The sequence below is a fragment of the Gossypium raimondii genome, chromosome 3 (genome assembly GCF_025698545.1).
Source record: "Gossypium raimondii isolate GPD5lz chromosome 3, ASM2569854v1, whole genome shotgun sequence".
Classification (NCBI taxonomy): domain Eukaryota; kingdom Viridiplantae; phylum Streptophyta; class Magnoliopsida; order Malvales; family Malvaceae; genus Gossypium; species Gossypium raimondii.
In genome coordinates, this window is record NC_068567.1 from 53429805 (window position 1) to 53501893 (window position 72089).

The 72089-nt window shown below is 32.6% G+C and overlaps 5 protein-coding genes and 1 long non-coding RNA gene across 13 annotated transcripts; 2 read left to right on the forward strand and 4 right to left on the reverse strand.

Annotated features, from left to right (window-relative positions):
• Positions 1-6248: 6248 nt before the first annotated feature.
• Positions 6249-13345, forward strand: LOC105794694 (uncharacterized). The gene is made up of 14 exons (XM_052628933.1): positions 6249-6586; positions 6843-7239; positions 7480-7638; positions 7999-8082; positions 8186-8284; positions 8544-8636; positions 8709-8852; positions 9583-9690; positions 10248-10299; positions 10383-10401; positions 10524-10632; positions 11730-12192; positions 12337-12504; positions 12946-13345. The coding sequence occupies exons 2-14, from the start codon at positions 6877-6879 to the stop codon at positions 13167-13169; spliced, it is 2085 nt and encodes a 694-aa protein (XP_052484893.1). The 5' UTR covers positions 6249-6586; positions 6843-6876; the 3' UTR covers positions 13170-13345.
• Positions 13346-13507: 162 nt separating this feature from the next.
• LOC105794697 (protein PLASTID REDOX INSENSITIVE 2, chloroplastic) lies at positions 13508-15673 on the reverse strand. The gene is made up of 3 exons (XM_012623991.2): positions 15345-15673; positions 15125-15220; positions 13508-13936 (listed from the first exon to the last, which is right to left on the reverse strand). The coding sequence occupies exons 1-3, from the start codon at positions 15606-15608 to the stop codon at positions 13748-13750; spliced, it is 549 nt and encodes a 182-aa protein (XP_012479445.1). The 5' UTR covers positions 15609-15673; the 3' UTR covers positions 13508-13747.
• A 1378-nt stretch (positions 15674-17051) lies between these two features.
• Positions 17052-22859, forward strand: LOC105794692 (DEAD-box ATP-dependent RNA helicase 22). 4 transcript variants are annotated; one of them, XR_008194532.1, is made up of 9 exons: positions 17052-17485; positions 17924-18208; positions 18383-18496; positions 18595-19040; positions 20199-20523; positions 21418-21570; positions 21835-21886; positions 21979-22084; positions 22579-22859. XR_008194532.1 is itself a non-coding variant. In XM_012623983.2 (8 exons), exons 1-8 carry the CDS (start codon positions 17165-17167, stop codon positions 22026-22028), a joined length of 1746 nt encoding a protein of 581 aa, XP_012479437.1. In that variant the 5' UTR covers positions 17052-17164; the 3' UTR covers positions 22029-22859. The 4 variants fall into 4 exon arrangements, 2 of the variants coding, with proteins under 2 accessions (XP_012479437.1, XP_012479438.1); XR_008194533.1 differs by having other exon boundaries at positions 21982-22084; XM_012623983.2 differs by having other exon boundaries at positions 21979-22859.
• An 8750-nt stretch (positions 22860-31609) lies between these two features.
• LOC105794698 (uncharacterized) lies at positions 31610-33650 on the reverse strand. Of its 3 annotated transcripts, XR_008194534.1 has the most exons (5): positions 33442-33650; positions 33019-33133; positions 32519-32567; positions 32165-32380; positions 31610-32084 (listed from the first exon to the last, which is right to left on the reverse strand). It is a non-coding gene; the product is annotated as an uncharacterized LOC105794698 (long non-coding RNA). The 3 variants fall into 3 exon arrangements; XR_001134097.2 differs by having other exon boundaries at positions 31610-32380; XR_008194535.1 differs by having other exon boundaries at positions 31610-32380; positions 32519-32586.
• Positions 33651-43226: 9576 nt separating this feature from the next.
• On the reverse strand, positions 43227-50148 carry LOC105794693 (chaperone protein dnaJ 16). Of its 3 annotated transcripts, none has more exons than XM_052628528.1 (12): positions 49677-50148; positions 48786-48909; positions 47865-47947; positions 47659-47770; positions 47473-47577; positions 46476-46526; positions 44590-44679; positions 44433-44493; positions 44152-44300; positions 44020-44073; positions 43694-43916; positions 43227-43601 (listed from the first exon to the last, which is right to left on the reverse strand). In XM_052628528.1, exons 1-11 carry the CDS (start codon positions 49814-49816, stop codon positions 43716-43718), a joined length of 1170 nt encoding a protein of 389 aa, XP_052484488.1. In that variant the 5' UTR covers positions 49817-50148; the 3' UTR covers positions 43227-43601; positions 43694-43715. The 3 variants fall into 3 exon arrangements, with proteins under 3 accessions (XP_052484488.1, XP_012479439.1, XP_052484487.1); XM_012623985.2 differs by having other exon boundaries at positions 44385-44493; positions 49677-50147; XM_052628527.1 differs by lacking the exon at positions 43227-43601 and having other exon boundaries at positions 43693-43916; positions 44385-44493.
• A 9736-nt stretch (positions 50149-59884) lies between these two features.
• Positions 59885-62240, reverse strand: LOC105794699 (zinc finger protein 5). Its single transcript, XM_012623992.2, has one exon. It carries the CDS (start codon positions 61986-61988, stop codon positions 61269-61271), a length of 720 nt encoding a protein of 239 aa, XP_012479446.1. The 5' UTR covers positions 61989-62240; the 3' UTR covers positions 59885-61268.
• Positions 62241-72089: the final 9849 nt, after the last annotated feature.

Below are 72089 nucleotides of genomic sequence, written 5' to 3' on the forward strand. Positions count from 1 at the left end.
TGTGTTATTTACTCTTACAACAAATTTCAAAGTACAAATAATGATCCAAACTTGTCAAATATATCACCATATGATGATCCCACTAATTAGGTTAAGATTATTGCTTTTTCAGATACAAACCAAATTTATATATTTTTAATATCAAACCCAGCTAGCCTATAAAGTTTGGTAGCTTTCATTGTTTTAATTAAACTAATATGTTATCTAGAACTCGATCATAATGAGTCTGTCTTCTTTTTGAAGTGGCTACATAATTTATCCTACTTTTCCAACTAAGTCTATGTGAATATTTGGACAAAACCAGAGATCTTAGTATGTGTATTTAAATTGTTCACCATACCCAATTATTGAGGGTATACTGGCCATGTGAGTACATACTTTATCCCCACAAATTTCAACTCCCAAGACCTGTTTCTGATATAAATCCAAGAAAAGAATAGCATAATAAATAGTATAGTGGTAAATTATTAGGAAAAGAAAGAAAAGCATTTCTATTTTCGGGATCCAAGTACATATTTGTAACTCATTCCTGTCCTCTTCAAGCTTGATTTGTCAACATCATATATTGAAGAGTGAATGCCATGACCTTCTACCTAAATGATAAACAAAAATTCAAGTAGGAATTGTGCATAAATCAAGGCAAGCAATTGACAAATCGGCTTGTCCAACTCTCTGTTACTGGTTTTAATAGTGTTGTATTCATCAAAAGTTTTGTCTGATATTGTAACTCAGCTACTTTGAAATCTCAACCACCTTGTTGGATAACTGGAAGCTTAATGCTGAATAAGATCAGTTAAAAAGGCATCGCCATTTTCTTAATTTGGCTCAACTTTGCATCCTTTTAATGCAATATATATAAAAACCTGTCAACCACCCGATAGGGACCAACTTGTCTCACAGTCACACAATACTGGCACAAGTTTCAAACCTCTTAATTTTGAATTGAAACAGCCATGTCAAATCAAACTGAATATATACATATTTTTATAAAAAGAAATATTCTAGGCCTTGATTAGAGGGTATCATTTCCCCATACTTCTTCATTTTCAAAATCTAAATTACGAATTGATTGATTTTATAATTGAATTGGTTTTTTTCATCGGTAAATTAATGATTTGGATCTGGTTTTAAAAATTTTAAATATTTAAATACATTATAATAAAATTATAAAATTTTAAGAGATTAAAGTCAAAATATTTACATTAAATGAGTTTAAATTGATTTTTTTAATTTTTTCTATTAACCAAATACTAATAATTTTTAAATTTTGAGACAAAAATTACCCATTTCACTTAATAGGAAATGGTTGTATGAAATCATGATTCTATGTCATTTCTATCCCTTTCTAATAAGAGAATGACAAATCGATTTTTTTCTCCTAATTTTTAGTATTTTTAGTTGAATTTGATTTTTTTTAGGAGAAAAAATCTGATTGGAAAGGGATAAATATGACGTGTAATCATAATTTCATAAAATTTCGTACAATCCTTTCACCAAATATTAATAATATATGATAAAGCTCAAGCTTGATGCAGATTTTGAAGAAGTCTTTGTTGTAAAATAACATTATCAAAATACTACCAAATATCAAGGAATCCAATCCTTAAACAAGACCTAATGAAAAGCTCAAGGTACCAAATGCTAACATCCATCCCACACACGAAACTCCAAATCAAGAACGGTATGGACAGTTCCATCAAAGAGAAAAAAGAAGAATGGTATGGACACTAAACTACTGGGGTCTACTAAACAGCCTAGCATTTCTGGTTTTGTCTACTAAAACATCCTTTGTCCAATTGATTTATTAGTGTTTGCCACTTCATTTGTTTCTTAGTTTTTAACATCTAATAAAAAAAAAAGAAAGGCAAGATATGGAGCGTATCCAGTAGGAATGGACATCAGGGTTTGTGTCCCCTTGTTGCAGGGATTTACGTCTGCTTCAACCCCAAGTTTAGGGTTATTTTTCGACAAACATCATATACAATTTACAAAGGTTAGGTAGCATCTTTACTAAGGGTCTACAATGAAATGAATAATGAGCAGCCAACTGTAGAAAATGGGCCTTGCACTAAGACATAAGTGGGCTAGCCTGCCCTCAACTTGGGTTTTGGTAGCAGCATGTGGACACCAACTGCATGTGCTCCTCCTACTAATATCTACTACTGCCGTCAGCTATCCATCTCATCTTTAGGGTAAATCATACAAGTGGTCACCCAACTATGTTTGCTTTCCTGTTTTGGTTATCCAATTTTAATTTTTTTTTAATTTAGGTACTAACGTTTGAATTTGTTCATGTTTTGGTCATCTACAGTTAAATTGATAACAAAAAGCCTGTCTATAATTGGTATAATAACACATTTAATCCTCAATACTTACATATTCTATCAATTTGATCCTAATTGATTTATTATTCAATAAATTTAACCCTTCACATTTACAAATTTTATCAATTTCATCCTCAAACTTCCTAACCAAAACTTTTAGCTTTTAAAATAGAGGCATTCCACATAAATTTGTAAACTCCCTAAAAACACTTCTCCAATAAAACAAATGTTAAAAGGCTTTATATCGATATCAAGCTAACCCAATAAATTTTTTTTCTAATTTACAATACTCAACACAAAATTTTAGATATTAAAATTTTCATCACTTAACCCAATTAGTATATGATTTGTAAGCAATACAAGAGACCTCTCAAGAAAACAAAGACACCCTTTTATATCCCGTTCAATAAAATACACTTGTGCGATGCACGTGTATCAATTAAAATATATTTAATCATTTTGTAATTTATAAAGGTGGATTCACGAATGTTGTTTTAGGATAAACTACATTAGTAGCTATCCAACTATGAATAAATTAAAATTAAAATTAATTTAATTTAATTTTTAAGAAGCATACTTGAATCTAAAATTTAAAATTTAAACTATGTGAATAAAATAATTTCAAAATAGAATTATAAACTTTAAAATTTTCTGAAAAAATTAAACAAATTTTAGAAAAGCTTTTTTTAAATTATGATGTTTATTACAAATAGATTTCATAAATAAAAATTAATAGATTTTATAAACAGTTTTTCATATATGTTTAATCTAGGAAATTATATATATAACAATGATTTAAGGAATTAATTTTATCAAATAAGATATTGAAATACAAAAATATAAAATGATTTAAACTTAATTATAGTATTAATCATAAAATATATTTAATATATTTTAATTGATATATACAACCAAAACCATGCATAAATTAATTGATATATCTAACTATTAGGATAAACTGCACGAGCTAGATATGTGCATCAATTAAATGTGGATTTTTTTTTGGGGTTTTACAAATTTATAGACATGGAATGCCTCTATTTCAAAAGTTGAAAGCTTTTGTTAGGAAATTTGAGGATCAAATTATAGAATTAGGATCAAATTGATAGAATATGTAAGCCTTGAGGACGAAATATATAATTATACCAGTTAGAAAAAGGTTTCCCATTTTCAATTTAATGACGATTGTAATACCCAATTTTAGCCCGGGCTCACAAAAAAAAACCCAAAGTAATATCATTTGGCCCGATCGAAATTGCCCATTACTTAAAAAGGTTGAAGGTCCATCTACAAGCTTATGGAAACATAATCTTCAGGGATGTGCAATCTTAGTTATGATATGCAATCTTAGATATAATATATAATCTTAGATATGATATGCAATCTTAGATATGATATATAATCTTAGATATGATATGCAATCTTAGAAGATATGATTTTGTAATCTTAGAGATTTAATTTGTAGATACCCTTTAATCTCAGCCGTTGATGTAATTGATCTGTACCGTTGGATTTGGGGAGGCTCAACTATAAATAGAGGTCTCTCCCTTCATTGTAAAAAAAAAAAAGAAAAGAGGAATAAAAAAAGAGAACGATTGGCAGTTTTTTAAAAGGAGGCTTACTATTTTTTTTTCTTTTGATTATTTTTTACTTATTTACGATTTTAAAAAAAGGGAGAAGGTGATACCACTGCGAATTTTATTTATTTTATTTAGCCCCTCCGCCTTTTAATTTTTTTGTAATTAAGTTTTTTTTAATTTACCCTTTTATTTATTTTTATTTCAATTTGGTCTAATTTGAACGGCGTCGTTTAGAGAAGAAGGGAAAATTGCCCTTCCAGTCCCTCTATGTAATTCGAGCGTTCAATTAAGTCATCCAGACTTTATTTATTTGTGAATTTACCCAGATCTTTCTTGGCGATCCAATTTAGTCCATTTTCATATTTTCTTTAAAAATCAATATTTTGATAATGCAATTGTATTCTTTTAATTTTTATTTTATAATTCTCATATGCAATTATTATTTTTTATATGTATATTTAAGCATGTATTTATGTTTTTTATACTAAAATTTTCGCATACTTATATTTTATATGCACATGTTTAATTTATTTAATTAATTTTAATATTATATTAATTGTTTAAAACTTATGTATTTTTTATGTGTATGGGTATATTTTTTATTCGCTTATTAATTTATGTTTGCATATTTTTATTATTATCTTGCCTATTTATTTGATATTTTGCACGTCATTATTTTGTTTATTTATTTGTTTATTCATATTATTTCTATGAAATTGTTGTATTTATTATTGATATTTGTTTAAGGGGCATTCATTCACATATTCAACATAACATTACCCTATCTCTTATTTAATTTTAAAATAAAACACTTCAAAATAGAGGTAATACTCGTATTTAGGATTTCTCAAGGAAATTGAGCCCTAACGTATTGGGTTCCGATTTTTTTGAAAATCTAACAATCGAGGATTTCTCTTTAATAAAAAAAAAGAACTCATTATTGGGAATTCAACACGTTGTGTTCTAACGTATTGGATGTGACGCATTGATTTCTCGAAATGAATATATTTTTTAAAAAATAATAAAGGAAATATTCCGAGTTTGGGATTTTAGAGGAATTGTGACCTAACGTATTGGGCCGCGATTTCTTAAATCTTGAATAAATGGATATTCTTTTACATTTTTTATTGCACTAGTATTTTTGCCCTAATTCATTTTTGGGGAAAATTAGAATGTCGTGCCCTAACGTATTGGGTGTGGTATTTTATTTCTCTGAAATGATAAGGGTCTTAATACGTAACGTTTTAAGTTTTTGCTAAGGATTACGATTTTCAAATTTTCGACATTAAGACATTAATTAATTAACTAGGTACCAATTTTTGGGCGTAATGAGGGTGCTAATCTTTCCTCATAAGTAACCGACTCCCGGACCCGTTTTTCTAAAAATTTGTAGACCAAAGTCATTTTTAGGTGACCCAATCACACATTAATAAAAGATTGGTGGCGACTCCCAATTTTCATGTTTTAAAGTCGACAACCTAAAGTTTTTGTTTTTTTCAAAAAAATGGTTTCGACAATGATGATCAAAACAACAACGAATTCAAACACTAGTGTCTAAATTGAAAATTATTAAAGTTGAGTGACTAAAACAAGAATGCAAACATAATTGAACAACTATTTGTATAGTTTACCTAAAAGGAATTATATAAGCGATTAAAGTAACACTTGGCAAGATTTTTGCTTATTGGATAAAAGAGCTGAGAATAGAGGAACTCAAACCCTTCTTAAGAACTAATCTCTTCAAATTTCTTGAGGATTCGATACCACATTCCATCATTAGATCAGTTAGAAGCTGTTGTTTGAATCTTCGTTCTCGTGTGGCTGAAAAACCAAGCATTAGTGACCAAGTAAATATGCAATGTCAAGTCTCAATATAGATTGCTTAAAAATTATAACTTTCATCGTTCAAATCATAGAGATTACCATTGGGTTATGGGTGTGTACAAATCATAATTATTAGATTACTAATTATAATTACAAGACATGTTTGATTGGCATAGTACGATTATATCTTAATTCTTAATATTATTTTTGATAGTTTTTTAATAAATAATAATAATAGAAAGTAAATATTCATGTAAATTTAATTAAACTTATTAATTATAATGATTAATTAAACATGCCACACATATAATTACACTCAAATTCAATTATTAAATAATTTTTTAAACGCATTCTATATTCTCTTCCAAACAGAAGCAATTGCGTTGTTAGTGAAATTTTGGTTTTACTCCACAAGTTGTCATATGTATTTAACGCTGAGATTTGAAAGAGACTAACGAATGTCCTGTTTAAAACATTAAAAAAAAAGTTTGTGTTTTGTTTTGATTTTTACATGCCAACTGAAAGGTGTTTAAGGGGACCAAACCCATGAACAAATGGGCATCATAGGAGCCCAAACTACTTGAAGAATTAGGCTTAGGTGTTCCAAGAACAGTTGGGTAAGTTTGGATTGCTTAATTCGGGGGAAAAAAAAGAAAGAGAGAAGAGATAGAGAAGAGTTTTAACTGAAGAGGGAACTAAAAACTCTTCAAGGACGATTGGATATCAGCAGAACTCCATTTATCCCCACTTCTTTAAACCACCCGGAACCCATCTTTTTCCGTCACTCTCCGGCGTGAATATCAGCAGAAGAAGGCTACTTCCAGTTCGTCTCTGTTTCCAGCTCCTACATTGGTAATGGTATGTTTTAACAATATATCTCATTCCTTGGCCCTTCCCTTTTTTGTCTTTGGCTTTCTTTCTCAATTTCCTACCTAGGGTTTATTTCGCTCCTTTAGCTATTGCTATGAAAGTCTCCATTGCTGAAAAAGCAGATGAAAAAATTATTCTTTTTTTGGGGGAGGGCTTATCAATAGAAATGATTAAACGCCAAATGCTACAAACAATTCGGAATATCAGTCATTTAGTTAGAAACTTATATTTGTTTTAACTCTAGAAATTTAGGCAGTGCGGAGCAATTTTACTCTCTGATGAACTGCCTGCCACACGTGCGTGCTTATGGCTCAGCTTTATTTAGAAAGGCTGGTAATTTCATTGCAACAACTTCTTTGAACCAATGCCATGTTCCCTTATGGAGAAGAAATTTTGAGCACGCGGGTGTGAAGACTGTGGATTTAGAGTTCTTGTTGACAAGATTTCGCACTCAGTGTTACTCTTCCCGGAAAAGTAAAAGTAGTAGTAGCACAAAAAAAGCATCCAGGACTAAAAAAGTTCATCCTGAACAACCACCGGTGATGGAAAACGAGAAAGATGCATTCTTTGTAGTGAGAAAGGGAGATACTGTTGGTGTTTTCAAGAGCTTTGCTGATTGTCAGGCCCAAGTTGGATCCTCGGTAATTCTTCTTACTTCCTTTTTCTAATGTCACCTAAAGTTGATTTACTTTTAGGCTAATTGTTGTGCTATACTGTGTTATTTCAAATTGCAATATTAATAGTTATGTGCTTTTTAGATTTCAATGAAATGACATAATAATTGTAATGCAAATAACATAGTAGTCTTTCAAATTTAGATACTGTGTTTCTTCTTTTCGCTTTTCAGTTAACTTTGACATGTTATTGTTCTTTTGGAGTAGATATGTGATCCTCCGGTCAGTGTCTACAAAGGCTACTCTTTGACAAAGGAAACTGAAATATATCTGTCTTCCTGTGGGCTTAAGAATGCTCTCTACACTATTAGAGCTGCAGATGTGAAAGAGGATCTTTTTGGAGCGCTCATGCCCTGCCCTTTCCAGGTGAGACATTGAGCATGAACCTTATGCATACTGCAGATTTGTTGTTTGTTTGAACTAGTCTGTCAGAAAAAGAAAAAAAATATTTTGATGTTGTCTTCCTTTTTTTCTGCACCTGCACCCATGTCTCTGTTTGCTTGAATGTGTTCTTGTGACAGCAATTGCACATAAAACTTGCATCTCCCAATTAATGTGATCTGCTTGGAGGTTAGGCCATCAATGATCAATTTATTTGTTCTTTGATTAGTTTCTTTCTTTCACATGTTAACTGTATCACAAAGGCTGTTTTATACCATCCAGAGAACGTGAAGATATTGGCTCTTATAGATTCGAAGGCCAATGTTCCTATTTTTTGTGTTTCAGGAGCCAGCTTCTTCTAAAGGTGAAACATCTCATAATGATGCAACCAAAAAGAGACCACAGGATATGCTTCAGTCAGAGTATGGGGTAGGTTAGCTGTTTTAATGTTCCCTGAGCACATCATTATTAATATCATACAAGTTTGGTGTGTGACACTATTTTTCAGTGTTTTACCTTTAACCTTTTGTAGGGACTGGGATCACTTGGTTCAATAGCCGTAGCCGATCCCGTGAGAAAGCATTTCAAGTTGGATCCACATGCTGAGGCTCAAATAACATCCTCTGGTCATGTAAGTAGATTTGGTAGTGACAACTGATTATGTTGGTGAATATTGGCATCAACATCATTCACAGAATTGGGCAGATAGTCTTGAAGGCCATTGTCTTTTTTTTTTTTTTCAAATAGATGGTTGAATATAGTTCCTCAAACAACATAAGAGGGTTTCCTATGCAAGAGAGAAGGGTGTCTGAATTAATTTACCAAGATTAAGTGATGCTTTTTTGCTCCAAAAATAGGCTTTGATGCCTGTACTTGTGTCTTTATGGCAGCAATCTTGTATTCTTGAGTTTGATGGTGCATCAAAAGGAAATCCTGGGCCTGCTGGTGCAGCAGCTGTATTGAAAACTGATTCTGGAAATGTGGTATGCAATTAACCATTTAGAAATTAGACCTTTTCCACATGTAAATCTTTCCATAATATGCTATTTGAACAGATCTGCAAATTGCGCGAGGGTTTGGGCATAGCAACCAATAATGCTGCTGAATATCGCGCCATAATTTTAGGGTTGAAACAAGCTCTTAGAAAAGGTTATACAAACATTCGTGTACGAGGTGACTCGAAGCTCGTTTGTATGCAGGTAATCCAACTTTCTATCTGTTTATTGTTGCTTTGTTGATGTTATTTTTCTCAGAAAGAAAAATCTGGATGATAATGCTGGAACTAGGTTAATGCTTCAGCACAAATGGAGTAAAGCTATCCAATCTGTTATTGGACTTCAATTTCAGAGGGCGTACCTATTGCAATAGTTTTGGCAAGCTAGTTGACTCATTTTAGGGCCCCATTTGTTTTCTATTTGATGTTTTGAGTTTTAGCCTTCAGGCAATTGTTTCCTTAGCAACTTGTTTCAGCATGGAAGCACTGTCCCTTCTCCCTTTCTCTTAAAAACTTTAAAAACAAGAAAGCTTTATAATTTTCCTTCTTAACTTGGTTCTACAAGGGATGAGTATTTTATCTGATTAATGGACTTTCCTATTAGAATGCACACCTGTTCTTTACCTCTGTCATGCTTCCTAAATCCAACCTTTGCCCCCCCCCCAAAATAAGAAAATCTTTCTTCTCTTTTGGCTGGCCTCTCACCTGGGACAAACTAAATTGTCTCTGGGAAAATTATAGCTCCACTGTTGCTATTCCTGGGCTTCGATAAGGGCCTAAATTTTGGTTGACCAAAATAATAATAATTGTGCCTAAATCTTGGAGCTATGTTGTTTATTTTCATTTTATTGAAGTATTATCATTTCAACTTAAGGAGCTTAGGCTTAGCTTCTGTTTTGTTCTGGTATTCTTACAACTACTATTTCCTTGAACAGCTGCAGGGTTTATGGAAAGTCAAACATGAGCACATGTCTGAGTTGTATGAGCAAGCAATGAAACTGAAGGATAAGTTTCTTTCATTTCAGATCAATCACGTTTTAAGGGTATGACCAGTTTTTATACTTGATAGCAAAGTAATGGGCAAAATTTCTTTTTCTTGTGACTACTATGGCCTCTTTGTTGTGCCATCATTGATAGGTCTTTATGATGTTTTTGAAATTTGGATCATAGCTTGCATCTAGACTTTGCCTTTTACTTATATTTAAGCTCTTTTATGGAGTGCATGCTTTGGCTATTGTACCAGCTTTTTGGCTGGGAGCCTGTAAAATAGAAACTAATGGCTAATGTTTGTTTTCGATACCATTTGTATTTCTCCTGGATAACGCAGAATGAAAAATGAGACCTTGTAAATAATTTGCAGTGTTAAAACATCAGTTTTGATCAGTCTTACCAATAGTTCTCAAGTCTCAAATCTAAACAACCTCAGACCAGGTTTTGCAATAATGTTATTTTACTGTTGTTTCTTCCCTTTCAGTGTGTATTCTAATTTTGTGAAATCAATTGCTCTGGAAATGCATTCTCATGAATAAGATCTTTTGGTCCCCCTTTTGTCTTTTTATTGCATTGCATGATTTTAACCTTTCTTGCTCACCTCTGAAAGGAACTGAATGGCGAGGCCGATGCTGAGGCCAACTTGGCTGTCAAACTTGCTGGTGAGGTTTGGTTTTAACCATTTTGGTATTTATCATAATCAATTAAATGCTGGATGTTTATGGGATCTTTCTAACCCTTGCAGAAGGTCAAATCCAGGAGGAGTTGGCCTAAGTCATTGATTGTGCTGGCAGAAGTTTTCTGGTTTGTTATAGAATATATTTATAAAACACAAATGAGGTCAAGGATTTTGTCACTCTTTGGCTAAAATTTTGATCTTGTGTAGGTGCAAAATTTTGCATTTAAACCCCAAAAGATCATGTTATTGTTGGCCTTCAAGCTCAGCTCTGCAAAGGAATTTCAGTTTTGTTTGTGGCAGAGGCATGTTAATGGGGGTATCATATTCAAATGGCATACATTTTGGTATTATTTAAATCCTTATTCTACAGATTGTTGTGGGAACCTAAGATCATCTACAGTGAAGGGAAGGGAGTGAGCTCATTCTGAGAAATCCATTAAGGTCTAGGTTTACCATTGCCCTAAGATAACTCTTCAGTGTTATTTTGGATCTCTCTTCACCACCATTTTATCCCAATGTAGAAAGTTTAGGGTGAAATTGTTCAGGATTGAACCCATGGTCATGCTTTTATAGGACTTTGATATTCTTTATTTCCTCTTTAAGGGGTTCAGTAATTTTCTGATATTGCTTCTTCTCTTTTTTATCCTTTGCCTGATTATTGAAGCGCAGAGAAAGTATACCATAACCATTATTTTATACAAATGTGCGAAGACCAGCTTATAAACACTGCAATATTCTGATTCCGTTGTGAATTAAGGCTAGGGAAGGAACTATTGGTGTGTACTTGTAGGAAGATTAAAAATTTGAAAGTATATTTTTTTGGGGATAAATAGTTTATCTTTTGGTTACTTTACAAAGTTACAAAATGATTTTTGAAACTATTCGAAAGTTGTCACATAAGTCATTGAATTATTCAAAAGTTTTATTGAAGTCATTGGACTATTAAGTTCTTTTTAAAAGGTTTGATTAATGACCTTTAAGTAATGATTTGAGGATTAGTACGATGGATTAGTGTTCATTGATGAATAGAAAAATATACTTTAGATTTATGTCGATCCGGTGGTCGAAGATCAGGGAAGAAGGTTTAGACTGTAGATTGTAGACTTGTGATGTTCAAAATTGGACACCAAATGAGATATTAAATTATTTTTAAAAGTTTATAAATACAATTAAGGTACAAATACATGTTTAAGCAACTACAAATTGTAAAATCAAATTATTATAGTAGAGATGGAATAAGAACCAAAACAAAGTGTAGAATCAAAGGAATTGGAACTATTCAAGCTAAAATCCATGCATGACATAATAAATCTCAAAGCTTCCGTCTTCATTTGTTTAAGTGAAGAGGAAGGAAGAAATTTAATTTATTCTGGGCAGCATAAGATAATCTGAACCTATACAATTTAAAATGAGATTCGGAGCATATTAATATTTGGTTGGGCCGGAGCTAACGATGCCCAACCAACATTTTCATGGTTCCCATTATATCCGACGGCTAACACCAGCCTACTTTCACATGCCGACTTGGAAGCCAAGAAAGCAACCATGTATCCTGCCCAACTGAAATACGAGCCATTCTCAATTACCGAAATTATGGCAATGTTGATGAAAAGATTTGCAAACCTCACCAAAACCACAGCTAAACCCTCCCCTCCTTTCTCTTTAAAACATTTATTATTATTTTCCCTTCCTTCCCTTTCTTCTGCTTCAGAGAAAATCCTCGCCGGCACTGCCACTGATGTCGCCGATATTTCTGGAGAAAGCGATCTGGTGTACTCAGACCCACCTGTATCAGCCACCATCAAGCCTCTTTTGCCCGATCTCCTTCAACCACGTGTCGTCATCTATGATGGGGTCTGCCATCTTTGCCACCGAGGTTTTTTTCTTTTCTCTGTTTCCCCTCTTTTACTTTTTCGCATTCTTTGATGAAAATTTTTTAAGTGTTCTCCAGGGATTGGGTTTTGTTTACCTTCAAGTCTTTTCTTACTTTTTTTTTCCTGTTGTTTTTGTCATTTCGAAGGGGTTAAGTCGGTGATTAAAGCGGACAAACACAGGAAGATCAAGTTCTGCTGTGTGCAGTCAAAGGCTGCTGAACCATACTTGAGAGTTTGCGGTGTTGATCGAGAGGATGTTCTTCGTCGTTTTGTGTTCATTGAAGGCCTTGGTCTTTATCATCAAGGTTCCACAGGTTAGTTTTCTCACCATTTATTTTGCTTCCAAATTAATGCATTCCTCTTTGCAGTCTTTCATCTCACTTTAAAATATGTTATGGATTTTGTGTTGGGTTTGTCTTGGAAATTGATGTTCAATGCCTTTTTCTCAAGTTCTTTGGTTGTACCATTATATGCCATGGAGAAATTATTGTTTGAAACTTTAGGAATTCTTTTGCATTTGTTTGCAGTCTAGAAAACCACTTATGAGAACTCCAAATGGCTTATAGGTTACTAAAGATTTCCTGTTTAATGTGATGCACTTGGACCTGATGCGATGAAATGAACAATATTTCCATGAAAAAAGCTTCTAAAAACTAAATGCCCGCTGAAGTTAATTTCTTGATGGTTATCAGATTGAGAATTTTATTGCTTGATGTACGTCAATTTCCTGCCTTCTGAAATTGATTGTTCTGCAGCTGCATTGAGAGTGCTATCATACTTGCCACTTCCCTACTCCGCTTTAAGTGCATTCTTGATAATTCCAACTCCGTTGAGGGATGCAGTTTATGATTTCATTGCCAAGCGGCGTTATGACTGGTTTGGGAAGAGTGAAGACTGCCTAGTTTTGCAAGAGAGCGAGCTCTTGGAGCGATTCATTGATAGGGAAGAAATGATGGATCGTAATCGATCAAATTTGTAACTTGGATTCCCTTAAATACAATTAGACAAGTTTAGTTTATGGCAGATGTCCATTGTTAACTGTTTCTTAGGAGGATGTAAAATGTATAGCAGTAAATGTTTTCCACCTGGTTGCAATAGATTGCGAAGCTCTATTTCTTATTAAGTAATCTAAATACCTCCTGGTTAGTCATGTAATCATGTTTTAGTTATTTTCTCTGTTTCTGATGTGAACAATTTGGAGCAACATGGTTTTTTCATATTAATCCAAAGAACAAGTTTTAAGTTCTCTGAACACCCAAGTGATAACGGGGATGAACTTGTCTTTGTATTCAAATTTGTGAGGCAGTGATACAACAGTTTCTACTTAAAAATCAACAGCTTAAAATTGCAAAATTGTCTATGCATCATATTCTGGTCATGGATATCTGATACAAAGCTTCCTTAAAACTACATACGATAACAAAACCGGCTCAGACACAGAATCACAATGACACCTCAATCTCGAAAGGAAGCAGGGTAAGAATAAATGCTATTTTCAATACTGAACTACCTCTTACAACAAACATTCCTGATATAAGGAGGCTTTTAGATTCTATGTTAATTGGTGCCAGTCCATTCTTTCCAGTCCTTGTCTACATGATCTTGAGCCCATTTAACTGCAGCACGTGCAGCTTGCGGTCCTCCAGGCAACCCACGCTCATTTATAGTATCAGCCATGTCAATGAAAGGTATGACCAAGAGTGTCCCAGGACCACCGTATTCAGTATGTAAGAAAGTACTAAATATCTGCTCAGAATAAACCAGAAACAACATAATTTGAGTGATTGTCTAATTAGATAGATCACCACAACAATATCATAGCGCTCAAATGAAATGTTTATTCCATTACTGCATACCAATTAGAAGTACTGGTTTAGTATATTGTTCTTTGCCACTAAGAACAAAGGACTTGTTTTCCGTTTATTCTTCCAACAATCAGCCTCTGATGACAGCAACAAAACACAAACAGGAGGCCTTTTCATTCATTATTTATTCCCCTTTATGGATAAGCTATTCCATTTGTTTAAACTCTTTTGACTACATACCTAGGTTTTCTATTTACGCAGATATTATGTAACTAAACAAATGACACACAATTATCTCTATTTTAATGAATTCTGCTCATGAACGACAAACAGCAAAGGGTAACTACTGCCCTCTGACCCTTGTGCGAATAAAGTCCATGAATCCCTTCTGTTCATGGCATCTCTAGAGTGTGCTACCTAAGGTAATTGTAAGCAAGTTTAGGATTGAATGAAATGACACCATTCAATTCACTAGAATTTATCAAGCATTCTGCCTGTTCCTTGATACATACAAACATGTTCAAGTGGCATTATCCACGGAATATTCTTTGGTTAATTGTAAACCAATATATGCCAAATAGTTGAGGAATGCATACTTAAAGATCCTTATGAAACAGTCTATTTTTTCAATGCGAAGCCAGTACTAGGATTAACTTCCTCTTCTTCCTTTTCTTTTGGACAATGGGCTACCTATGACTGAGTATGTTCTATATGATCCAACTGTTATTACCACACTAGCTCTGAGACAAAGGGATCTGAGAGAAAAAAAAGGTCAAAAGATTGATGGTGAGCTTATATTCCACCTTTTTCTAAAAAAAACGTCAGGTTTTCCCAGACAACCTTATAATTGACCAATTGAAACTATTTTAAACAGGTTCTGAAAAACCAAGCCATTCTCATTCATAATAATCTCATTTGAAGTTCAAAGTTCAAACCTTGTGATAAAATTGTTGTTTTAGTTTCTTTAGCAAGTGTCATCGTGATAATTATGAATAGGATGTCATATTCTGAAAGAAGAGAGATTTAATCACGCGTAATCTTCAATATCCACTCAAACAACAATCATACGCACGCCCCACCAACAATCAAAATAAGAAGAAAATGTGTTAGAAAACAGAAAGAGGACTACCTCGGTGCAGATTCCTACAACTTCTTCAACCGAGTCTCCATAAGTATCCTTCTTGGACAGTTTGTTGAGCAGATGCGACCTAAATTTATCCATTTCCTGAAGTACCATAGATGAAAAAAACAAACCCAACAAGTGAATTATCCGTTAACATAAAGTCATACCCGAGATATTGGAAGGCGACCGCATGCTAAAGGGAAGAGAGGAAGAAAGGGGAACTTACAGCATCAGCGAATTCGGGAATTGGGTCAGGGAATTTGTACTCGGCAGCTTTGCAAATGAAGGTGGTGGACGAGAAAGAGAGCGAATTGGGTGTGGGGGCTTTGCTAGTTAAAGAAGAAGTGAAGGAGCTTTTGAATGCAAAGGAAGGGGAATTTGGAGTGAATGAATATGAAGAAGAAAAGGAGAAGAAGGGAGTGGGGGGAGAAGAAAAGGAGGGAAGAGAGCGAAGCGTGGAAGAGAGAAGAGCTTTGCTCAATGAACCCATCTCTTTCTGCTCTCTCTTATCTTCTTTTCTTCTTCTACTACCCTTCGGGGGTTTAACGTTTATCCTAAAACCCCTATGCTTTTTATTTTTAGTTTTACAGTTAAAGAAAAAGAAAAAGGTTAAAATCTTCCACAAGTCCCTTTACTTTTTAAAATTGATAATTTAATCCCTGTATTTTTATTTCATGAAATTTAATCATTTTATTTTTCAGATTTCAAAAATCAGGACTATTACTTTTTTATTAAATTCAAGTTATTTACAAATTTATTTTTAAAATTACATAGCTACCAAGTGAGTTTTTTATTTAAAAATGTCATAGCAATAAATTTTTAAAAAATAACAGGTTAATAGTTGAACTTGAATTCAAAAATCTAAAAAGTAAATAGATTAAATTCTAATTTTGAAAAGTATAAAGACTTATAACACATTTTAACAAAAAAAAAACCCCTAGGCGGATATTGCCATCTATATGCAACGAAGAGAAATTTTTTATGAAATATTGGTTTTGCTTTTTATACCATATTATAAGTAAAAGATGGGGTAACAGTACCAATTAATTCTCTAATAAAAACTTTAACCACAGTTTCATTTAAGTCAAAGACCGAAATACTACTTTTCTATTAAATAAATTTCAAAATATTATATGTTATTCTCTTTCATAAAAGGTTGTTAATTAGCATCAATTTTTCCGACCATAAATGTTTTCTAATGCTATAAAAGCTAATGTATTATTGTTATTACAGTGGAAAATGTTTTAAAAAAAAGAAATTGTGAAAAGCCATTGAGTCAGACTCGAGGTTTATAATTTCAACTGTTATAAAAATATTGGTGCAATTTATTGAGTGGTTATCTAACTTTTAGTTACCAATTTTATCAGTTAAGTATTTTCATTTTAGTAAATCAACATGGGTGACAAAAATTGTTTGTTTTAAGTATTAGTTTGAGAAAATTAAGAATTAAAGTGAAAAAACAATATAAACTAAAATAATGTATTAAAATTTTGTTAAATTATACTTATTTATATCCTTGTCAAAATTCTAAATTTATTTTAATATTAAAATTTTAAATTTCAAAACATTAAATTCAATTAAATAAATTGTTAATTTTCTTTATCTTTAATAATGTCGATCAATTTGTAACTATTAAATTAAAATTAATTTATTTATTTTTAAAATATTAAAATTTTATTTTATGTTTACAAAATATTAATAAATTTATAATAATTTATTTGATTCATTAATGCTTTATGTAATTAAGCAATATTTTATATAAATTACATAAAGCATTAATTAATCATATAAATTATTACAAATTTAATAATATTTTGTGTAACACAATTTACCCAAAATACACACATTTTCTTAAAATTTTTGTACTTTGGTTTAACATTAGTTACGACTTACGAGTGAACAGATAGCTTGTGGCTCTTATAAACAAGGCTAAAGAAGGCTTAAGCAGCGGTGAAGAGGATTAAACCCTAAACCCTGATGTCCTCCTCTCTTCCTGCCAGTTTTAAAGCCCCAGAAAAATAGAAAAAGCTTATCTCAACAGTGGCAATGATTTTACGTCGCTCCACTGCGATGCTCCATTCCTTCAGTTTGTCAACCACCACCCCAAAGCTCCTCTCTCATTTCACTCCCTCCTTTTTTCTCTCTACTTCCGCACTATCTCCTCGAATCCGAATTTGGCTCAATCAATCTTACAGCCGCCGAACCAGGGCCTTCAGTAGCGCCGTTGTTACCGCCTCTTCTCCAAAGAACACTGGGACGGACACCTTCTTTGCTGAAGACACTGTTTCCTGGCAGTCTCTAGGCTTATCTGATCGGATCTCTCAAGCTCTCTCCAGTGCCGGTTTCGACAGGCCCTCCCTCGTTCAGGTGCTTCACCTTCTTCTTTTGATTAATTCATATATGTTCCTTGTGATTTAAGCTCCATTTCTCGTTAATTTTGCTGTTCAATGCCTTTTTAAAGAACAAAATGATTGGTATTTACTTTAGAGTTGGCTTGGCTCTTTACTTATTTGTTTTTGTTTAATCAATTTTGATGCTGCCGACAGTTAAAGAGCAAAATCTGAAAGGGGTAGAACAAAATTTTTTTACATCCATATATTTTATTATTCTAAACATATTACCGAAAACAACAAAGCAAATGCATATATCATTTAGTACTCAATATATTTGAATTCGACATGGAGTTTTAGTTTATTGAGGCAATAGTTAGTTTATCACCTTCGTTTTTTTTTGTTTTTGTTTTTTTCTATTCGACCTTCTCACTTTTAACTGGTGGCTTTTGGTTTCCCTTATGCATCGTTATAGGCTGCCTGCATGCCATCTATTCTCTCCGGAAAAGATGTAGTAATTGCAGCAGAAACTGGCAGTGGTAAAACATATGGTTATCTAGTTCCTCTAATTGATAAGCTCTATGGTGCTGGGCATGATGCGGACAATGATTTGGAGAAAGCTACTGTTTCTTCACGTACCTTCTCCATTGTTCTTTGCCCAAATGTATTGCTCTGTGAACAAGTGGTTCGAATGGCTAATGATCTTTCAGGCGATGATGGTAGACCACTTCTCAGAGTTGCAGCGGTGTGTGGTCGACAGGTATTTTTGTGAACATCAACACATATCTCTTTGGCATTGGTAGTATTCATGGTTTTTAATGTTATTGGAACTTAGAGGGTGCTTTTAAATTTTTTCAGGTGCATGTATATATTTGGCATTGTTCCTTTTTTATTGATAAAATCTGATGGTCACAAATATGACCCTTTACTACAGGGTTGGCCGGTGAATGAACCGGATGTTATTGTGTCAACACCAGTTGCTCTTTTGAACAGTATAGACCCCAAAAAACATCATCGTTCAGATTTCATTCGTGCTGTAAAGTATGTGGTATGTTTTCTCACTCATTACTTTATATTCCTTTTGGTTATTTGGGAAACTACAAGGCCTTTTTTTAAAAGAAAAAGTGTGTTTACAATAATTGGCAGGTTTTTGATGAAGCAGATATGCTCCTTTCCGGGGGCTTTGAGAATCATGTTATTCGTCTTATACACATGCTCCGTTTTGATGAAAAGCTATTGTCTCGGGTGAATAAAGCTGGATCTGAGAATCCTGTAGAACCGAGTTCTGATTCTGTGTCACACTTTGACTTCGAGGGTGAGGAAGACATGCAAAATGAATCCATCTCAGAAGCTGAGGAAATGTCTGAGGGTGATGTTGATGCTGAGGACTTGATGGAAGAAACTCAAACTTCGCCTGTCAAGAGAAAGGACTGGAGGAGAGTGAGAAAAAATTATGAACGAAGTAAGCAGTACATATTTGTTGCCGCAACCCTTCCAGTTAACGGAAAGAAAACTGCTGGTGCAGTGTTGAAAAAGATGGTTCCGGATGCCAACTGGGTTAGTGGAAGCTACCTCCATCAACACAACCCTAGGTGCTAAAGTCTTATACTATTTTTTCCCCTTTCCATGGATAAACGGTGCTGCATTTAGTTATGGTTATTAGAATTTTTTAGAGGCCAAGTTATATTTATCTCATTCTCATATTTTATTGTTTTAAGCTTGTCACTGCTCATGTCGATCAGTTTTGCTCCAAAATCATCTGTGCTTGTTATCTCCAAGGAACAAGAACTTAGAGATTTGTGATATCATTTTTCTTATGCATGGAGAACTAGGCTAGACCTGGCAATGTGTATCCATTGTGTTTGTGTATTCTGTTGTGCCACAATCATATTTAGGGTATTTTATATTTACATAACTTTGATGCTTTAATATCTCGTATTATCTAGACTCTAAAACATTTGTGCATTCATTGTCTTGTTTGTGTCATGTTTTAATTATTTTTTCCATATCATGTTTAATATTGTCAAGTCTAATTTAGGATATATCACAAATTACCTGATTAAAACTGCAGCTGTCGAACGCCCAACTGTAGTGTAGAAGCCACTATAATCATTTTAAAATAACATTTATCTCCTTTTGTCTGTTCATGTCTTTAAACTTTAAGGGCTTCTGACTCTTGGATCTTGATTGCAAAAAAGATGCTTTTAATTAGCTTTGGACAAAGGAAATGTTGATAATAAAAATAATTGACATATAGGTGAAACAAACTCCTAAGTTGTATGTTTCTTTGATAAGTTGATCTGTTGTGGTTCATAGATTTAGACATTGATAGCACCGACTCTGTCGGCGTGCGTTGTCAATGAGCTAGGGAATGTAGGGACTCCTGGGAGTCTATGCTGAAACAGTTTAGTCATATTGAATTTAGTAGGTTAGATATGGTGTGCTTAATTGTGGTTCTTATAGTAAAGATTCAGGACAGGACTTGTTAATTTGTCTGAAATGCTGAAAGAATTAATATTTGAGGATCCAATATCTTGATAGTTTGACATTTGGAAAAACAGCTTACCCTGCAGAATCCAGCCTCTTCTTGTTTGGTTTGTTCTGTGGCATGATTTTCAGCTCCTTTATGCCTCTTGAGTTAATTGTGTATCTGCCTTTGTCACAAATCATCATTTCAATCCCTTAACTCCTGTTATTTTCAATGCAATATTTAGCTTTGTTGGTGATTTGTTGTTCTTTTCCAATTTCAGATTGAAGGAGAAATGGATTGAAGTCACAACTGACAATCAGGTTGATGCACTAATAGAGGCTGTAAAACAATTTGGCTCAAAAGCATCGGATCATGGTGCTGGTGTTAGCCGAACCATGGTGTTTGGTAACACTGTTGAGGCTGTTGAAGCAGTGGCTAATATACTGCAGAGGGCTGGGATTGAGTGTTACCGTTACCATACAGGCCTCTCTCTGGCAGAACGTGCCGAGTCCTTAGATGATTTCCGAGCGAAAGGTGGAATTTTTGTGTGCACGGATGCTGCTGCTCGTGGTGTTGACATTCCAAATGTTTCACATGTCATCCAGGTGATTCATTTTTACTAAATCAATTTTATAGAGGTAAAATTATGCTCATGATAAATGAATAATCTTGCAACATGTGGCTCCTTTTATATGTAAGTAGGAGAATTAAATAAACTGTGTATTGTGTAACAATAATAGTGGTAAAAGTGACTGGAGAATAGTTTCACCAAGGCTTATTTTGGTAGGGAGGATGGAAAATGGATGGAAAACCTTTTGTAGTAGTTAGAATTCATAACCACATTTGCTATTTTATAGCTGAACTTTGGATTAAAGTTTCACTTCCTTTCTCCTTTCCACCCTTCTACCAAACTTATATAGGTTTTAATGAAAAATTGACTATAACTACATAAATGTATTGTCATTTCTCTTTAAAGGAAATTATTGATTGTAACACCTTGATTAAGTTTTGCTTTAGAAAAGCAGGTTCCTAGTTAGAGTGATCTGGCTGTATCCTGACTTCGGCAGCTTTCTTTTTCCAAGTCCTTTCTCAATACACTGACAAACGGATAGCTGGTCAGATTTGCTGAACCAGATAATGCAACAATAATCTAAATAACAATAGGCATGCACACATGTCACACGAGCATAACCAATGCTAGAAATATAAATTTTGAAGCAGTTTGGTACTATGGGATATAGGAAGAAAAAGCATCTATATTTCTTCATACTTCTGTCCAATCACCTCTGAGGAATAATATAGACCACAAGGAAATCATTCCTATTAGAAGAGAAATACGTAAATAAATATTGGTAGTGACTAATCTGTGTCAAGTAGTAAACTTTTCCTGTTGCTGTTGGTTGACAAGTGACTATTGAGTACTGATATTATTGTCAGTTTTTGACTAGTGAATTATCTAATTTATGGAGCTAATCATCTGAAATATTGCGTTCTTTCAGGCAGACTTTGCCACTTCTGCCGTAGATTTCTTGCATCGGGTTGGTCGTACAGCACGGGCTGGTCAATTTGGAGTTGTTACCAGCCTCTACAATGAATCCAACCGAGATCTTGTTAATGCAATCCGTGCAGCTGGGAAGCTGGGTCAGCCTGTGGTAATTCAAAAAGCTTGCGCTTTAAGTTTAGCTAAATTGACAATTCTACACTCCTTAATCACAGATGGAAATGATAATCCTCTTCTGGTTCCCTCCTCCAGTGTTCTCTCTCCTTTTTCTTTTCTTTATTTTCTTATCCTGAATAAATGCTTAAGGCGGTGATTCAAAGATTAGGAAATCTTGTTATACAAATCCAATTCCGTATGCTTGTTTATGACTTGCACTTTCGTGAGCAATGACTAAAATGTTATTTGTTGGCTGTAGGAAGCAGCATTTAGCAGGAAAAGAAGTTTCCGGAACAAGCTTAAAAAGAGAGGTAGAGTTTGTGATTGGATTTTACATGCCAAAAATTCCACTTTATGGATTTTATACTGTGTCTCAAAATTTTGATATTTTTGTTTAATTTAGCAGGTTCAAACAAAGCGGGACAGATATCAACTGCTGAATTGATGGTGTAAGACATGGTACAGAAAGAACAATAGTTAGCCACTAATCTTGTATCTTTATCACCCAAGTGAGTTTTTTTTTTTATGTTACTTAAAGGTATGGTATTAAATATTTTAGAGAACAAATGCCCATTGTGAAAGAGCTCTCCTACTCTCCTTGCTCTCTGCACAAACACAAGCGACCACACACACACAAAGAAATTGAAAAATGAAAAAAAAAAAAAAAAAAGGAAAAGAAAAGAAGAGGAGCAGACAGATACTTTGTTTCCATCAAGTTCACCTGTCTCGCACTCTTGGACTTAATTAGGGTTATAGCTTCTTTAACTTATTGGAAAGAATGTGCAAGGCAAATGCCATCTGATGATAAGTTGGATGTTCTTTCTGGAAGGAGATGTGGTCTATATGAAATGGATATGGCTGGCCCTTCCTAATTAGTTCTATTCCATAAGTTCCATAATTTTGTCCACCAAACATGTTAAGGGATCAATTGCGAGTATCATCTGTATCATCTCTATTTTAATGAATTTTGTTTCTTTGGGTATTGCATTCTTATCTACCGTAGCTTGCATTGGAATGTATTGAAGCCCCAATTGTTGTTCCGGCATGTAACTGCACTGTGCCAAGGTTGTAGGAAGCCTCATCCTTGGGGGGATGGCATGAGGTTTTTTCTTGTTGATTCATGTACATCAAAATCCGCATCAGCTAGTCCTTGCAACTCAGTCTGATGGCTTATAAACTAAAGGTCTGTTTTAGGCCAGACCGAGTTATGGAAGCTTCTTTACATGTTGAAATTGGAAAAACAGTTTACTTATAATGGAGACAGTTCCGTGATTTCAAATAGTATTTCTGGCCTTCAGAACTAGTAAGATTTATACATTTGTATCTATCTATACTAGATTGCGACACATTAAAAATATTAAAAATTTATGTAACAAATGTAGATATAAAAATTAAATGGGGTTTGATTAAAATGATAAAGTTGAGATAGTAAAAATATAATGATTGAGGTTCAAATCTCACTATTCTCATGTATTTTCTAGATTTATCAAAGTATAAAAGGTTATAAATATCTTTAAAATAATATCTATTATTTTATTAAAGAAATGAATTTTAATAATTTTATAATTGAGTTAAAAATCATGATGAGTGGTATCAATTTAACCTAGATAAAACTTTTGATTAAATTTTGTGTCAATTTAGTCACATTAACTCATTAGTAAGATTTAAAAAATGTTAAAATTCACTTATTGTGCATTTATCTATATATAACTACATTTTGTGTCACTATATTAATTAAACAGTGAAATTATAAATAATAATAATAATAAAAGTCAATTTGAGTAAGGTGTATTTATTGTCCTATGAAAAAAACTACCGTCTAACTTATTATTTTACTTTACTTTTATCTATATTAATACATCCACTTGTTTTCTTAAAATGTAATTATTTTAATAACTAAATTTTAGTGTTTTATAATTTATAAGGAAAAATGAAATGAAATTCGACTGATGTGAGATATGGTATCACTTATTATTTTTAGTAATATTTTTGCATAAAGTGATTATTTAATTTTAATTGAATTAACAGTTTAAAATCAAATTTATTAATTTAATTGGAAAAATTTTAATTGGCTTTTGATATAAGATCTTTTAAATTAACTTGGTTTGGAACAAAAATAATCAAGTTACTTAAAATATATTAGATGAATGGTACATCCATGATGTGAGAAAATAATAATAATTAATATACTTATTAAAAATTCACATAAAAAATAGTAAAATTAAAAGTTTAACCTTATTATAGTATTATTTTATTTAAAAATATAAAAAAAATAAAAATACTATTATATTATCAGTTTATATAGAGAGCATATTTTAGTAAAACCAACTTAATAAAGTATGGATAATATTGTTGAGATTGATGAAACATATTGCTTTTACTAGCAACTCTTAACACTCCCCTTGAGAAAAAAGAAAACCATGTTATTGAACTCCAAGTGCTTTGGTCATAAGATCAGCAAGCTGTTCTGTTGTGTACACATGATACCTTCCTTGTTGATTTCATTTCCCTTATAAACTCACAATTGACTTCTGTATGCTTAGTTATCTCGGAGTTTGCTGCAATTTGGAGAGCTGCTTGACTGTCAATTTCCCTTAACATTCCACCCAACTTCAGCTGCTGTCGATGCCATTTCTCCTTCTTTCCTAGTAATCGTATTTACTCTGTACATAGCCAGCCTTCAACAATGACTCGGTGAGCTTTAAGTTCCACCTTATAGGGATTTGACCCTCTGATTCCCAAAACCCACCCTATAAACTTCCTCATCTAAATCGTCTCGGAAGAAAGCATTATATACATCCATTATTGTATTGGCTAATCGTGAATAGCAGCAAATGCCACAACAGTCAGAACAGTCGACAAGAGAGAATGTTGCTTCGTGCTGCTTGTTCCCCTTACCTACGATCCAAGTCTTAAAACATTCCATTTCACCATTCTAACTTTGTAAATCCTTTTGCAGATTTCAAGAATAGAATCAACCAATTAAACCATTAAAAACTGATTAGAATGTCAAAATCGAATAAACCGAAATAAATTTTTGCAGTTCAATTCTGTCGGGTTTATTTAGTTTTTTTATTTTTTAATAATTTAATTTATACAAAATTATTGGAAACTAGATGGTCATAATCTGGACTCATTTCTGTAGTTATGATAATAAAATTTTTGGATGAATATCTGGAAAATTAGTTAACTAATTCTATCCATTCACTATATGATAGAGTAAAAATTTGATTAATATATTTTCTCTTGCCTTCTAATCTAACAAAATATATGTTACATAATAATATTATTAAACATGATCATGGTTTATGTTGTAATACAAATCCTCTTTACCATATGTTTAATTTTAATATGTGACTAATTTATAGCATATAGGCGTAGAGAATAATGGGGACAATTTACTACTACCACTTAACTCTCTCTTTTTGGGTTGTATGAATATTTATATTTTGGCATAATGAATTATTTGGCACTTTAATTTTATATAAAAAATTATTTTAGCTCTTCATTTAATTTTCCGCTTATTTTACCCTTTAAATTTACATTATTTATCAAATCACCCTAAAATAGATAGAATAGTTGACGTTTGTTAATTTTGTTGATGTGGCATCCACATGTATCTCACGTTAGCAATTAATTAATTCTTTAAAAATTAAAAATATTTTTTTTATAATTCTTAAATTTTTAAATTTTTTTATATTTTAAAAAATTAATTAATTGCTAATGTGGCAATCCACATGTATGTCACGCCAGCTTAGTTAACAGATGTGAATTTTTCCATCTATTTTGGGGTGATTTGACAAACAAAAATTTAAAGGCTAAAAAAAATGAAAATAAATAAATTGAGGGTTAAAATGATTTTTTTTATAAAATTAAAGTGCCAAAGAAGTGATGAATTGTGGTTTACCTAAAGTATATAGGAAATATGAGTCTTATTTTTAAATTCTTCAATATTTTTTATTCTACATCAAAGAAAATGTATCATTTTATTATTTATTAATAGTATAGTAGATGAAATATGAGAGAATAATATATATTTTTAAATCTTCATTGTTTTATCTATCTTAACAAGGAAAGCTTAAAGTTAAAAGACAAATTAGGGCAATAGATTTCAACGATTGAAGCTACCCAACAACTGCCATGGTCCTTGACCTTAACGAAGCAGCATGGACACAGACAGGCCTTCACCAATATAAATGTATTAGTCAGCGATGATGAACCACCTACCTCATATCACAATCAATCACTAATTAATATGGGTTCTTTGATCAAAGCGACTGTTTGGTCAACCTGTTTTGCCGCATTAATCATTGCAATAGCAGCTCAAATGGACATGCCGCCCGGCATGGTGATGCCACCAGGCTCCGTCATGCCCTCGGCGCCCACGCCCAATCGAAGCAGCCACCTTGTATCTCCATCTTTGGTGCTTGGATTCCTTGCGTTCATGGTTTCAATTTTTGCTGTCAACCAGAGAGCCTGATCAGCCTCTCTCTACATAAATGCTTGGCATTTCGACTTTCATGCTTCTTCTTTTTTTAATGTTTTTGGTGTCTCCGTCTGTTGCTACGCCGGTTTGTAATACATTTCGCTTTCTTAAATTACTATCTATGACATAAATTTTCTTTCTCCTGGTTTGAGGAAGAATATTAGATTAAACATTTCACAAGTACAACTTCGAGTTAATAAAATTCATAAAGTACATGACAATAAGGTCATGCATAATATGGAGAAAATTGCAAATATTTTCTGCACATTTCTGGTTCAAAAGCATAACATTAATTTTGTTCTAAATGGCTTTAGATAAGAGATAATTAATCACGTAAGAATGATCATGGGATATTGAGAAACCACTCTTTGATGTCACTGAAGTCAGAATCTACCGCCGAACTTAAAAAAAAACACAATAATTTATTTGACCTTTCAACTTTACAAAAAAAAATAATTTATTTTAGCCATCCATTTAATTTTGTTTTTTTTAGCCTTTAGACTTGTGTTTTTTGTCAAATCACCTCAATTTTGATCAAAAAGTTAACATTTTTAAACTTTGCTAACATGGGATACAAGTGAATTGCCAAATGAATGACATGTCATCATTTAATTAATTTTTAAAATTTTTAAAATTTCAAAATATTATAAAAATTATTTTAAGAATTAAAATCATTAAAATTATTAAGAAAGTATAAAAATTATAAAAAACTATTTTAAAAATTTTAAATAATTAATTAAATGTTGACGTGTCATTCGCATGGTAATCCACGTGTATATCATGCCAACGGTTAACAAATGTTAACAGATGTTAACTTTATCATCTATTTTGGGGTGATTTAAAAAATGTAAGTTCAAAAGTTAAAAAGAAGAAAAATTAAATGAATGGCTAAAATAACTTTTTTTTGTAAAGTTAGAGAGCTAAAAATTTATTATGCCAAAAAAAGACTATTTTTCTTCAAAAGAATTAAAGAAAAGCTCTTTGAAATTAAAAGGGTTAACAATATATTTTACGCTAGAACTTGTTCGCTTGTATCTAGTTGATAATTAATATTATTTGGGCTTAGTTAATACTTATTTTGTTACACAGTTTGGTACTTCTGCACTAACACAATTAATTTGTGCTGACAAGACGTTGATAAATAATTTGGTGATGACACATAATAGCCTATTAGAATGCCGCATGTCAAACATAAAAAAAAAACTTTAAAATTATATAAGTTAATAAAAAAATTATTATTTTTTAAATAAAGAATGAATCAAACCAATGTTGTCTAGATACATTTGAATTTGGATAACCATTTGTCTAAATTACATGTTTTAGTAATTTTATATATTTTAACTTTTTTATAAAATATCAGTTATTTATATTATTATTATTAATGTTATATTTAAATTAAAAATATATAAAATTTTAGAAAATTTAAACGCATTTAGATAATCATTTGTCCAAATTAATTTTAGATGTGTTTTTAATAATTATATATATATATGTTTAAATTTCAGTTTATATATATTATAAATTTTTATTTTTTGTAAATTTATAAATTATAAATTATAATTTTTAAATTTTCAAAATATTATAGGCTCTTTATAAAATTTTAATTTATATATATTTAACTTTATGATTTATATATTTTTCAAAATAATTATAACCTAAGAAATTGATATTTTATAAAACAAATTAAAATATAAATTTATTAAAAAACACGTTTAGAATGAATATAGAGAGATGACATTATGAAAGGCTACCAACTGTCACCATCATATTGACTATCATCGTTACAATAACATAAACTAACGATATTAGTGTGGAGTTACTAAACTATATGATGGAATACAAGTTTAGTTACTAATTAAGTCCAAATAAATTATATGTACACTAAGTACAAATAGACAAATTTAGGGTAAATATATATATATATATATATATATATATATATATATATATATATACGTTAACCCAAATTAAAACTTGTTGATGTGAAATGGTTTAATTTGATTAATCTGCTTTTATTTAATTTATTTTAAAATTGTCGATTATGAAAAAAAATCATTAATTCAATCACTTATCCATTAATTAAAAGAGATTAAATTAATCGTTAGTTTTATTTTAAATATATTTATATAATAATTTAAAATTGTTTTGTTAATGGGCTAATACCTTGTTTGATAAACTGATGAAGAATTAAATAAATTAAAATTTAATATTTTAATAAGTTACTTTTTATATGCATATAATAATTCAACGTTAAAAAAAGGATAGAAATTTTTATAAAAATGTGAAAATGATAAGTATATAAGAGTTACTTGGAATATTTTCAATTAATTTAATTCAATTTCATTTCTTTTAACATTATACTCTCCTATAAATGATTTACATTTAAATTTTGGTTGTATTTAGAATTAGATGAATTTTTAAAATTAAGAATAAAATATCGAATACATCTTTTTCATAAATTAAAATTTATATTTATCAAACAATATGATTATATACCATAATTTTAAGTAATATATCAACATATTTTATAACTTAAATTAATACTTAATTATTCAACTCTATTTTTTCAAGTAGAGTTAAGCTTGAAAACTCAAGACTCCCGCAAAACGAACATAAATTATGGGGCTATCGGATCTTATGCCCTTTAATGCTTCAGCAAAGGATGCCATTACAATAAAGGAAGCAAATAACTTGGGCACATAAAGGAAATGAGATTGTGTGAGAGAAAGAGGGTCTTACCTAGGTATTTATACTTTATCTTTAGATTGCACGAAGCATATTCATTCGTTGGCAAACTTGCCAAATTTGCCATGTTGGCATGATGGTCTGTCTAGTGACCAATATATTGAACACTTTTATCAAAATGTGTTTATTTTTGTTTAATATGCATGATAAAAAATTTTGAACCTTTGAGACTGGGGAGAAGATTATGGGAGAGAATCTCAATTGTAAAGCCTACCACCACTTATGTGTGTTAAGGTCCCATTAAATGCCCCTAACATAACCCTACCTTTAAAACCTATTAATAGTCTATAACACTAAAGAACAGCTAGCCCATACCACCACTTATTGCCCTGAGGGTTCATGAATAAAATGTGTGTGGTAAAACTAGCCTTTCCACAGTAACCATCTACATTTGATATCCACTTTTCTTTGGAAGATTCACTTATTGCTTGTGACTATCTCTCTACTTTATAAGTGTAAATTAACATGAGCATTATTAGTATATACGAGTGATTGTTATAAATGGGACACAATATATACTTTGTAGTCATTGGAGATACTTGGAGCAAGTTCTTTTTATGAGCTTGATGTCGACTTTGATGCAATATGAGCATTGAGCAACAATGATCTATAAGAACTTACGCCTTAATATCCTTTATAGGGAAAATTTCAAACCGAATTCTCCTAACTTTGTTTAACCATTTTGCGTGACAAATCAACTCAATTAAAGATGTAGCACCCCCACACCCGACCTAGTCGTTGGATCTAAATCTGTGACATCACATTACGTTGCTGAAATAACTCAGACTAACTCAACATAATTCTGTCAAGTTTAATTCACATTTATCAATAGCATAACAAATCAATCGTTTAATAAAATCATTCACATGAATTCATAAGGTTTAAGATTTTATTTCATCTAATTACGAGGTTATGCTAAGACACAACCGAGGTTAGGACATGAATTCAAACTCATTTGCCAAAATTCAAGGTTTTGTCTTGAGATGGTCCCCATCTCGAGATAGGCCATGAATTATTTTGGAAATTCTACTTAAAAAATAACATGTCTTGAGACACTAGAAGTTGTGTTTCAAGGTAAAGTCCCTCATGTCTCGAGACTAGCCCTCTCATGTTTTCTTATTTTTGCTTCGATGTTTGGATGTTTTGAGACAAGGGATTCTTATCTCGAGACCTAAAATAGGAAAAATTAATTTAGCTTCGAAGTACTTTAGCCTTGAGACAAAGGCTACTTGTCTTGAGACTAGCTTGCTAAGTCTCAAGACATTAAGCACATAGGAGAACAATAAGGTAAAATTTGTTCTAATTGTCTCAAGATATGTACTTCCTGTCTCGAGACTTAATGGTCAATTAGCAAAAATTACACATTTCTAAGTAACCAAAGCCTTAATCAATTGAACCCAAACTTACCTAAAATTTGCCTCAAAACATAATCATCAAATTAATCTATCTAAACACATTCAAATATCACCAAATCGTAACCTTCAATCATCAACACTTAACCAGTTAATTCACACAATCAGACTAATAAAAACAAGCATATTTAAATAATGATCAAAAGATACAATCCAACCATTATAACATTATAGGCCAACTACCAAAAATGACAAACTATTAACTTAGGCAACAAGCCTACCAACCTAGATACATGTCATATGACCTCAAAACCATATATACAAACAAAATAAGGACGTAATGGTTTCTGAGCTGAGTTGGAGAGTTGGATTCTCAACCAAAAGTTTTTTTTATAGCTTTTATCCAATACTTGTATGCAAAAACAAACAAATTCGTACCCTAAGTAATGGTTACTCAGTGGTGCTAACATAATTCGAATTCAATTATAAACATTATAAAATCAAATATACATCATTTAGCAAGATTATTCATAATAACCAACAACATTTCAAGAATAACATTATTGGTACATATACAATTGAAAATCATTAAGCCATTTACGGCACGTTTGGTTCACTGTAATGGACTAGAGCTATAATTAGTAATTCAATTGGTTGGTTGAATGAAATGAAATAAAATTGTAATAGTATTTTTGTGGTTGGTTGAATGGAATAGATTTGTAATTGCATAAAAAAAACTAAAATGACCAGAGTACCCTTAGCAAAATTTTTTAGATATGATTATTGTTATTAAATTTTAATAAGATTATTATTAAACATAATTTAATAAAATAATAAATAATTTAATTATATTTTAATATAATTATTATTAAATATGATTTAATAAAATATAATTTAATAACATTCTTAATATAATTATATTATATTATATTATATTATATTAAAAGATTTTTTATAAAATTATATTAAAATATTTAAAATATTTTATTTACTACCTTTTAAAATAATACACTAGTATTTGAATCTGCTGCTTCTCAAGTTATATTCATTATAGTTTACACACAACAAATACATTCTAAAAGCTTAATTATTAATGAATTTAAAATCTATAAAAATATTTTTGAATTCAACAAATTCATATCTTTAACTCTTTTTTAATCTAATTTTATTTGTTTAAAATATATAAGAGCCTCCATGATAGTTCTACCTTTAGCCAATCTCACCACCGGTAATGAAAGCTTTCCATGGCTGAGTTTTACAAGCTGATCCAATGTTAGACTTTATGCCTATACCTCTTACCAAGTTCTATACCAAGTAAAAATTGTCCTCAACAAAAAAAAAGGTACAACCCTTATTTTTCCTTTATTAGCAAATTCCATGAAAAAACAAAGAGAGCCTCTAAAAAAATTATGGGGCAAATCAAAGTTACTTCACCTCAATTAAACAAGGAATGAATAAAAACAGTTATCACATTTTTTCCACTTTATTCTTTTTAAAAATGAAAAATCATTGACATAAAAGGGAAGATGGCAACACCATAAAAGTCAACAATAGACTAAAACTTCAAAAATCTTTTTAAGTCTACCATACTCTTACCAAAATGAGTTTTTTTTAAGCTCTTAAGGCTTGAGTGCCAATGCAAGTCCGACCTTAGGGCTCTTATCGATGGACTTTGTATCCACCTCTCTAGAAATGGTAAAGAGGGATTTCGGGCGCCACTTGTGCTGGATGAGTGTGCTTGCCTTACCAGCATGGTTCACCCGTGCCTTGGTTGTGGTTAATGGATCCAATACATGTTGTGTACCCACAGTGATGGTGTTCACATTGGTAGAGAAGCTATGGGTCACCTCAACACCAACAACAGTGTTGGTCGATGGATTCACAATATGGTAGTAAGATGCATTAATCGAATTACCTTTTTCGTTCCTGCATTGACAAACAAGGTATTAAACTTGAGGTTATATCATTTGGAATGTTTAGTAGTAGATAGGTATATAGAACATAACCACATGCAGAGCCAAAGAAGCAATAAGGTCTGCATTGGTGAAGCTCAATCTCGCGTTGCATTTGGTGAAATTCTTAGTCTTCGTGTCGAATGAGATATCAGTACCTAGTGCAAGAACATTTGTTCCAAGCACACCCGATAAGTTCACTATCGGATTGGCAGTCAATCCAATGCTTGAGCTTATCCCAGCATACTCATGCAAATATTAGAGTTCAATCTGGTATACACAAAAAAAAAAATACATGTTCAACAGTATCTCAAAACACATTCTAAGTAACACGTTCTCGCGACAAAAGCCCAAAAAAGAATGCAGTTTCGAAGGATACAAATTGAAATTTGAGATAGAATTTTGTACCTTGCAAGACCTCTGATCAGATACTCTGAAGCCAAAGATTGCCTTTAGCCTGGGTATAGGTTTATCAACTATTACGGTGGTAAATAACTTATAAACATAATGTACTTCAGTACAAAAAACGATTTTCAAAAAGGCTTACAAAAGATGGCAGACATATATATCAACAATAAAGGAATATAAGAAGGTAAAAAAGAAACTATGAACTCAACCAAAGATATCATTCAATTGAAAAGCATTTTCGCCAAATAGGTCAGGTCTCGAGCAGTATGATGTTCTAAACAATGTTATCAAGCATATATTCTCCCAGTTAAATCTAGGGTTTCAAACATAGAGGGGACAATACATGATTACTAATTTTATTATAATAGAAGTTGGATGAAGGTCGAAGAATATATAATAGAGGAAAAAACATCGTATCTAACTTGCAAAAGAGAAATTTCAACCAAGAATTCAAACTTATACATAAAACTAGAAACCAACAGAAGGAGCGGATGAAGTACTTATATTGGAGTTGATGTCCACTTTGATATCAGTTGTAACATTCCTAGACTTCAATTGGGTATTAACATCACCCAAGAAAAGATCACATTTCTTCGTTCCAGCGGAGGTAATTGCCTGAAAATAAAGGGAAAAACAACAAAACAAGGCCAAATTAATTCAAGTTCTCATGGCAGATTGAGAAATCGAACATCTTCCATGATGCATTGTAGTTAAAATATTGAGATAACCATGATGAAATTAAAGAAAAATAGCTGCTAATACAATAAGACATGCATTTTATATAAAATTAAATATGACAAAAAATCACAACTTGGGTTTCATAGGACAAAGCATCTCAAATGTATTCTTTAATAATAATTAAAGAAAACATAATCTAGAGAAAAAAATTTTAAACAAACCCAGAAAATAAGAACCAAACTTACAACACCAGTAGGAGAGCAAACAATCAAGCAACAACCTTTTTTCCCAGTATTTACAAAAAAAATAAAAAAAATACTTGGAGAGGGAGAAGAAACACTGGAGAAGGAAGAGAAGAAAACCCATTAGTCTTGAGCGAGAAAGAATGGTTTTTGGGGATGGGTTTCGAAGAAAGAGAGGGGATGAGGTGTTTAGAGGGGGTGGAAAAGTGTTTAATGTTATGTGTATACGTCAAAGATAGTTTAAAGTAGTTAGTAGTTAGTTACTATTAGTTTACTGTTAAAGCAGTTATCACTACTCATGTATTATAAAGTCAGCAGATTACTCTCTGAATAATAAGTTTGAGAATATATTCTTTGTATCTATAACTGCCCGATTTCGACTCTAATCGGACATAGTGGTTTCGGGATCACAAGTCTGAGTCAAAAAAATATTTTAACATTGTTTTGTGTGTTTATTATGCGCGAATTTAATTGTGTGAAATTTTCGTGTTTTAATTTCGTCGTTTGAGTGTCCGATTAAATAAAAGGATTAAATCGCGTAAAATAAAAATTTAATGGTTAAATATGAAAGTATCTAATTGTTGTTGTCTTTATAATTTGGAGGATTTAAAAAGCAATTAGTCCACCATTAGGTGAGTGGACGGCAATGGTCAAGAATGACCTTATAATATGTGTTATATATTATATTTTAACAAAGGTTAATTAAGTTAATTAATTATTATGGTTAATAAATATTAAATATAACAAATTTAAAACCATGTTCTTCATCTTTTTTTACCGAAACTAAGAGAGAAATACAAGGGTTTAAAGCTTTGGAATATTCGGCACTTACAAAGCTTGATTAAGATCAAGAAACGAAGAAAACAGATTTGGATCGGGGAAAAACGAAAGTAATTGAATAGTCGATCGTGTCCGCTGATATCCGAGGTAAGTCTAATAGCAAATAAACATCATTACATTAGTATATATATGTTCTATAAGCAAAAATATAATGATATGAATTGTATAAAAATGTTAGCCGAATGTATATATATGTTTTGAATTTTATAAGTTAAAATAAAATGTATGAATTGTATATATATATATGTATTAGTCAATGTATATTTGAGTTTTATAAGTTAAAATAAATTGCATAAATTCTATATATATTTAGCGAATATATATGTTGAGTTTTGTAAGTTGAATGAAATTTAATGAATTACATATATGTTAGCGAATGTATGTATTAAATTCGATAGGTTGAAATTAATCATATGAATTATATGTATGTTAGCCAATGTATGCTTTGAGTTCTATAATTTGAAGCTTATAGTATAAAAAAATATAATAACCGAATGCATGTATTGAGTTCTATGACCTGAATTTAATGATATGAACTATAGATATGTTATTCGAATGTATGTTTGCTACGAAGATTGGAATATAATTCGATTTTTGCTGAGATACGGTTATTGAAAAGATTTATATGAGATATAAAGAATATCTAGATTTTCTTATAAAGAATTTTGTGAAAGACCAATTTCATATACGTGGTATTCAGGCTCGATGCCTAGCAGATTTAATGCCGGTGAATTATTTCAGACTTTATGTCTAGCAGGCTAATGCCGATGAATTATTTCAGACTTTAAGTCTAGCAGGCTTAAGGCCGGTGAAATAATTCAGACTTTAAGTCTAGCAGGCTAAGTGCCGGTGATCTGAATCAGGCTATAAACCTAGCAGGCTAAGTGCCGGTGATCTAATCAGGCTATAAGCCTAGCAGGCTAAGTGCCGGTGAATATGTTAAATTAAGTGATTATATGCATTTGATATATATAAATATATAAATGATTTTTGGTTATATATAATGGATAAGTATATGAACATTTATTTATATGTATTTGATGAGCATATAAATGTTTGGATCTATGTGTTTAGTGAATAGGCACATATATTGGTTGTTATGAAAATTGTTAAATATACATGTATGCGTTCGGCACATGTCGATTAGAAGTATAAATGTGCATTTGGTTCATGTAGTTGATAAGTAAAAATATAAGCTTTTGACATATGTATTTGAAAGATCATAGATATGCATTCGATGAAATGCAAATGATAAGTATATTAGAAATTAGTATATGCAATTAATGATTATGTACAGAACTTGATTATAAGCATATAATGTTTATACATATGTTCGTTTATATGTATTTTAGATATGCTATAAACTTACTAAGCTATAAAAGCTTACTTTGATTGTTTTTGTCCATTTGTTTCATAGATAAAAACCAAGCTGCAGACTCGGGGATCGTTAGCGAAGATCATCACTCTATCTACTATCTCGGTATTAAAACGTTTAAATTTTAACTTATGGAATGTATAGGCTAAATAATATTTTGGGAGTCGTACTTTAATGTACTGTATATATATAATTAATAGCCTTATGAAACTAGCTTATTTTTCTTACGGTTTAACTGAACTGAAATGTTGTGTTTTGTTATAAAAGGTTAAAGTAAAATTTATAATTATACTTACTTCATATTTGACTAATTTAACATAAATGTTAAATTCTTGAATTCTACTGAATGTCTGTGTTAAGTTGCATTTTATCTGGTAATGCTTTGTAACCCTAATTTATCGACGTATGCGGGTTAGGAGTGTTACAGTATCTCAACATGGTATCAAGAGCTAGTTTCTTGCTGTAAGTTTTTTTTCTCTTCTTTCCCGCCATGGTCACAGAAGGTGACGGTGTTCCAACAATGGATACTCATTTGCATTCATCAAATAATGGTGAAGATGTTTACTCCCGTGGGGCTGGTAATTCCTCTTTGCGTACGATTCAGTATTTTTCTAAACATGATACTGTGAAACTTGGAGAATATAATTTCTTGTTATGGAAACATCAACTTCTGTTGATTCTTGAAGGGTATGGTCTTGAGGGATTTGTTCTTGGAACGGTGTCCATTCTCTCACCCTTTATCTCAGGAAGTGAAGATCAACTTGTTGATAATCTTGAGTTTCTTGTTCACAGAGGCAGAATAAGTTTTTAACCTCCTGGTTGTTGTCCATAGTTACAGATGACATCCTGACTCATCTCACAATGGCCAAAACAAGTCTTGAAGTTTGGACTACAATTGAACGACAGTTTGGAAAGAAGTCCACCATCAAGATTTCCAACATGCGTCATTCTCTCTACTTGATCAAGAAAGGGAGCCTTACGGTTAAGGAATATCTGTCCAAGGTGCAGCAATTGATTGATGGTTTAACTGCAGCAGGGAGTCTTGTTAATGAACAAGAATAAGTTAGTATCATTTTATCTGGTCTTTTCATAGAATATGAATCTATTCGTATCTTTGCTTCGGCAACTCCTATTTCTCTAGACTTGTTAGGAGAACTGCTTCTTGATTGTGAAGCACGACAGAAATCTCCTTAAATGATATTCCGCTGCAAGCTAATTTAGCTTCTAGTACAGATAGTTTGGATCTATTTGGAGCTTCTTCTCGTGGATTTCAGGAGTCTCTGCAAGGTCCGAGGGGACAAGCCAGAGGCTGGTCTCGTGGAAAGGCTCGTAGTGGTGGACGGAGCTGGTCACGCTCTAGACCACAATGTCAACTATGTGGAAAGATAGGTCATATGGTTCAGACCTGTTATCATCGGTTCAATGAAATTTTTTTTAGGATAGGCCATGATCATTCGGTGCAGGTTAATTGTTATCAACTTCATGAACAAGGAGTCTCACCTTCTTCTTCTACATGTTACTCTGCTCCTCACTATTGTGGGACAGTTTATCCAGTCTTGGTTTCACAAGTCAGAATATTTCTTGTGGTTCAACTTCTACCAACATCGATCAGGCGTGGTATCTTGATTCAGGGGCAACAAATCATATCACCCCTGATCTATCCAATCTCCAGGCTTCTTCTTCTTATACAGGTACAGCCCAAGTCTCGATAGGAAATGGTGAATTAGTTCCCATACATAATGTAGGTTATTCTACATTGATGGTTGGGTCTAGACTATTATATCTCAGAAGTGTTCTTCATGTTCCTCATGTTTGTAAGAACTTGCTGTCAGTAGGACAATTTGCTAGGGATAATAATGTATATTTTGAGTTTCACTCACTGTTGTGTTTTGTGAAGGACATACAGACAATGACAACTCTACTGGAAGGCCGCATGCATAATGGTCTTTACAGGTTCGATGTCTCTCATGGTGATTCGATCAAAATTCCTTCAAAGTTAATTGGTGCTCAGAGTTTTAGTTCCGCTCAACTCAACAATGCGCAGCTTATTTCATCATCTGCTGTGATTTGGCATGCTAGGCTGGGACACCCTTGCAATAATATTTTGAGTCATGTGTTACGTACTTTTAATGTTCCTTTCAAGCAAGATAGTTTACCTAGTGTGTGTTCTTCTTGTCAGCTAGGAAAAGCACACAAATTGCATTTTCCTCATTCAAAAACAGTTTACTCATCACCGTTTGAACTTGTAGTTTCTGACGTTTGGGGACCAGCACATGTGAAATCCAATGGTTTTTCCTACTATGTATCGTTTATTGATATCCACAGTAGATATACTTGGCTCTATTTGTTAAAGGAAAAGTCTGACGTTCTCAAGTGTTTCACTCACTTTTATCACTTGGTCAAAGTGTAGTTTGGCTACTCTATTAAGATGTTTCAAAGCGACTGGGAAAGGGAATATCGGTCTCTCTCGAGTGACTTGTTTCGCCTTGGGGTTCAACATAGGGTCACATGTTCACACACTTAAGAACAAAATGGAGTGGCAGAAAGAAAACACAGACAGATTGTTGATATGGGCCTCACTTTATGTTAGGAAGAGCTGAGCTTAGTGCCAGATTTAGTACTCCCTCATAAATTTAAGATGCCTGAATTTGAAAAGTACAATGGGACAAGTTGCCCAGAAGCTCACATCACCATGTTCTGCAGGCGAATGGCGGGTTATGTTAACAACGACCAACTCTTGATACATTGTTTCCAAGACAGCCTTACTGGGGCAGCATCCAAATGGTACAATCAGTTGAGTCGTGCCACGATTGGTTCATGGAAGGACTTGGCACAATCGTTCATGAAACAATATAGTCATGTGACTGACATGGCTCTTGACAGAATCACTCTTCAAAACATGGAGAAGAAGCCGAATGAAAGCTTCAGGCAGTACGCACAGAGATGGAGAGAGGTTGCAGTCCAGGTTCAACCGTCGCTCTTGGAAAAAGAAATGACCATGTTGTTCATTAACACCCTGAAGGCACCGTTCATTATACATATGTTAGGAAGTGCCACAAAAAGCTTTCCTGACATAGTCATGAATGGTGAGATGATTGAGAACGCCATCAGGAGTGGGAAGATTGATGCGGGAGAGAGAACAGAAGACCGGCCTCGAAGAGGAAGAAAAACGAGGTGAACAACGCGGGCACGTACAACAAGGGTTACTCGAAGTCAGTAACAGTGAGTCAGCTAGGAAAGGTGGCTGCCAATCAGCAAAGCTCGTCGAGACAGGAAGTCGGTACAAGGCGAAATACTGAGAGGCCCCAATTCACACCAATTCCTATGTCGTATAGGGAACTATACCGAAATTTATTCGACGCACACGTAGTCTCCCCTTTCTATCTGAAGCCCTTGCAGCCCCCATATCCCAAATGGTACGATGCGAATGCACAGTGCGACTATCATGCGAGAATAACAGGGCATTCTATAGAAAACTGTACGGCCTTTAAGAAGTTGGTTGAAAAGTTCATTGGTATGGGTGTCGTTAAGTTTGATGACTCGACCAAGGTAGAAAACCCATTACCGAATCACACTGATGGTGGGGTAAATATGGTGGCTGAAGACAGAAGAATCAAGGTAGACATTGCGGATGTAAAAACTCCTTTGAGATGGGTCTGGAAGGAGATGGTGAAAAGGGGACTAATCGTCTCAGAAGGAAGTTGTGAAAAGAGGGAAAACTACTGTGAGTTCCACCATGAAGTGGGGCATGAAATCCAGGAGTGTACGGGGTTCAGAGCCCTGATACAAGGTATGATGGATAATAGGGAGGTGGAATTCTGTGAAGGAGTTCAAGAGGAGAGTTATGTATGCGCGTCAGAGTTAGCATTGGGAGTCCCGAAGGCTAACCGTCCTGTGGTCATTATCTCGCGACCTCAGAACAGTGAGATTGGGGCACGAATAACACCAAAAGTAATCATTCAAAAACCGGTTGTGTTTGCATATAAGGATAACAGGAGGGTTCCTTGGAACTACAATTGTAATGTGACAATCCCGGAGAAGGAGGATGTAATCAATAAAGAGGAACATGATGAAGGAAGGCACCACGAACAGATGAAAGCACGAGTAGAGCCAATAGGAGAAGAAACAAATGAGAAGAAGGGCTCGTTTGACAGGGGATGAAGTTGAATGGGAACCCATGACCTTTCCTCACTTATCTAAGACTTTTGTATCGGGAGGATTTGTCTATCAAGGAATGCTAGGGGTCAGAAGTATTAACACAGAGTTAGAGAGTATTCACGCTGTGTATGAAGAAGCGACGGGAAGAAGAGCTTTGCCAGATGTTAGTCCTTACGAGTAGGGAAGGGCGCTAAACAATTGGACTGCAGAAGAAATACCTGTAGTTTTTAGGATTTCCTCAGAGTAATGTCCAGAACACCCTTATTGCTTTTTAGCCTAAAAGTGATAAGGATTCTTTTGTGAAATAGGCTCATGTAAAAATCGTTATTTTAATAAAGTTCATGTTTTCAGTCATTTTTGGAGCAAATATTTCTTTCCATAAGAGCAGTCATTTTGAATTTCCCTCAAACTACACTTGCATTTCATTCATGACCATATTGCACCAAACAAATTCCTGAATCCATATTGTTTTTCATAACAGGTCTTACAATATCAATGATACGAATATCACTCTTACAAATTCAGAATCTCCTTTTGAACGAAACATGTGTTTAGAGGGGACGCATGATTTTGAAGATGTCGAAGACTGTTGTTTATCTCCGGACTTATTGAAAATGGTAGAACGGGCCGAAAAACAAATCATACCTCACAAGGAGTCAATAGAAATTGTGAGCTTAGAGGAAGGGAAAGTAGTGAAGATCGGATCTGATATCTCTGCAAAGACAAGACAAGACCTCATCAGACTACTCCAGGAATTCAAGGATGTCTTTGCATGGTCATACCAAGATATGCCTGGGTTAAGTACTGACATTGTAGTCCATCGCCTTCCTATAAGAGAAGATTGCAAGCCAATACAGCAAAAGCCCAGAAGAATGAGGCCTGATATCGTGTTGAAGGTAAAAGAGGAGGTCCAAAAGCAGTTTGACGCCGGATTTCTGCAAGAAGTCAAGTATTCTGAGTGGGTGGCCAACATCGTACCGGTTCCAAAGAAAGATGGAAAGGTACGAATGTGCGTGGATTATCAGAATTTGAACAAGGCTAGTCCAAAAGACAACTTCTCATTACCCCACATCGACACATTGGTAGATAATACGGTAGGCTATTCATTGTTTTCCTTCATGGATGGTTTTTCGGGATACAATCAGATAAAAATGCATCCTGAGGACATGAGAAAGACTACGTTCATTACGTTATGGGGAACGTTTTGTTATAAAGTGATGCCGTTTGGATTAAAGAATGCGAGAGCGACATACCAGAGAGCCATGGTAGCTTTGTTCCATGATATGACGCACAGGGAGATCGAGGTTTATGTGGATGATATGATCGCGAAATTCAGAACGGAGAAGGAACATGTGCAGGTCTTGAGAAAATTATTCTTAAGGTTGAGAAAGTTCTAGCTCAAACTTAATCCAGCGAAGTGCACTTTTGGGGCCAGGTCAGGAAAATTGCTAGGCTTTGTGGTCAGTGAAAAGGGAATCGAGATCGATCCAGACAAAGTGAAGGCAATACGAGATTTACCTCCACCCCGCACTTAGAAAGAAGTTCGAGGATTCCTCAGAATACTGAATTACATTGCTAGGTTCATTTCACAACTAACCGAGAAATGTGACCCTATATTTCGTCTTCTGAAGAAACATAATCCTGGTACTTGGGATGAAGAATGCGAAGAAGCTTTTAACAAGGTGAAGCAGTATTTGTCTAATACTCCAGTGCTGTCACCGCCTAGCCCGGATAGGCCCCTGATATTGTATCTGACAGTATTTGATAATTCCATGGGGTGTGTGCTAGGCCAACATGATGAAACGGGGAGAAAAGAAAGGGCGATATATTATCTCAGCAAGAAATTCACTGACTGTGAAATGAGATATTCGCCTATTGAGAAGTTGTATGGAAATTGCGATTCATTTCACAACATGTTTTATGGTAATTGCTCTTTTAATTTTTTACATTGATTATTTATTAAATTAACACGTGTCAACCAATAATAAGGCTGCTTGTGGCATAAATACAACTCAAAATTAGATTGAAAGCAACATTTTGATAAAATGAATAAATAAATAAAAAAAATCTGAAACTCATCCAACTGCGGAATATTAAAATGGTTTGACTTTTACATGAATGATGTTATTTTGCTTTATCATATTAATGTAGCCACCCACCCATTTGTGTAGTACAAATGCCAGCGAATGCGTACTTGGTTAAAAATTAATGATGATACCTCTGACATTTTCAAATTAATTTAGAAAACTCGTACTTAAGAGATTAAACTTGGACGAACCATCAAATTTAAAGCCAAGTACAAAAGATAGTACAATTCTAACTTCTGCCGTTACGAACATGCTGCCTAACCTATTTAAATCCATCCATCCGCTAAGACATTGTTGGAATTGAAAATATGGCATCTGCGGTTACAACAGCCATCTTTGCTGCATTGCTCATCATGGTTGTTTCCGCTCACGAGGGGCACGACCACACACCTGGAATGGCCATGTCTCCGGGACCAGCGGCCACTAATATGGGCAACATCTTGGCTCCAACTGCAGTGATGGGGGTATTCCTTGCTTTGATTGTTGCAGTTTTGGGTCCTTTAACAGAATAATATTTAATATTGCAGTGTTGTTTCGGATTTCTTCGCTGGTCTCAATTAATGTTTTTCATGTATTGCTTCTCATTCCGCTTCCCTTTTCATGTATGAAAATTTCATGCGTTCCAATTTATTAAAATTGTTGTTCGACTTTCATTAAGAAACAAATGTATGATCATTCAAACGAGCGTACAAGACTCAACTCTCATGTGATATTCTTATTTCATTATTAACCAAATAGTTGGGATTTGGATCCCCTCAACAAATTACATCTTAACAATACAATTTCAGACTCAAGTTTTTTTTTTTTAACAAATTCGTCCACTGATATTAAATCAATTAATTGTAATTACTAAAAAATAAAAAATAACAATAACAATTTTATTTTTAAAAAATTAAATGCAGCTAAGAAACTACCCTTGATAAATACTAAAAATTAAACCAACTCAACAAATAACTTTATTTTTTTCTTGTTGAAAGCCGAAAGTTTTTGCCGTGGTTGTTATGGGGTCACGTAAGTTCAATGCAGTTCCACCGTGAATCATTGGCTACTGGAACCACCTGCGCTGTGCATAATACCTATATATTTACATTAAATGAGGATTGTATGAGGGAATAACCTCGTTTGGCCGACCAATGAAGCCCCTTGATATTATTTTAGAAGTCAAAATAACTACACTCGAGAATCTAATGGTTTTGTTTCCTTGAAACTATATTTTGTTAACTCATTACTGTATTTCATCTAACCTTAGTTGGCTTCTTCGCATACTATGCCACGACAACATTCTTCATACTACATAACCACACTACGATAAGTAATCATCTTCGAAGTTGAGAGAAAATTTAGTTCTGGTGAGGGATGTCAATAGGTCGGGTTTGGGCAGGAAGTGTATTCTACCTCCTCGTCCTGTACCCTGATAAGTCCACAGTGTTGATCAATGGGGGAATCTTACGAGTGCTCTTGTTGAGAACAAGCGGATAAATTACAAATAAGAGCCAGAGAGAAAAAAAAAACTAAATAAAAAGGAAGAAGAAAGAATTTTACAATAACAACGAGTTACTGTCATCCTTGACGTGCTGAAGAAATGGTTAACTTCTATCTTAACCATCTTCTTCACATCATGATCAACGCACAAATGTTGAACCAATGCAACAAATGATGGGTGCAGAAATTGATGATTTGTAATTTGTGCAGACTTCTTTATCCTGATATAACATTTGGCACGGTTTAAGCAATCATAACTATTCATCAAAAAAGGGCGGCAAGCTTTTCTTAGAAAACAAATCCCATACTGTACCTGTTCAGCATGGCTGCTTTCTCTAGTCAATTTTTAAGTGGATATTATACCATCTCTTCTTCTTAGTTCTATCCCTCGTAGAATGTTTCCTGTCTCTCACTTCACCTTCTTTGGCCTCCCTGGAGACACCCTTACTCCTGCTCCTACTTGAACTTCTCTTACTTGGAGGAATCATCGTGTAGGAAGCATGAATCTCATTCCTTTGTTTGAGAAGCTCATCAATCTGCAAAACCCGCATATAGGATTTGTCCAAGAAATTTATCCATTTACCTATGAATATCAATTCTCACGGAGCTTAACTCATAATTCCCACAAGATTATCTCACCTCTTGCATTTCCTTTGTGTATCTGGTTGTCATCTCTGTAAATTGTGCCAGGACCTGCAGCAATCAACATGAATATCAACAAGAACAAAAGTTAAATACTGGCACACACACCACATTTGTGGAAGCAGATACCTCTCTGTATTCAGTTTCAAACTTTGACAGTTCCACCCTTTTGGAGAGAATCTCAGCTTCCACAGCTCTAAGGTTCTCTTTTTCCTCTATGAAAGGGGCCGTACAAATAGCTTCTATAGTGTAGCTTACACTCTTGAAAAAGTTGTCACCTAGAAAAAAGGGTAGTGAGTTTCATCCATGCATGCGAATCAACTAACAGGAGATTTGAAGGGCATAGTAACAAAGGAAAAAACCATAAACAGCAAAAAAATGTGTGCCCGGTTTTAATTCAGTTATTTCACATGGTTGAAATCCATCCAGTTTTTTGAAGAAAGCTGTATCTGGATCCTTTGCAGCAGCAACCTGCAGTGAGGCATGTCAAAACCAGATTAAGGATGACAACAAGATCAAACTTCAACTTGAAGCCCAACTATGTCATATTTGTAAATAGTCACTCACTGAGTTGACTGTTTGATCCAAGCGATAGACAGGGAAGCCAAGAAAATACATTCCAGCAGATGTAACTTTTCCTGTTTTTGCACTGTCCTCCTACACCAAAAAGAAACAAACTTACCTTCAACAGACAGTTAAGTAACATATGCACGATTTAAAATGAGGCCCAAGAGCTTAAAGTTTTAAACAACTATGCTACTAAGGCTTCAGTTAAAAAAAGAATTTTCTTATCAGAAGCACCATAAGAGATCACAACAAAGCCATGTCCCAGACAAACCAAGTATATTGACATTTTATTACTGCACGAAAAGCACCAAACAGTTCTAAGAAAGAAAAAGAAGGTAAGAGGAAATGAATAAACACATGAAAGTGAGAAAAAGACAAAGGATAGGATTACAAGTTTTGCCTAATTCTCCACAATGTTCTGAAAGGGGATAGGTGGAGCATAAAACAGAAGAGGTAATTAAACACAAAGGTAAGAGAGATAGTTTTTACAGAATTCTCTTGCAGATGATGGGGGAAAGGCCTAAAGTTCTATGAGTTGGGAGCTTGCTTTGCGCCAACCTGCTCTCTGGAAACTTGTCCTATTAATTTATCAAAAATCAACTGTTGTTGTCTAGAGATGCTTTTTCTTTACTCAATATCGTCAAGGGAGAAGACTTAAAATTGTTCTAGAATTAACTTTACATAGCAGTTTATGAAACAGAAAATCTCCATGTTATGCAGAAACAGAACAGAAGAGCATTGAATTTGGAGATTATAAGACTTAGTTAAGGCTGTAAATGAACAGAGCGTTCAATGAACAGTTTGGTTTTTGTTTGTTTATTAAGCTAAATAAATGAACATGAACAAGATTTTGAGGATCATTTATTAAACGAACTGAACATAAACAAAGTTTACTCAGTTCATTTATGTTCATGAACAAGCTCGTCTTTGTTAGTGTAAAGCTCATTTAATAAATCATTTAAAGCTCGTTTATTGTTCCATTAGTATATATTAATAAAAATATTACGGTTTGTATGCTTTTTTATTTATAAAATAATTATTAATATTTATATTTGACTATTTTATATCTAAAAAATAATATATATATATATATGTTTATTTATTGTTGGTTTGTTTATTATTACATTGTTCGTGAACATGCTCAATTATATGTTCATGAACATGTTTGAGAACATGTTCGTTTAATGTTCACAAACATGTTTGTTTAACTTAAGCGAACGAACACGAAAAAAAATTTTGAAATTCTTAACGAACACGAACAAACTTAAAAATAAACAAACGAACATGAAAAGAGGTCCGTTCGTATATTATGGTTTGTATGCTTTTTTATTTATAATATAATTATTAATATTTATATTTGACTAGTTTATATCTAAAAAATAATATATATATATGTTTATTTATTGTTGGTTTGTTTATTATTACATTGTTCGTGAACATGTTCAATTATATGTTCATGAACATGTTTGAGAACATGTTCGTTTAATGTTCACAAACATGTTTGTTTAACTTAAGCGAATGAACACAAACAAAAATTTTAAAATTCTTAACGAACACAAACAAACTTAAAAATAAACAAACGAACATGAAAAGAGGTCCGTTCATTCAAGCTCAATTCATTTACAGCCCTAGACTTAGTGATAGTTTATCTGAAGAAACTTGCTATGCAACAGTACACAAAAAGTGCATAACTCAAAAACTTTAAGGCTTTGCTTGGTATGAAGAATGGAAAAAATGAAGATGGAAAATTTGTTAACCAAATAGTTAGGATTCATAACTACTTTCCTACTTCACAACTTAACCATTAAATTAACAAATTTTACATCCTTATCCTTCATACCAAGCAGAGCCTAGAAAGAGAAAGGGGAAGGAAGGGACCACATTACCTGCAGTGCAAGGCTTAATCCACCATTCTCTTCCAGATCAAAATACAATAGCTGCACAAAACCAATCCATTAAGAAAACAATGAGTAATTATTGATCCACCAGAAAAGGATAAAATATTATACTTCATTTTGTTTTTCGTGTCTCCTGTTAAACCAGACAATTAGTTAGTGACGTGTTCTTTTTGCAGTACAGTCGACACAAATACATAAGAAAAGCGTATATAGTATAAAAGTAGTATATGTTTTTATTTCAAAATATTTTGAAAGGGGAACAAGCCCAATACGATTGTCCATTGGATCTGAATAAAGTAGGCAGTTCTTAGCAATTCATGCAACAAAAGTTAAATGTTATAAGGATCCTGAAAGCATAAATTATTTTAATAAAAGGGTTTCAATAGAACTCAAATGAAACTAAACTGAAGCAGTGACACTGGAATCAATATCAAAATTAATACTGCCCTAGCCCGCAAATTAAAACTACAGAAAGAAAACACAAGCACATGCCTCAATAAAATTATCAAGAACAAAGATGCATCTATCTATTCATTGGTACTTAACTAAATACCGTCAATTGACCATGAAAGAGATGAAATACCAGCTCCAGCATTAATCCTCTGTGACTTAAAGTAAATGCTTCAATTGTTCTCAATAAATCAAACCTTATATCCTAAATCAATGAAGCACTCACAGGGCATGGTTTCTTTCTTCTATGGAGAGAAGGGGAACCTTAAATTTCTTAATGTGATGTAAAGGAATGTACTCTTACTGTTTAAATCCCTTTTCTTAAAAAATGTTGTGGCTACTTAATTTCTACTGTTACCACATATTGCCAAAGGCTCAAAATGGGTACAGTTCAACTTTTGTTCATTGGTATGGTAATAATGAAATCAATCTCAGTTTCTATCAATGTCAACCACCCCAACCCCCACCAAAAAAAAAAGGTTTGCATCCGCAGATGCTGTTGAATCAACCAGTTTCTAACTCATTGTATATCTACCTTGAACTTGCTTTTATCAGATGATTGTACTCGGCAAACAAACCCATCTCTTGCTTCCTCTTCTGTTATTTCGACAGAGTAGAAGTGAGCACATTGTTTTTCAACCTATAAAGGTGCAAGAAGTTCAGTGACTGAATAAAAATCAGTATAAAGTACCAGCAAAGAACAGGAATCTAATCACCTCACCTTCCTAGAAACAGGTTGCCCCAGCAGAAGTGTCTGGATGGTGACCACACCATTAAGTGCCTCCTCCAAGACAGTCGCAGATACAGTGGTCTTAATAGGCACACCGAGTTTGCTATGTATAGGAATTAGTTAAATACATACCCAATGCATAGCACTCATAAAGGCACAGAAGAGTTGGAAATGTTAAATAATATGAAAGGAGTTACCTAAAAAGTGCAGCAAACATGGTGTTCACAGCCCCCAAGCTTGAAAGATCTAGTTCCAATTCTTGGTTTTCAGCTTCAACAGCCTGTTGAAAGGAAAGAACATCATGATTGACAAAACTCCATGATTCATCAATAAAATCACATTTTATGGTGCACGATGGTGTTCATAAGCGGAAGCATGGAACAACTGACTTATTAACAGCCTCTGTGTACAACCTAAATAAGTGAAACAGTGAGAAAGTTGCAGATAACGATGATGCTCCGACTCGTCATTTTCTCTAGAATACCGTGTTTGACACATATTCGAACTAGGTATAGGATTATAGTCATGGAAGTCAATACCGTTCTGGTCCAAAACTAGTACCAAGTAATTTAAGTTCCATTTCGGTCAAAATTTTGGAGTGTCCAGTTTGTTTCAACCAATACAGGCCTGTACCAGTGCATATTGTTGGTACAAAATTTTTATTTTTAATTGTCCTAACCATTTTCTTTTTATAATTACATTATAAAATAAAATATACTATATTAAATTAAGTTATTATACTCAATTAAGAATTTTAAAATTTATATTTGCATATACACATATTTATACATATGCAATTCAGATATACTTGAATATAAATATAATATCCATTATATATAAAGAAATATCTAAAAAATATTAATAAACCCGAAACGATACATCAAAACACACCGACATAGGTACAAACTAGTACCAGAAAAAATGATACATCCACTGATTCAATACTGACAACCTTGGTTATAGTCCTCCAAAAACATGAAATATTTTTAAAAAAAAAACATTGATAATACCCATGTCAGATCCCTATCTAAAACTTACCCACGAATCCAAGTAACATGGGCAGATAACCATTAGCCTAAAAGTACTTCAGACATTAACTGCATGAATGCATATCTCACCTCAAAACCAGCTGTATCATACTGGTGTCTTTTATCTGGATCAGACAATATATTGTAAGAAAATGTGACCTCCTTGAACATATCAGCTGCAACAGGATCATTTCCATTCTTATCAGGATGGTACCTGAAATAGCCCAAGAAAGCAAGAGTATAATAGGAGCTTAATTTGTACAATAGAAAGAAATAAACAACATGCAAATAATGAATGAATCCAACCATCTCAGAAGTAGTCAAAGTCCTGAATAGTATGTCCCAAATCAGATTTTTCATTGTCTAAAACTCTTTGCCTAAGTGAAAGTGTGAAACCGTCAAGGGCAAATAAACAATTCTTTAGGTTCATGTTGGAAATAAGCCCCTTCCAAGGTGCACAATTACCTTTGTCCTCGGAATACTTTTGGCAATTGTTTATCTGTTTGTTTGACCGGTTTTCTAGATAACTAACTAGGTATCATAACCAGTGCTATTGCCCCATCCTAGAACTCGTTACAAAATAGAACCCCTACGCTGAATCTATCAAATGGATAAATACCCGATTCAAAAATCTGATGTCTGGTAAAGTCCTCGACAGCTACTTGGTCTTTAATGATACAATGACTCTCCTACACCCTACCAATAAAGGGCAAAACCGCCAAACCAAATCCCAGACACTCATCAAGCTCTAATAATCATTCCCAATTTGACTTCCAGATTAAAGTCCTAAATACTTATTCTCCCAGTATACTCCATTTATGCGTGTGAGTTTAAGCCATAATTAACCAACAATTATCACTATGCTCAAGTTAGTGAACCCTGATCTATTATATAGTAACTGCTAAAAACTTTCAAGAAAAAAGACCGAGAGTTTTAAACATCTCAAAACTTTCAACTTATAAGTTGAAAAATTAAACATACTTGAGAGCCATTTTTCGATACGCGCTCTTGATTTCCTGATCCGTAGAGTTCCTCGAGACTCCAAGTACCTCATAGGGATCTCGACGAAGCTGCTTCGCCATTCCGTCGTTTTTCTCCGACTTGGATCGATGTGGCGGCATTTTTTAAAAACACCACCAAAAAAAGTACGATAAGGGAATTTTCTTCTCGGTTTAGTTTTTCCTCTCAGGAACCCTAAAAATCCAAAAGTTGAACTAAATTCTAAAACCAAATGAAAATTGTTTTCCTTTTGGTTTCCACCTCATTTCAGCGAACTACAACATTTTTTGGGATTAAGAAAGGCAAAGAGAAAAAGAAAAATAAAATGAGTCAGGTGCATTGAGAAGAGCAGAGAGATAGAAGAAACTCCATGGGACCTCCAAGCTGAAGCTTCGGAGGAGAGAGAGGAGACAAGGAGGGCGAAATTTTGGAGGTGAAATGGTAATATTTCTTTCTTTTTTTTGGTTTTGTAACTTTTAGGAGAAAAATTATTGAGAAATCAAATCCTACTATTAGGATTAGATTTAATTTTGATTGGACTTCTAATTTGTTTAGTTAACAATTGTAATTAAATGTAAATTGAATAAAATAATTTTCTTTAATCAGTTTTATTAATAAGTATATTTTTAAAAATTAATTAATCAAATAAATTATAATTAACTACGTTGTAATAAATTAATGAAAAAGTAGTTGAAATGGTCCAATGGGAGTAAAAATTGTCAGGAGCATTTGAAATATTTCGTTTTTAAGCAGAAGAATCGTTTTCAAGTAATGTTATATTAATCAAGATTCGATTGATTGGTATGAGGTTTATCGACAAAAAAGAGAAATCCAAAATACTCCTTATTAGCTTTTAACTTTATTTGATTAAATCAAAGCAAAATAGACATGATGTTATTATGTCAAGGTGATTGGTTTTTGAAAAATAGAAGGAAAATGTTGAACTGGGAAAAAGGCCGGAGCTTGATTCGCATAATCAAAGATGAATTTAAGTATGTTGTAAATGGGTCCCACTTTGCAATTCTTTTATTTCAGGTTTGAAAGATTAGAAAATTTTGGCTTAAAATTTTTTTTATCTGAATAAACCCTTAAACTATAATTAAATAAAATTTTAAATCTGGTTGATATTTCTGTAGTTTTCATATGTTTTAAGGTCCGCAAATTAAATTATGGATTTAAAATTGAAAGATATATTCAAGTTGCATCAACTAGGTAAAAATAAGATTAATATTCTAAAGTTATAGATGTATACATCTTTTATTGCCTCTGATAAAATTTGAAAAGGAAGATAAAACATATGGATAGTTTGAATTTGTCAAACACATTAATTTAATTTTAAAGATGTTTGTATCTATAGCATGGATTGTTTGAACTCGTTTTTAGCCCTTCTAATTTTGTTTTGGTATTTTTCATACCCGTTTTACGATTTATGTTAAGGTTCATAATTGTTTCTCCCAACAATATCATTTCTAATTAGGGGTGAGTATTTGATCAAGTCGAGTTGAATCGAGTTCAAAAATTTCGAGTTAATCGAGTTGACGAATCCTATTTTAGCAACCGAATTCAATTTAAACTTTTTTCAAATCGAGTCAAATAATTTTGAGTCGAATTAACGAATCTTATTATTTATACTCAATGTTCCGTTTATATGGACCTATTATTTTACAAATAGATGAAGTACAAGCTTTTAGATTAATTTTGAGTAAAGGAAAAAAAGGAGAGTGAGGCGATTTGGGAAGGAAAGTAACACTAATGAGTAAACATTTATCAAAATAACATAGTTTTTCCTTTTAATTTAATAGTTTTGTCTTTTTTATTTGGATTTTCGGATAACTCGAATTAAGGATGAGCGTTCGATTGAATCGAGTGAAACTGTTTGAGTTAAATTAGAAAAATTAATAATGTTAAATTAAAATCTTGTACAATATAACTGTTTCCATGTTAGAACACAAAAATTTAAAACTTTTTTAAGCAAAATAAAAAAAAAGATATTTTAGTATGATAAACTTGAATAATTAATCACTTATTTAGATTCCAAAATTATTATTTTATTAAATTTTTATATTTTTTAGTTTTTTTAAAAAATTATAATTTTTAAAAAATATAAATATTAGAATTTCTATAAATATTTTAAAATTTAAAATTTATTTTCAAAATTTGAAAATTACTTTGATTTTTTTGTAATTTTTGTTGAGAGAGAGACCGATTTGCTTATTTTCAAAATTGACAAAGACCAAAACGGTATTTATACTAATCTGTTGTTCTAATTATTCGAATTGTAAAAATTCAACTCGACTCGAATTCGAAATCCGAAATTTCTTATTCGAGTTGACTTGAATACTTCGAATAACTCGATTCGATTAACTCGAAATTTTTTTTTTGATTTTTTCGAATTGAATCAAATTTTACTCAGCCCAATTTCTAATGTTCAAACCTACATTCTCTCATTAGAAGTGCAATATGTCTTATTACTACACTCAACAATTATTAATAACCCTCCTAAATTTTAATAAAATTATTTACTTTTTGGTATAATCACAAGTGTCTCTATCTGTTTTACAGTTCAAAACTAAAATTATTTGAGTCGGGTGGTATTCAGGCAAAATCTTCCTAACAATCACACTCTAAGATTCAGACTTAGTTCAAATAATCTAGAAATAAATCTCTTTTCAATCACTTGCGGATCCAAAATGATAAATAAAAAAAAGTTATTTATTTGTGTTTAATAGTAGTTTAAAAACAGTACCAAATATTGTTTGAGTACAAAATTATATTTGATTGGATAGAATTTGTTGGAAAATTAGAGGATATAGAAATCTATATGAAATCAAAGGAATGGTGAAAACACATAGAATAAAGTTGGAAAGGTGAAAAGGTGCTGAGTTTTCCATTTCATTTTCCCTTAAAAGTATAATTTACACACAAGAAAGGAATTGATGCAAAATAAATAAAGAAAGAAAGAATTACAAACATCACAAAACTTGCCTTTTTATAAACCTTCCTTTTAATCTTAACCACAAAATTGTTTTGTCCACTCAATATCTACACAATTTCCACCTTTCTTTAGTAAACTTTGGCACGTATATTATTTTAATGCTTTTAGAAAAAAATGTTCCTTGCTTGATCTCTTTAGGTACCATATTTATTTATGGTATTATTTTAAAAACTAGATTAAAAACATTGAAGTTATTTGTCACTTATAGTACTAGTTGCAGATGGAATATCGTTCTCAATTTGAATCAATGTTAGAGATGGATTAAGGAATATATGGGTAAAAGTTTGACTCATATTTTTGTATTAAAAGTTGAATTGATATTTTAAAATAGGTAAATAAATCTTTGTATGTTAAATTGATGAGTAAATTGATCCTTTCTATTAAAATTTTCATCTATTTGTATTGTTAAAAACTGACGTGATTGATAAAATAACTCGACAAAATACCAGAAATGGATAAAACTTTTAACGAAATGATCAATTTAATCAAATATACAATAGGCAAAATATAATCCTCCTTAGTACTTTTACCCCACACATGTAGTACTTTTACCCCACACATGTAAATAGAAAAATAAACGCGCGTGGATTCATATTTTTCTACTTAAGTAGCGAAGATATATATTGAAATGATGGAATTTGTGGTGTTTTATGATTAACAAAGCTTTGAAATTGAATGTAAGGAGGGGTGTAAGTAACTTGGACCACCAAAATTTCTATTCACATGCTGATTGATGAAACTGGTAGTCTAATCCAATTATTGGCTCTACCCTTTTCCACTATATATACCAACTGCATTCAGCCCTACTTATTATTTTTTAACATTCGGCAAAGGCAATGATGTGGGTATCTTTTATATAAAGTTAATTGTTGCAGACCTATTTAACTAATTTTCTAAATTTAAATGTCTATTTAATATTTGAAAAGGTATTCACGAAAATATTAAGCTAAGCCTATAAAATGGGAATGTGATCATTATCAAAGGACAAAACTGAATCTGGTTCAGTCCATACAAGCTTCCGGAGAGATTAATCAATGATTTAAGATGGACTGATTTATCATTTTATCAACAGAGGTCGATCTTTGGGGAACCAAAATTCAACATTTTATCAATAATTTAGTATAAAATTCTAATTATTCAATCTCTTCAAGATGAATTATGTTGAGTATTTTTTCGTTGTGTTTCATTAAAAGAGACAATCGAATATTTATATACATAGTTATTGTTTTTGAAATTGACGTTCTTAGTAGATTTTATACATGTTGAGCACGCATACTCTTCTAGGATGTCTGCTAAATTTCGCGGTCCCCACATGTGGACTCCTTGAGTATATGTGAGTTGAGACAACAAGCTTCTGTTGCTGACTTCTCGCTATAAAACTTATGCGTATCCATCCGGTAGGGTTTAGCTGGGTCACGATAAACGACCCATACCTTATCTGATTCTCGGATTGGTGATCACAAAAACATAGTTTTAATATTTTGGATATAAACTTTCTAATCTCTTTTCATAATTTAAAAGTTTATTGTTAAAAACCTATAATACTAATGAAAAATAAAGAGAATACGAAATTTTAATTCCTCTACAAATAAAAATATTTCGTATTTTGATTTTATTTGAAAATAAATATGTTTATTTGCATGAAATTAAATTTTCATATTTTTGGTAGGTGAAATTTTAAAATTTATGCATATACTGTCATCTAGCTCTAAATAACTTGTCAAACTTTTAGGAGGTTTCTTCCTTGAAAAACCACTGTGGGTAAGTTTTGTGTAATAATAATAAGTCCCATGGGACTTACCACTAAATCTAGGCTCTCTCTTTTTAGATTTAAGATTAAGATTTTGTATCTAAATTAATATTATATATATTTTAAAATCTTTTATTTTACCACCTTAAACTCTAAACTTATACCTTGATTAAAATAGTTATTTAAAAAACAAAGAATATATATATTAAATTTGTTCGTGAATTCTTTTTGGAATCACAGACTGTTATTAAATTCTATTATTAATCTTCATACTTTGTGAATTTTGTAGTTTTAATCCATGTATTTTAATTTGATCAATTTTAATCTCTATACCTTTTGAATTTAAAATTTTACTCTTGTCCAAAATAGTAGTAGTTAAATTTGTTTGGTTAAATTCAATTTCTAATCATGTACTATGTTGTAGATTTAGCCCATATTTTCAATTGGATTCAAAATTTGAAATTTCACTCCCGACACAAATAACCATCCTTAATTCATTAACTTGATTTTTAGTCAAGAATGTGTAGAAATAACAGTAGACATAGTATTATATATATGATAATATACTTGTCACATCAATTTTGAAAATAATAAAACTTGGTTGAATGAATTTAACAATTATCATTTAGCCATCACTGGAATTTTATTAAAATTTGAAAAGTATAATTGAAATACAAAATTAAATTTAATTTAATCTAATAACAATGAGGAAAAAGAAGGGGAAGAGTAGAAGTAGAAAGAAAAAGTAGGTAAAAGAAAAGAAAAAAATAAAGAAAATTAGTGAATATATTAAAATCAGATTTATTAGTCAAATGATTGAAAACGTATTTTAAGAATAAAAATATATATTTGCAATCTTCAAATGGTAAAACTTTGTACCCAGATTTGAGTGGGCATGGGCGGGGACGACTTGAGCAAAGAATTCCTTGTTGCTAAGCTTAAACTAGAATTGACCAATTAACAGCAGTGCCTTTGTTTTTGGCTTTTATCAATCATTTTGTTGGATACTTTACCACTTACCAAATGACTTGTCTTTCAAAGCTGTCGATATTCTGAACAAATGTCTATTTGGAACAGTAAAGGCTTTAAACCACAATTCGGAATTTCAGACTTCTAAAATCTCATATTAAACTAGCATGGTGGGATTTATTTTTCAGAAGATAGTGTGGAGTCTCTGTCATGCAGCCTGTTAAAAAGAAGCTGGGGGATATTTACTGTTGAGGGTATTAATTTTGTATGATTTTTTCCGATGGTGAAATGCAACCAACCTTGCCACCTTAATTTGCTTTGTTGATTGCCAGCAAAAGAGTCATCGATGTCCACCAAAACCCCATTTTAAAATCGGACTTGCAAAAGACTTATAGGAATATGATAATAATGCATAAATATTAACCCATAAAAATTTATGCAAATATAATTCAATTTCTTATTATCATTAATATTTTCCCCCTTACATTTGATTCTTCTTCTTCATCATATAATGCTTTCTAAACTGGATCAGTGATCAAATCGATTAAGTCATTAGTTCACTGGTTCAATTAAAAAATATTAAAATTTATAAAAAAATCCAATTCAATCGATTTAACCCATTTTTTAGTTGGCCCAATATGTCTGTACTGATTTTCGATCTAATTTGTTCAAAGCCATTCTTCGAACCGATACCTTAATCGATTCTCAATTCAACTAGTTCGATCGACTAGTCGATACCCTAACTGATTCCCCCACTTGCCCTAATTAGAGGTGTTCATGGGCCGGGCTGGGTCAGGTTCGAGTTAGGCTCAACTAAAAATTTAGGCCTATTTACTAGGCCCGGACCCGACTCGACCTGAAAAATGGGCCTAAAATATTGCCCAAGCATGACCCGAATAAAAATGCTAAACCCGTGCCTGACCCGGCCCACCCGTATTAATTTTTTATATTATTTTTATATAATTTTTAAATATATATAATACATTAAAAAATACTAAAAAACATCAAAATAAATATTTCCCAACAAATTGAAAATAAATTTTAAAAAATATGTAGACTTAAATAACACTAACATAAATGCAACTTAACAAGCAAATGCCTCTAAAATAATAACAAAATTAACAAATGCCTTTAAAATAATAACAAAATTAACAATAAAATAAGTTTTATACAATATCCAAACAATAACAATAAATAGTAGCAACATAATAGTAAAATGGTAGCAAAACATGGAGAAAACAATAAGAAAATAAGATTCAAAAACAAAAAAAAAGAGTAAATTTTTTTTGTCCTTTAGTGAATTCGAGCCAGGCCGGGCCCGGCTTATTTTTTAAACGGGCCTTATTTTTTTTGTCTAAACCCATTTTTCGGGCCTATATTTTTGTCCAAACCCTCTTTTATTTCGGACGGGCCTTCGGGCCAGGCCGAGTGGCCAAACCCATGATCAGGTCTAGCCCTAATGAAGTAAATGTGTTATGTTTTGCATTTTCATATCATCAATGTGTTTATTAAAACTCCTAGTTACAAGAGCCTTAGTAAACGAATCCATAAGATTATCTTCAGAAGCTACTTTCACCACATCTATTATTCCTTCAACTAAACAAATATTTGGTAATGTGCAAAGCATAGAATATATAAAATTTCCAATTGTTGAAGCATATAGAACTTTACTCGTATACTTTCTTTCTTCCGCTATTTTAGGACAGTCATCTAAAGAAAAATGAAAATTTGAAGCTCATATTTAGTATATTTAGAGTTTGGAGCAAAAGAAAGAAAATCTTAAAATTTGAAGTTTTCTGGATTTCTTTTCTAAGTTGTCTTTTCTCCTTCGAATTTGTTTTGTTAGTTTTTCTGCACATTTTAAGTTTTTATGGGTTTGTTTTGAATTAAGGTTGAAATTGATTTTAATTTTGAAAAGAAGAATAAAAGAAAATATTCACATTAGCATATTAGGTGTAAGGAAACGGTCCATGTCAGCATTCAATTAGAGATGTAGGCTCTCTTATTTTACTGAAAATAGTTTTAAGAAAAGATTTATTTTTTGGAAAAATTAATATTTTTGGTGTTTGGATGAATCTGTAAAATATTTATATTTTCTGAAAATATTTAATAAAAATTGTTTTCAATGAAATAAACAATCATTTTGTTATCTTTTATTGAATTTATATTTTACATTGTTCTTTGTAAAACAAACACAAAGATAAATCTATTTTTTATAAAATATTATAGTGCAATTTTCTTTTAACAATCAAAATTTATTTTGTAATAAAAATATTTTGTAATAATCAATGTCATATATAAATTTAATAATAAATAATGCTTAATTAAAACTTAATTTAAATTATATATATGAGAATACATATTGACACATTAGAGTTGTAAGGAAAAATGAAGCTAAGCATTATTTAAACAAATACTCATATTTGTATAATTAATATTAATATTTTTATATTAGATTAAAATATGTCATAAGTCCTTGTAATCTTCAGAAATTTGAAATTTAGTCCATGCACTTTTATTTTGGCTTAGCCCCACTTTTAGATATCAAAATTCGTGTTCAAACTATTAGGATTGTTAAAATTATTTTGTTAAATCCATGTTTATTATAATGTCATTTTTAGTTACATGCGTACCGATGATTTTTATTTAAAATGTGACATCAACAAAATTGACAAAAAAATTAACAATGTTAACAATTGAACTTGATTTTCAAATCAAAAGTAGAGAAACTAAATTCTAAATTTGTAAATAGTACATAGGCTTATGACATATTTTAACTTTTATACTACAAAACATTTATTATTAATATATTTATAATTATAATAAATATTTATTATTAAAACATTAATATTGATCATTTTCAATAATATATGAAGAATATTATTTAAAATTATTATTTTAAAATTTATTATTAAATTAAAATTGAAATATTAAAATTTATTAAAATAATAAATTATTATATGATTAGATATAGATAATTAAATATGTATGCTTAATAAAATTGAAAATTATAGTATTTTATATTAGTATTTTATTAATATTAAACAGTTTTAAAATAAAATTTATTATTAATATAATAATATTAAGCTTGACTTAAGTTAATTTTTATACAAAAATAAAATCACCCATAAAGAAACTATTTTTAAAAAATGAGTTACGTTTCTCAAAAGGATAAATCATTTTTAGGAAAAAAGAATTTATTTTCCATTGACCAAATTGTTTTCATGAAACAAACACAAAAAATACAGAAAATATTTTTCGTGAAACAAACAGAACTTAATGATTGAATGTAAAAACAATGCAATTATAATTTTCATAATTAAACAAACAATGTCATTAATTATATAGTTTTCACAAAACTTTTTACTCACCTTTAAAATAATTGTTTTTTGTTAGAAGTCCTAAATATAATTTCTGTTATATTCAGTTTTAAATAACAATTTTTATTAAAACTCCTAAATATAATTATTTTATTCCTAAAAATGTTTTTGTATTTAATAAGAAAACATAAAAAATGTGAGATATGAAATCAAAATAGAAAGCAGATGGTTCTCGATGGTCAAATTTCAACATGTACTTAGAGAAGTTAATATAATAACTGATTGTATAGCAAAAAATTGTCATGAAAATACTTTAAAATTAGTCATATTTGAGTTACTTTTGAATAAGGTTAAAAGAAAATATTATTAGATGATAAAACTGAGAGTTGTTATGTAAGGAGTAATAGGTCCTACCGCCACTTATGGTCTCCTTCTTCAGTAAAGATAAAATTGATACGCTACATTCCGTAGGTTTACAGGTACAGGCTCGAACTACAATACAGCCCATACTTGATGAAGACAAGCCACTTTCCATCTTCAAAACGTGCAAGAAATTGCTATTCTTTAGTTCAAAGGCCCACATGCCACATGCATACATGGGTGCCCAAAACTTTCCGTGTTGAACTTTAGAACCCAACTTTTGACACTTCCACTGCACAATGTGGGTGCCCAAATGGTTTTCATGGTCAAAATTCAATAAAATATTTCACCAGATATTTGCACTAAAAAATCATGTCTGTTCTTGGATGATGATGATAATAATATAAGGTATTTGTAGAAGTTACGCTAGGTAGCTACATATATAGTAAAACAAAGCGATTATAAGAAGTAGGATATGGAATAAAATAGAAGCATGGTTAGTTTAGAAATACTAAATTCAAAATCTGGATATATCTAGCGTGCTTTTCTTTCTCTCTTGAGGGTCTTTCTGGGGTTAAATATGACGGTTGATTAATAGGTGGGGTATGCAATTATATTAATTAATAACTCAGTCGGAGTAACTTGGTTTTTTTATTTATTTAAACTCTACCCTTTCAAATTATATATATTTGTTAATATGTTATATAATAAAAACAAGCATGTTTTGTGTGCTTCCTTTTAATTTAACAATAACAATCGTGTTCTAAAATTTCAACTTCTGACATAGCCATAAACATAATTAAGCTCAATTTATAGAGGTACAAAAGAATATGTTAACAGAGGATTTAGCGATGGAGGTTGGTCACTGGGAGGAGGATAGAACTACATACCGTTCATATAAGAGTCAGGTTTTTACGCATCCATTTGAACTATCACATAAACACAACTTACAGATGAATCCCATAACCTTGACCAATTGGCCAGGTCAAAGTTATCACGTTATTTACTTCAACCAGAAAATCCAAAGCCAAAAGATAAAACAATTTGGAATGAAGTGGGAACAGTGGAATGTGTAGCTTGTTTTGGAAGAAACAGGAGACAAGTCAGTTCAAAAATGTAAAAATTCTACATAATAGATCAAACATAAATATTTAATGGATAAGTTGTCTACTGATTAACCACAAACCTGTATTTTGTAACAATTAATTAGAAGATGGTGATGTAGTTCAATGGTAGATGACCCTTTAAATAAAAACTTGTTTGATCGGCTAAAGGCTCGGTCATTCCTAACAAAGACCAGCTTGCAGGTAATGTGTTGTTGAATCCTTTGACAACGGGTACCAGTTATCGTGGACGTTGTTCATCAGCAATCATGGCAGGTCTAGGAACACGAAACCCACCAGAAAAACAGTGCAATTTTCTGCAAATCTTATTGCGCTAACTCTTCTAAAAGCAAGTGCGTGCAAGTTGTTGTATATTGACAATGACTCCAAGTAATAAATAATAGATTAATTAACAACCTGTCCACCTTATAAATAAAACTAAAATAATATTTAATAAAATTGAAATTCTGAGTTCCATATGGATTTTCGCTTGTTGGAGAATCGAATTTTGGAGTACTAGGGTTCCACCTTAAACTTTTCTACCGGCAATCTTATTGCTTGGTTCTTTGTCTGTATAGTGGCATTCTCAACCTGGGTTTCCTTCAATATGTAATTCCTTAGCTCTCTGCTCCGGTACATGTCTCAAGAGTGCATACACCAAGTGTTATTTACGGACTTTTATCGTCATAAAATTGAGATATTTAACATGGCATGAACATGGATTTGTCGATACAATAATATATGATATTAACAATCCATGCAAGGCATGACAATAAATTTTTTTCTTTATAATACTTTTCATCCAATATAAATAATTTCTTCTAAAAACTATGAAATTAAAAAAAAAAAAATACAAAGAAAGAAGAACTTTCATCTTATATTCAATCGTGTCCAGGTTTGTTTCAATTGTGTCCAAGCATATCTTTACCGTGTATGTTTCTTTTTTGATGTCTTGCCCTGCAGCTCCGGATCTGTATATGGTGCCGTATTGAAAGTGTGCTTTTGTCGGATATGTATTTAACACGGCTAGTGGCGCCTTGCATGCTGTGTATGTCCTCCTTAGTTCATATGCATGTGCTATATACCACCTCCAGAGGAACTCTGTATCGTAGATTGCTGCAAACCAAGGCCTAATTGTAGATCCAAGGTTTTACAGCTTTGCTTTGTTGGAGTGGAAGAAGAAGGCTTGAAAAGAGGCCTGTTATCCCTTGATCTGTCACCTTGTATTAACGTGAACATGGATGAATCTCGTTGGAAAGGAATCATTTCAGACGGTAGGCTGTTCAAATTCGATGCATGAGAGCCATTAAAATGGCTATCTTGCTCGAATTGACTGAAACTTATTTGAGATTCTTCGTAAGGAGTGAAATCAGCAGTAGCATAAGCGGGAGAATCATAGTACCATGGAGAGCCGAAACCAAGACTGTTCTGAAAAGGTTGAAGATAACAATTGAGGCTGGCCCTCTTGGCTTGAAGTTGCAATCTTTTCTTCTTCATCCTCTCTTTCTTGTGCGCATTTTGATGACCTCCAAGCGCCTGTGAGTTGGCGAATTCCTTGAAGCAATATTGGCACTCGAATTTCTTGTCGTCCGCCTCTGCCATCGAGCTTTTCTCCTTGGCTGTAGAAGAAATGGTGTTGGATGAATTCACACTTTCATCACCTTCACCACAAACTTTCATGGAGTCGCCATTGCTGTTGCTCGGGTTGAGCTCAAACCCGAACAGTCTAAGCTTTTTCTCGACAGAGAATCCAGCTTGAGAATAACCATTTTCGCAATCACATGCATCTTTTTCCATCTCTCTTGAAATTGAGGAAAGTATTGATGTATCTATGAGCCTATGACTATGAATTGTTTGGTTTGTCTACCTTTATATAGTAACTCTCCAATCTCTAAGGTTTCCAACAATTCAAAGCATCTTAAAGTGGAATAGATTTATAATAATCATGAACAGCATAAACGTAAAAATGGGTCAATAGCAAAATAAAAAAAAAGAAAGTCAGATCAGAGAAGCCGTCTGATTCAATAATATGGAAAAAGAATTTGTTATTGGTTTATAAAAATAAAAATAAAAACAAAGCTGCCCATTTTGTAGTAGATATACACTTGAAACTTTCTCAATCAAAGAGGATTCAGTGTTTTCATTTTTAACGGTGAATTCTATGGTCTGTAAACCAATTTTAAATTAGATAAAGACAATCAATTATGGAAGCACTTGCACATTTAAAACAAATATTCCGTTCTCAAAGACAATATTAAAGTTACTTTTATAATAATCCCTAATTTAACACAAAGTCAAAGAAAGAAGGGGACGTAATCTTCATGGTAGGAAGGGGTTGTAGCTTTTCAAGATATCCCAAATCCTCTACTGTTCTTAAACCCCCCATAGTATCCAAATGCTTATTTTCTTATCTTTTAAATCCAACTAATCTCTCAGTGGATTCATCATGTAATATTTAATAATGCTCTACCTCATCAATTAATAATTTAGCAGCACTTAATCATTGTAGGAAAATTTTCACAACAATATTTACAGAGAAAATTGATATTAAATCCAAGGCGCAGGCGGAATCGCTTTAAACACATTTATAATAAAATAGGTATTGCTAGATCTATCACATATATTTAATTAATGCAGCTTCCCTGTAATTACTAATAATCATTCTCCACCCACAAAGGTGTTTTTATTTTAGTTTTAGGAAAGTTGGGGTGATATGTCTAAATTGACCAAGTTTTGAGAAAGGGATTAAAATATTAAGAGTAGTTCGCTAAACAAAGGAATATAAAGAAGTGGGGAATGATGTAAGCATATATACTATAATGAATAGGGGTCTTGGATGAGATCTGGGCATATCTTCTTAGAGCAGGGAAAGCCTATATTTTATAGCTAAAGCATATGTTTTCAGGTGAATCAAGTCATCAACCCTATATTATTGTATTACATTATAAAAAAGCATTTGTGTTGGACAGTTGTTGTGGTTTTGGACCCCACTTTGTGTAGCCTTAGGGACAATTTTAGAAACTGTATTAGATTGTGTTGTTATTTCAATGTCTCCATAGCTTCTTCATCTTTCATTGGTCGAGCAAGTCCACCAATAGATCTCTCTCATGCTACCCAAATCCCCACTTCTTTATTTCTTTTTCCCAAACCTATTCAAATTGCTTTCTTGCTTTTGGACATAGGCATGCTTTCATTGATTCCTCTATACTATTATCGTATATAAATTGTCAATATTGTACCAAATAAAATTAAAAGTGTATCAACTATTAATTAATTCAATTCATTGAGCTTTAAATTAATATTGGTATTACTTTTATGTTGAATTGTGGGGTTTTTTTTTTTTAAATAGTTGTCATAAAGCATTTTGAGTATCCTAACATGTGGAATAAACTGAGGCCATAGTGAAGGAAAATGGGTTATGGTGGCAAAGTGGGTGGGTGGGTTGATTGATTGATTTCAGCTGGTTTCAATTCATTTTATCCCCTGCTTTGATAGAGGATCAAAAGGTGGCCCACCCCTCCCAAATTCCTGTTTCCATCCAATCTTCTCTTCTAGACAACTCCAAAAAGCGTTTTATTATCTTTAAAGAAACCCACAAAGAATGCCAAGATTGACTAAGGCAAACCTTGAATAAATAAAATATCCCTAATATTTAAGTTGATTTAACAAATACTTGAGCTACATATGATATTATTATCTCTAAAAGAAAGTTTCCAATGTGTTTCCACCACTTAATTGAATTTTTTGATGCAAAAGCTAAGCTCACTGTGTATTAATGAAATAAGCTCACTTTGAGGAAGTTCATAATGTAAGTTGCACCATCTTGGAGAAGGGACTGGTGGCTTAAAGTGGAAACTTCCCAGTAATGGAAAAGGAGGAAGGAAGCAGAGGGAACTGAGGCTAATGGTGGAGAATTGCAGGTGTGGGAAGGCACTAGGAAATTCATCCAGCTGGTGGAATACTTGAATAAACATGTAACGTAAGCAATGCCCATTTTTCAACTTTACTGTTATTTGTAAACTAAATGACAAGTTGAAACAACAGTGAAAGCAATAAATTAATGATAAAGCTGCCACCTAACGTAATTTCACATGTTGATTGTTTACTACATATATCAAACTATAAATCAAAGCATAGTGCTGATGGTGATAAAGACATGGCAAACTGTGATTGCTGGTTGTTGCAACATTAGTAGTTGAGGGTTACACATTCATGGAGGTACTAAATCATCACTTCCAAATTAGTGGAGCCAATATTCATTCGTAATAATAAGCTTACATGTAACTATATGCATGTGAATTCCATTCGCATGAAATTATGGCGTTGGAATTTGAGATAAATGTGGAATATAGAAATTTATTTGATACAAACATTTTCAATATTGTTATTTGAGATGATCAAATAAATCACAAAGTAGCGTTTCAGAAGATCAATATCCTTGGTCAACTGAATTCTCTTAGACTACATCTTGGATTAAAATTGCTTTAGGAAATGTTGGGAATGAAGTGTTTTCAAAAGAATTCCACAAGTCTCTTGGATTTTGTTTGTAAGCCATGATGTGTTATTGGACTTCCAGGGCTAGTAGAAAAGAGGGGTTTACATGCATGAGAATTAAGCTTGAAAGTCTAGTATGTTGCAAATTGATTGATTCCTCCCTCCCTAGCCAAATTGTTTTAATTTCCAGAAATTGATCAAAATCTTTACTAGCTGTAACTCCTTACATTCACTCAAGTAGCCGTCGTTACTTCCTTTATCCTCTCAATCAGCCGTTGCAAAATAGCCATTGCTATTATTACAATTTTATTTTATTTTTATATTTTGCAGTCCAAAGGGCTTATTCTGAAAAGCCACTTCTTCTGAACAAATTATGTTCATGAAATTAATCAAAATCTATTAAGTATGGGTCAACTGATCGAAAAAGGCTTCAAAGTGATTTTCAAAGACAAACACTATAGGATCAAAGGTCCAGCTTGTTAGGAGATGTTCAGAGTCATGATGAGAGGCAAAAGCTTTTCTTTGGACCCGGTGGAGAATAAGCAGGTCAGTATGGTAAACAAACCAGGTTGCCATTTCCTAAGACTACTTGGAGAGCAATTCAGAAGCTATAGCTAGCTCATACAGGTTTGTCTGTGCCTTAAAGAACACCTGCCCTCAAAGGTAGCCTTTATTACATTGCCTTAATTGATGATTTAACTAGAATGTGTTGGATTTTCATTTTGAAGTTCAAGTCAGAAGCAGTTGCAAGATTCTCAAGTTTAAGGCATTAGATAACGGCAAGGATTATACTTCAGAACATTTTAATCTATTTTGTGAGAAGGTTGCTATGGAACACTTACTACCCCCCACTCCACAGCAAAATGGAGTCGATGAAAGAAAGAATAGATCCATCTTGGAGATGACCATGTGCATGTTGCATGAAAAAGAATTATCAAGGAAATTTTTGGGCTGAGGCTGGAAACACTACTATATTTCTTCAAAATAGGCTTTCCACTAGAGACGTGAAGGATTAGACTCCATTCAAGGCTTAGTATAAGTATAAACCTTCTTTGAAATTTCTTAAAAGTATTTGGGTGTTTGTACTTTACCCATGTGCCTCAAGTTAAGCGAGACAAATTAGATAACAAGGGTATTCCAAGCATTTTTGTAGATTATAGCACAATCTGCTTTTTATCCTTAAACAAGAAACCTTTTTAATAAGCAGAGATATGCATTTTATGAAGAATGAGTAGTAGAGCTGGAAAGATTCAAATGGTGTCCAAAATATAAGTACTTGGCCAAATTCTATTCAACTGATGGATGAACCTCTTGTCAAAGGTACATGGTTGCTTTCTAATTTCTATCAAAAGTGCAATGTTGCTGTATGTGAACTTGCAGAGCATGATGAGGTAGAAAAGGATAAAAAATGGATAGCTGCAATGTAGGAGCTATCCTTGATTGAAAAATATATTACTTTAGAGTTAGTTGATAGACCACAGGATGGAAAAGTGATTGGGGTAAAACACCAAGTTGAATGTTGATGGCTCTCTCAATAAGTATAAAGCCATCCTCGTGATTATCACGTCTCAAATTGAGACATGACATACGTCACAAATCTATGAAATAAAACCTCACAAATATGCAATATTAACACTAAGTAACAAAGCTGGAATAAACCAAAACATTTAAAATAAAAATCATAGTTATAATTTCATAAAACAATTATAAATTTTTATTTTGAAAATAAGCTTCGAAATATGTATAAAATTAAGAAACCTTAAAATACAACTTAAACTTTTAATGGTCTAGTAGTATTGAAAATCTAAAACTTTGAAATATCTTGGAAATTCTAAAGAGATGCAATAATGTCTTTATTTATCACACCTTAGATTTTCCACCTTCACGAATAAAATCTGAATCTATAAAATATTAAAAAGAGAGTAAGTAACTAACATTTCCTTTGGTTGGGTTAAGCAAGTACAAAAATATTTAGGCTAAATATTGTATTGAAAATACGTAATTGAAAAATTTATGGGTAATCTGTGATAGTATAATTCCAAAGAAATAATTAAGACAAATTAATAATTTCTAAATTCACTAGTAGAGAAAAATAAACTCTCTTTTTATCGCTATGGTACCCTTAACCTCGGTTACAAGGGTAAAAACCACAATAAAACAAAAATCAATTCACCCCATAGCAATGGATCAAAAACCACTGTCACGGTTAAAACCGGTTTCTAAGCACAAAACACATGTTGCCATTACCAATGTCTAACCCCCATTCGCAGGATAGGAATACGGCATTTTAGGAGCAAATTCAAAGCCAGAAAATTAGATTACTTGTAATGTAACATACTTCATTTATAAAGGCATAATTCAATATTATACTTTTTGAAAACACCTTTTTTTTTTTATATAATTTGAGTAGCATAAGTATACCGAAACCACAATAATCATAATAGCCTGCTTAACCCAATTTTATAAAAACATGGACAAAAATATTATATATTACATAAAATATTAAGGACTGAATTTTGGGAATTAAATACTAAAAAATACTAGATTACTTACTTAGTCTACTAAATAGATACTTGAATATCGAATTTTACGTAGCCCTAAAATTTAAGAATAGAACTTGAAAATCAAAATTGATTAATAAATTAAAATCTTAAAAGGTATAGGTTTCATGATAATCCTAAAACATTTCGGTTGTATGGCAAATCCCTTTAGACTAAGACATAATTAAATAATTTAATAAAGACTTAATTCACGATTTAACTCCTAAGATATACCCTTTTTATACCTAAATTTTTTTTGTCCAATTAAATGAATTTAGTCCATTATGAAACAAACGTTAAAAATAAGGTTTAGCGAATAAAAATAACCACATGGCACATTCAGTCAGAAAAAAAGGTAAAAGCTAAAATAAGTTTCTTTTTAAAACTTACTCTTTCTCTCTCCATATTTTCCTTTGATCATTTCATACCCTTCCTCCAATCAATTTCTTTTGTTTCATTCTCTTCCTCCTTTCATAATTTATTTTCTTTCTCCTTCTTTCATCTTCTTCACTGCAACTCCATCGCCATTTTCTTCACTGCAATAGTGATGCAAAAACGCCATGAATTTGGAAGTAATCATAAACATCCAATGTTGAAGAGTATTATCATAAATTAATTCATACAGCAGTTGACATCCAAATCCTTTGGAAATAAGTTCTCAACGGCAACCTTAAAATATTTTCAAAATTACAGATGAAAGCCCCAAAACCCTACTGCAATATTTATTGATAAAAAGTAAACAGAGCTAGAAATTCATAAATCAGGCAACCTCCAAAAAAAAAACACCTTAAAATCTCAAACTCAAAACAAGTAATGATTAACAATTTATGGAATTAAAACCATTTAAGTTCTCACCTTAATTGAGAACAGGGCAATGAATTCACTAAAATAGATAGGCTAGGAGAAAAGTTAAACTCTTTTCAACAAGGATTGAATTTTGTTGAAAAGATTAAAAACACTTTGAATGATTGTGAAAATTCCTCTATATTATTGAAACTGATAGTACATTCTATATTTATAAAGTCTTGACTAACTAACAACTTTACATATAACTGACTCTAACCACCTTACTAACCTCTTTGCTTCTTAATATCTCAACACTCCCCCTCAAGTTGAGGGTTGGTATAAATCTTTAACCCCCAACTTGGACACTAAATACTCATGCTGTTTAACACCTAGGGCCTTTGTCATCAAATCAGCAAGTTGTTCAGTTGTTCCCACATATTGCATTTGAATCAATCCATCTTTGATTTTATCTCGTACAAAATGACAATCGATCTCTATATGCTTAGTTCGTTCATGAAACACCGGATTGGCTGCAATCTATAAAGCTGCCTTGCTGTCTGAAAATACCACAGACTTAGTTGGTTGATTAAGACTTATTTCTCCTAACAATCCATTCAACCAAATAACTTCTGCCACTACTGCCGCCATACTTCTTTATTCAGCTTCTGCTGATGATCGAGAGACTGTGGTTTGTTTTTTTGACTTCTACGATATAAGAGACTCTCCAAGTTTAATGTAGAAACCTGTCACTGATCGCCTAGACATAGGGCATGAAGCCCAATCGGAATCACAAAAAGCAACCATCTACAGTTTGCTAGCTGCAGACAACAAAATGCCTTGACCAGGGCTTTTCCTTATGTACCGTACCACCCAGATAGCAGCCTCCAAATGCGAATTTTTCGGTCTGTGCATAAACTGACTTAAATGTTGAACTGCAAACATTATATCTGGTCGCGTATTGGTCAGATACAACAGCCTTCCCAAAAGCCTTTGATATATCGAAACATCTGGAATTAAATCATCTTTTTCAGCCACTGCCGGCACAGACTCGTCATATTCGACCGATGTAAGTTTTTGATTCTGCTCAAGCGGTGTACTTACTGATTTCTCTTCTCCTAGACCCAGATCAACTATCAACTCCAGGGCATATTTCCTTTGGTTTAATACAACTCCTTCACTTAACCTCATCACTTCTATTCCCAGAAAATACTTAAGTATTCCTAAATCCTTCATCTTAAAACTCTGATGCAGAATCTGTTTTAGTTCATTGATCATGTCAATGCTGCTTCCTGTAATTAACAAATCGTCAACATAGATGAGCAAGATAACTATGTTACCCTCACTCCTTTTTGTGAACAACGAATAATCATATTTGCTTTGTGCATAGCCTCCCTGCGTTAGCGCCTCAGTGAGTTTTAAATTCCATTGCCGAGAAGCTTGCTTCAGGCCATATAGTGATTTACGCAGCCGACATACCCGAGACTCCCCCTGGCTGCGAAAACCATCTGGAAGGTCTATATAGACCTCTTCGAACAAATCCCCTTACAGAAACGCATTGTACACATCTATCTGAAAAAGAGGCCAATCAGACGATGCTGCCAGGCTAATCACAGTTCTAACAGTGACATGTTTCACCACAGGGGAAAAAGTCTCCTGAAAATCTATACCCGCTTGCTGATTATAGCATTTCCCAACTAGTCGAGCTTTAAACCTTTCCACCGAGCCATCAGACTTATACTTGATTTTATAAACCCATTTACATCCAATGGGAACAACACCAGTAGGTAAAGAGACTATCTCCTAAGTACCATTATCCTTCAAAGCTCGAATCTCCTGTTGCATAGCATTGACCCATCGTGGATCCGAAATGGCCTCCGCATAGGTTCGAGGTTCAATCAAAGAAGAAATATGGGCTGCAAAGGACTAAGTATGACTAGGCAAATGGGAGGATGAATAAACATGGAAAATAGGAAACATACCTGTGGTATAAGACGCGGAAGACTAGTTAGAGTAAACATAATCTTTCATCCAAGTAGGTGTCTTAACAGACCATGTAGTGCGACGTAGGGATGTATTAGTAGGTATGACAGGAATAGAAGGATAGGAAGGGGATACTAACCTACTAGAGGGAGAAATATTAAGAGAAGGTGATGGCTCAAGGTGAAGAAAAATAGAATTATCAATGTCAGGAAAAAGTAAAAACTGTTGGGTAGGAAAAGCAAAAGGAAATATAGTCTCATGAAAAATAACATCACGATTAACAAAATTTTTTTTCGATTTAAGACTAAACAATAAGTAACCTTTCTGTACAGGTGAATAACCCATAAAAACAGATGGAATAGCCTTAGGAGAAAACTTATCATGATAGTTAGGAACTGTAGCATAAGATAGGCAACCAAAAACTTTCAGCCGAGAAAAATCAGGGGCAATTTTATGCAAGAGTTCAAAAGGGCATTTCCAATTTAAAACAGGAGTAGGTAAACAATTAACTAAAAAATAAGCAGTAAGAATGCATTCACCCTAAAATTTGCTAGGCATGTAGAACTAGAATTTTAATGACCGGGCTACTTCCAGCAAATGTCGATGTTTTCGTTTCGCAACTCCATTCTGTTGAGGAGTATAAACACAGGAACTCTGATGAAGAGTACCATTCATATGAAAAAATTTATTGCACTCATTTTTAAAAAATTCAGTCCCATTATCACTACGAATAGTCTTAATTGTGGTGGAAAACTGATTTTTACTAAGAAAAAGAATTGTTTGAGAGAAATAAGTGCATCACTTTTATTTCGTAACAAGTAAACCCATGTCATTCGGGTATGATCGTCAACAATTGTGAGAAAAAATCGATGACCACTATGAGTAGAAACTCGATAGAGTCCCCACAAGTCAATATGAACAAGAGAAAAAGCCTCACAGACACGAGTCATATGTACAGGAAAGGAAAGCCTAGTTTGTTTAGCAAGCGGACAGACAGAGCATTTTTTTATACTATCTATATCTGAAACTGTACAAGAAAGGTTAGGAACCTTATTTAGTCTTGAAACTGAAGCATGGCCAAAACAGGTATGCCAAAGAAATGACGAGTCAACAGAAGAAACAACTGCTACACTAGGTGAATCCACACTAGTCTATCGAGATGGGTCGAGGATGTAAAGACCACCTTGTGCCCTACCAATCCCCCTCATCTTTCCACTGGAGAGATCCTGTATAAGAAAAAATTGGGGGTAAAAAGAAACAACACAATTAAGGTCATTAGTAAGTTTTGAAACAGACAAAAGATTATAGTAAAAATTAGGGACATAAAGAACTTTGGTTAACTGCAAATTAGGTAAAATATTACAAGTACCAATATGGGTAATGGAAACAGAAGAACCATTTAGAAGTTGAACACAAGATGAACCCAATGCACATTCAACAGGCGATTCTAAAAATTAAAGATCAGACAGTATATGATCAGTAGCACCAGTATCTACAATCCACTTGTGACCAATGTTAACCATACCTGCTAAACTGGCAGCTGCTTCAACAGCAGGTTCTTTACTCAGCAAATTCATTATTTGGCGATATTGTTCCTGTGTGCAGGAACAGTAGTAGCAAATTCATTATTTTGGCATCTGTGGACTAGAACCAAGGGAATCCACAACTTCATTGCCATGTGCAGGAACAGTAGCAGCAGCAGCATTATTCACAACAGAATCCGAGCCAGTATTTGCCTTCCTCTTTGTGAATTTAAAGTCTGCAGGGTAACTAACTAATCTGTAGCAATTCTCCCTTTTATGTCTCTTAATTTTACAATGATCACAAGTGCCAAAAAAATGCTTCTTCCGTACCATTTGAACTGAAGAAAACGGATCGAATCGACTCCAATATTACTAGAATTGTGCTTTCTCTGCGACTCTTCTTGCATAAGCATCAAGTAGGTATTATTAACAGTAAGTAAATGACCCGATAACAAAATTTGACTCCGCACAGCATTATAAGTCTCATTCAAGCCCATAAGAAACTGCAACAAATTCTGCTGTGATATAAGAGTACCATTCTGTCGAGACTGAATACACCCACAAGAAGATGTCGG

Excerpts from the sequence above, each read along its gene's own strand:
- LOC105794699 (XM_012623992.2), bottom strand. The coding sequence starts at position 61,988 with ATGGAAAAAGATGCATGTGATTGCGAAAATGGTTATTCTCAAGCTGGA.
- LOC105794692 (XM_012623983.2), top strand. The coding sequence starts at position 17,165 with ATGATTTTACGTCGCTCCACTGCGATGCTCCATTCCTTCAGTTTGTCA. Across the intron at positions 18,209-18,382 it reads CAGCGGTGTGTGGTCGACAG|GGTTGGCCGGTGAATGAACC; the intron begins GTATTTTTGTGA and ends CCTTTACTACAG. Across the intron at positions 19,041-20,198 it reads CTCCATCAACACAACCCTAG|ATTGAAGGAGAAATGGATTG; the intron begins GTGCTAAAGTCT and ends TTCCAATTTCAG.
- LOC105794694 (XM_052628933.1), top strand. The coding sequence starts at position 6,877 with ATGAACTGCCTGCCACACGTGCGTGCTTATGGCTCAGCTTTATTTAGA. Across the intron at positions 9,691-10,247 it reads AGATCAATCACGTTTTAAGG|GAACTGAATGGCGAGGCCGA; the intron begins GTATGACCAGTT and ends CACCTCTGAAAG. Across the intron at positions 10,633-11,729 it reads GCAGAGGCATGTTAATGGGG|ATTCGGAGCATATTAATATT; the intron begins GTATCATATTCA and ends ATTTAAAATGAG.
- LOC105794697 (XM_012623991.2), bottom strand. The coding sequence starts at position 15,608 with ATGGGTTCATTGAGCAAAGCTCTTCTCTCTTCCACGCTTCGCTCTCTT. Across the intron at positions 15,221-15,344 it reads TTCCCGAATTCGCTGATGCT|GAAATGGATAAATTTAGGTC; the intron begins GTAAGTTCCCCT and ends ATGGTACTTCAG. Across the intron at positions 13,937-15,124 it reads TTGTAGGAATCTGCACCGAG|ATATTTAGTACTTTCTTACA; the intron begins GTAGTCCTCTTT and ends TATTCTGAGCAG.
- LOC105794693 (XM_012623985.2), bottom strand. The coding sequence starts at position 49,816 with ATGCCGCCACATCGATCCAAGTCGGAGAAAAACGACGGAATGGCGAAG. Across the intron at positions 48,910-49,676 it reads TATCGAAAAATGGCTCTCAA|GTACCATCCTGATAAGAATG; the intron begins GTATGTTTAATT and ends GGGCTATTTCAG. Across the intron at positions 47,771-47,864 it reads ATGTTTGCTGCACTTTTTAG|CAAACTCGGTGTGCCTATTA; the intron begins GTAACTCCTTTC and ends TCCTATACATAG.